The sequence below is a fragment of the Pan paniscus genome, chromosome 10 (assembly GCF_029289425.2).
Source record: "Pan paniscus chromosome 10, NHGRI_mPanPan1-v2.0_pri, whole genome shotgun sequence".
NCBI classification, from domain to species: domain Eukaryota; kingdom Metazoa; phylum Chordata; class Mammalia; order Primates; family Hominidae; genus Pan; species Pan paniscus.
In genome coordinates, this window is record NC_073259.2 from 39,991,586 (window position 1) to 40,043,467 (window position 51,882).

The 51,882-nt window shown below is 51.8% G+C and overlaps 1 protein-coding gene and 2 long non-coding RNA genes across 52 annotated transcripts; 1 reads left to right on the forward strand and 2 right to left on the reverse strand.

Annotated features, from left to right (window-relative positions):
* The first annotated feature begins 280 nt into the window (after window positions 1–280).
* Window positions 281–7,755, forward strand: SMUG1 (single-strand-selective monofunctional uracil-DNA glycosylase 1). Of its 50 annotated transcripts, none has more exons than XM_063593460.1 (6): window positions 288–360; window positions 711–792; window positions 1,364–1,450; window positions 1,975–2,231; window positions 5,251–5,554; window positions 6,588–7,755. In XM_063593460.1, the coding sequence occupies exons 5-6, from the start codon at window positions 5,270–5,272 to the stop codon at window positions 7,113–7,115; spliced, it is 813 nt and encodes a 270-aa protein (XP_063449530.1). In that variant the 5' UTR covers window positions 288–360; window positions 711–792; window positions 1,364–1,450; window positions 1,975–2,231; window positions 5,251–5,269; the 3' UTR covers window positions 7,116–7,755. The 50 variants fall into 50 exon arrangements, with proteins under 50 accessions (XP_014202641.1, XP_014202643.1, XP_054951569.1 ...); XM_055095582.2 differs by having other exon boundaries at window positions 309–360; window positions 711–796; XM_055095579.2 differs by lacking the exon at window positions 1,975–2,231 and adding an exon at window positions 2,259–2,377 and having other exon boundaries at window positions 309–360; window positions 711–796.
* Window positions 7,756–20,628: 12,873 nt separating this feature from the next.
* On the reverse strand, window positions 20,629–27,971 carry LOC134728477 (uncharacterized). Its single transcript, XR_010108912.1, has 3 exons — window positions 26,012–27,971; window positions 24,201–24,223; window positions 20,629–20,938 (listed from the first exon to the last, which is right to left on the reverse strand). It is a non-coding gene; the product is annotated as an uncharacterized LOC134728477 (long non-coding RNA).
* A 16,408-nt stretch (window positions 27,972–44,379) lies between these two features.
* LOC134728478 (uncharacterized) lies at window positions 44,380–51,347 on the reverse strand. The gene is made up of 2 exons (XR_010108913.1): window positions 49,095–51,347; window positions 44,380–48,020 (listed from the first exon to the last, which is right to left on the reverse strand). It is a non-coding gene; the product is annotated as an uncharacterized LOC134728478 (long non-coding RNA).
* Between the last annotated feature and the right edge of the window lie 535 nt (window positions 51,348–51,882).

Below are 51,882 nucleotides of genomic sequence, written 5' to 3' on the forward strand. Positions count from 1 at the left end.
GGATGGTTGAAGCTTCCTGATTTGCAATCCCTTCGGGAAAATAGTGAATGAACTTTTGGAAGGGCGATGCCCTTTAGGGATAGAACCCAGGATTTCCTAGGTACTTACAGGCTGTGGCTTTTCACTTCTCAAGACTTCCTGATTTAACGCTGATGGAAAGATTAAACTACAATTCCCAGCGATATTTAGGGCTAATTTAGCGCGCCTTCCGGGATTGGAGCATTTCCGGCGGAAGTGGCTGCGGGTACGCCAATCTCCTTCCCTAAACAATGTAGACTACGACTCCCACTGTCCTTAGCGCCGGGGGTTGGGTTTGGGGTGGGGGAAAGGAACCGGAAACTGGATGGGGAGCTGGACCAGGTGAGGAAGTAGGGGGCTGGGAATCCGGGATTGTGGGGGCAAGTTGACGGCTCCCAGGGTCGTCGGGGCTGAGCCGAGAGGGTGGTTAGAATTTCTATGTTTTGGGGTCCCTCCCTCCGTATGGGGTAAGACTCAGTGCAGGGAGAACCCAGCCTATGAAACCGCCTGGGAGGTCTGCAGGATCAAGGCTTTCCAGTCGGCCGGAGCCAGCGGGCGCCCCCGGAGGTTTTGTATGGTGCCTTAGTAGTCGGCCCCTTTGGAACCAGATGAAATGGTCTTTTTGAGTTTATGCTTTATTATTATTATTGTTTATTTATTTTTCTGAGACGGAATTTTGCTCTGACTTCCAGGCTGGAGTGCAATGGCGCGATCTCAGCTCACTGCAGCCTCCGCCTCCTGGGTTCAAGCGATTCTCCTGCCTCAGCCTCCCGAGTAGGTGGGATTACAGGCGCGCGCCACCATGCCCGGCTAATTTTTGTATTTAGTAGAGACTGGGTTTCACCATGTTGGTCAGGCTGGTCTCGAAGTCCTGACCTCGTGATCCGCCCGCCTCGGCCTCCCAAAGTGCTTGGATTACGGGCGTGAGCCACCGCGCCCGGCCTATGCATTATTATTATTATTTATTATTATTATTATTATTTCGTTTAAGGATATTTATTATTGTCCCTTGGACTCCCAGAGTGCCTCCAAAGGACAGGGGAGTGCATATGTGATTTCGATTCCTTCCTCACTTCCAGGATTTGATGTCAGAGAAGTCTGACATCAGTCTGAAGTCGGCCCTTGGTGGTCAGCCTTATCGCTTGGTCCAACTCCGCTGTCTTTGTGCTTAATGTAGTATGACACCGTATTTTATAAAATATCTACATTTCTTAAGCCTCTGGCTTTTGGGGCGACTTTGGGTAGAACTTACAAGTTCCTCCTTTGGGTTCTCTTAGTGTTTTGTTCCGGGTATTAAAGCTCACATCACACTGTATTACAGTTAGTTGTTTATTTGCCCTCACAGCAGATTATGAGCTTACGGAAAGCCTGGCCTACATTTTACTCTTTTTGGATTTCTTCCTCATCAAGAGACTGCTGCAGTGCCTGTCATGTAAGAGACTCATAAGTATTGAAAAAAATAAATGAGTTAACAGGTGGTAGGTTGGATGGAGTATGTGATTTTCCATAGAGAAGAGAGTTAAATGAGTTGCTCAAGAGAACCTTCTTAGAGATGAAACAGGAGTAGAATTCAAATCAATTGACTTCCAGCCTGTGGCTCTTGCTATGAGATCAGGCTTTGAAGTTATGGAACAATGAAAGTAGTGTCTTGCCACTCTTTTCCCCAGCCTTGCTGTTTCCAACACAGGTGTCTAAATGTCAAAGGTGGGCTCAAGACTTCTCGAGATTCTAGAGCTGGAGCAGCCAATCTGCTAATGTTGGTGTTGCATGGGGAGATGCAAAGCAAGGTCCCCTGAAACACTGGCGTTCTCCACAGCACCCTTCTCAGCTTTTGTATGAGCCCAGTTTGTCCTGGGTAGCCACCTGGACAACAGATCAGTTAAAGACTACTGAGACAGTCAGGGAAGGACTTCCTAAGTTGGGCCTCTGATTTTTTTTCTCTCCCACTTCCCCTAGGCTAGGGTGAGAAAATAGGTTTATCAAGCTGTTGTGTCAACCTTGAGTTCTCATCTTGGAGAAGTCACTCCTGACCCAGGCAGAAAGTTGAGAGGAAGGAATGACAATGGTCCTTGTCGCATGGGAGGCACACATATGATGGGCACAGACCCAGAGTCTGGAAAACAAGCAGAGTGCAAAGTGGGCAGCTAAGCCTTGAGTGAACTCAGGATATAGAAGTGGAGAAGGATCCATCAGGAGTGCCTCCTTGGTAAAAGGTGTTTATTTTATTTTTATTTTTACAGATGGGGTCTCATTATGTCAGCCAGGCTGGTCTTGAACTCCTGGCCTCAAGCAATTCTTCTGCCTTGGCCTCTCAAAGTGCTGGGATTACAGGCATGAGCCACCGCGCCCAGCACAGAAGGTAGTTTTAAACAAAAGTGAAAAAGAAGATGGACATTGCTGAGCAGGTGTTTGTTGAGTACCTAATAAGGGCCAGGACCTTGGGCTTATGGAGGGAGATTGAACAAGGCCTGGCTCTTGATCTGCCCAAGTTTAGCTGGGGAGGCAAAAGGAATTCATTAAGACGACGGTAACCATGGTGACACACAGTGGTTCTCAGCCTTTCACCAACCATCAGAATCGCCCTGGGAAGCTTGTTTAAAATACAGATTCCCAGGCGGGGCACGGTAGCTCACGTTTGTAATCCCAGCACTTTGGGAGGCTGAGGCAGATCATGAGGTCAGGAGTTCGAGACCAGCCTGACCAACATGGTGAAACCCTGTCTCTACTGAAAATACGAAAATTAGCCGGGCGTGGTGGTGCGCACCTGTAATCCCAGTACCCAGGAGGCTAAGGTGGGAGAATCACTTGAACCCGGGAGGCAGAGGTTGCAGTGAGCTGAGATCGCGCCACTGCACTCCAGTCTGGGTGACAGAGCAAGATTCTGTCTCAAAAAAAACAAAACAAAATAAAAAACACAGATTCCCAGGCCTCACACGGGACCTACTTGTGTTGGGGGTGGGGTTGGGACACTATGGCAAATACTGCAGTGTTCTGAGGAGGGAAGACTTTATCAAAGGGATGGTTTGAGCTGCATTTTGAAGGATGGGAGTGATTTGGATATGTGGACAGGTTGGGGAATCAACAGTCCTAGTTGACTGGCTGACTGCTGGATGATGTCCTGGTTGACTTCAGGAGTGTATTTGGTTGGACTGTAGAAATGGTATGTGCAAGGTTTTGGGAGTTGAGGCAGGAAAGGCATTTTGAAAATGTGAGTAGAATGGTCAGATTGGAACACTGGGTTTGAATGGGAGTGGAGTGAAGCAATGGCCTTTGCAGTTTACAAAGCTTGCTGTCATGTTCCTGCCCCCTCCCTTCTCCTTCCTCCCACCTCCCTTCTCTCTTCCCTTTCTTCTTCCTCTCCCATTTCTTCCTTTTCTCCCTTCACCTAAACATAACATCTCATTCCATCCTTACGTCTGTTTGTTTGTTTTGAGACAGTCTCCCTCTGTAGCCCAGGCTGGAGTGCAGTGGCACAATCTCGGCTCACTGCAACCTCTGCCTCCCAGGTCCTGGTTCAAGCAATTCTCCTGCCTCAGCCTCCCAAGTAGCTGGAATTACAGGCACGTGCCACCATGCCCAGCTAATTTTTGTATTTTTAGTTGAGACGGGGTTTCACCATGTTGGCCAGGTTGATCTTGAACTCCTGACCTCGTGATCCACCTGCCTCAGCCTCCCAAAGTACTGGGATTACAGGCATGAGCTGTTGCGCCCAGCAAATTTTTTTTTTTTTTTTTGAGATGGAGTCTTGCTCTTTTGCCCAGGCTTGAGTGCAGTGGCACGATCTTGGCTCACTGCAACCTCAGCCTCCCGGGTTCAGGCAGTTCTCCCTGCCTCAGCCTCCCGAGTAGCTGGGATTACAGGTGCCCACCACAACGCCCAGCTAATTTTTTTTTTTTGAGACAGAGTTTCGCTGTTGTTGCCCATGCTGGAGTGCAATGGCACGATCTTGGCTCACCGCAACCTCCACCTTTCGGATTGAAATGATTCTGCCTCAGCCTCCAGAGTAGCCGGGATTACAGGCACGTACCACCATGCCTAATTTGTATTTTTAGTAGAGGTGGGAGTTTCTCCATTTTGGTCAGGCTGGTCTCAAACTCCCGACCTCAGGTGATCTGCCCACCTCAGCTTCCTAAAGTGCTGGGATTACAGGCTTGAGCCACCACGCCCAGCATGCCCAGCTAATTTTTGTAATTTTTAGTAGAGACGGAGTTTCGCCATGTTGGCCAGGCCAGTTTTGAACACCTGACCTAAGGTGATTCACCTGCCTTGGCCTCCCAAAGTGCTGGGATTACAGGCATGAGCCACCATGCCTGGCCTTCCTTATGTCAACATTATTAAGTGGATATTATTATTCTTTGTATTTGAAGGCGGAAACCTGAGGCTCTGGCCATGGTTGTGTAGCTCGTAAGATTCTATGAGGAGTCTGTAATCATCCTACTCGGTATTCCTGAGTGTGGGAAAGAAGCTAGGCTGGGGTTAGGGGGTTGTAGAATTAGCAGGGTGGCTGATCAAACCATCTAAGGCAAGATGGCATGGGTGGTTAAAGCATAGCCTTGAGCCAGAGAGATTGGGCTCAATCAAATCCAGCTTTATTACTTACTAACTGTAAGACCTTGGGCAAGTTGCTTAATCTTGCTAAGCCTCCTCACTTATAACAGGGGAGCAGTAATACCCACCTCATGGGATTGTTGTGAGGATCAATGAGGTGTACCTGGTGCAGAGCAGTCGCTCACCACCTGGAAGCTATTGTAATTAGCCTTCCCAGGTCTCTGGGCTGTGGCTGTGCACTTGCATTTCATTCTTCAGCGCCGTGCTTTCCAGAACAGTCCATTCTGGCTGGGCTTTTCTTTTTTAGGATGACCTTAAAGGTGCTGAAAGGATGCCACCAGTAAATGTTTATTGAAAACCTACTATGTGCTCGGCATAGCCCAGGAACTAGTGACCTATGCCTGATGGAAAGGAGATTTGGAGTGGGAGATGTTTGGTGGCTATGGCTTATCCTCACCAGGTGCCATGTGAAGAGGACAGATAATGGAAGTGGGGAGGGAAAGGGCCCTTCATTACCAAGAATTGAGATGAGTTCAGTCCTACTTGGTGGTTGGTAGATGACTGACATGGTCTCTTAGGGTCCCTTCTGAGCCCAGGAAATGGTAGTGGGGGCCCTGGCAAGCATGGATCCCTCCTACTCTGTGGCTGAGGGTTGATGGGGCTTCTGTCCATCTCTTTTCCCAGGTGACAGCGGCATGGACATATGCCCCAGGCTTTCCTGCTGGGGTCCATCCATGAGCCTGCAGGTGCCCTGATGGAGCCCCAGCCCTGCCCTGGAAGCTTGGCTGAGAGCTTCCTGGAGGAGGAGCTTCGGCTCAATGCTGAGCTGAGCCAGCTGCAGTTTTCGGAGCCTGTGGGCATCATCTACAATCCCGTGGAGTATGCATGGGAGCCACATCGCAACTACGTGACTCGCTACTGCCAGGGCCCCAAGGAAGTACTCTTCCTGGGCATGAACCCTGGACCTTTTGGCATGGCCCAGACTGGGGTAAAGGGTTTGGCTTCCCCAGTGGGTGGAGTGGGGGGTTCTAGGTGGATGCTTGGCTGGGTGTGCTGTGGAGAAGGAGCATGTGCATGGCTGTAGACATGTGTAGGTCCTCCCGCCCCATTCTGTCTCAACACATATACTGGCTCCTGTGGTCCGAGGCCCTCTCCCAGCGTCTCTGCCCGTAATTAACCAAGCACATTAATGGTAGTTTCGTTTTCCCTGTGAGCTGGCCACTAATTGCCTCTGAGAGCCCTTCCTTCCGCCAGCCCCATCCTTACTTTACTGGATCTCCCCTGTCCCTGAAGTGTGGTTGGGGTCAGAAGAGGGACTAGGACTGCTGGGTCCTCAGAAGAGACTGGTTGACAGGGGTGGGTATGTAAGAGATGCAGGGCGTTCTGGGAACCTGGGTTCTGTTTCCTAGCTAAGGCGAGGTTCAAAACAGAGCCTGGCTCCAGTGCCTGCCCGCTTTTCTTTCAGGGCTCAGGATGAGTGACTGCCCCTCAGTGGGGGTGCTTGGCAGGTGGGGGAGGGGAAGAGGCTTCAGGGCAGAAGGCTCAATCGCTTTTATTGACCCCAACTGGGTGATGAAAGGTGATCAATGATGATCGATGGAAATGACAGCCTGAGGCTTGGGGCTGAGAGGGCATCCAGACAGCAGTGGTCAGCCCATCCTTGTGCCTCCTTTAACCCTGGCTGCCTTTCTGTCTCAGACCATCTGTCTGTCCCCAGTACTAACCATCAAACCCTGTGTAGGGCTAGATATCTCAATGTAGTCCCTGTACTTAGTCCCAAAGGCTAGTTGGGCTAGAGGGAAACAAATTTTTCTGGACCACGGTTCACAATGAAGAACTGGAAAAAGACAGACAGGCTCAAACCATAGGGCCAAGAATCCTTGTCTCAGGCCTTTGGGTGAAGGTAGGGGTAGGGGGTGCAGGCTGGATCCTCATGTAAGGTATAAAGAAGTCAGTTGGTCCAGAGCCCGGGCCTCAGGTCTCCAGTTTGAAGCCTTTCATGTCTCTCTCCTTCCTCACAGGTGCCCTTTGGGGAAGTAAGCATGGTCCGGGACTGGTTGGGCATTGTGGGGCCTGTGCTGACCCCTCCCCAAGAGCATCCTAAACGACCAGTGCTGGGACTGGAGTGCCCACAGTCAGAAGTGAGTGGTGCCCGATTCTGGGGCTTTTTCCGGAACCTCTGTGGACAGCCTGAGGTCTTCTTCCATCACTGTTTTGTCCACAATCTATGCCCTCTGCTTTTCCTGGCTCCCAGCGGGCGCAACCTTACTCCTGCTGAGCTGCCTGCCAAGCAGCGAGAACAGCTTCTTGGGATCTGTGATGCAGCCCTCTGCCGGCAGGTGCAGCTACTGGGGGTGCGGCTGGTGGTGGGAGTTGGGCGACTGGCAGAGCAGCGGGCACGACGGGCTCTGGCAGGCCTGATGCCAGAGGTCCAGGTGGAAGGGCTCCTGCATCCCTCTCCCCGTAACCCACAGGCCAACAAGGGCTGGGAGGCAGTGGCCAAGGAAAGATTGAATGAGCTGGGGCTGCTGCCACTGCTGTTGAAATGAGTGCCCTTGGGGCCTTGCATGGGACACATTCAAGACCTTGAAGTCATTCTTGGCCAAGCAGATGGCAACACATCTCCTGGACTGGAGCAAAAGGTCCTTCTGTGCACCCTGGTCACTGGGAAACGTATTCTTTGATCTGTTGAACTGTCTTCCAACCTGCCATGGCAGTTTTGACACTACTCCTGTTTGTCCTCCTGATTCCTGCTTTCTTTACCTTTTAACATTGCCCCTTTCAGGGGACCCCACTTTGTAGGGAATCCGCAGAAGGTGTGCTTTTGCACTTGCAGACTGCTGTACCTCAGTGTTTCCTTGGGAGACTTTATTCAGCTGAGAGTACCCTAAACAGTAACTTCTAAGGTCACGTTTACTATTTCAGAGGAAATATCTTGCCAGGATACCTACCCATCCTTATAGAACAGCTGCCTTTAGCTGACCCCTTTCCTCACAGGGACCAAGACAAAGCATGGGACATGAAATTCAGAGTGAACTTATGGGAGGCTGCAGCTGGATCAGAGGAAAAATCCAGTGTGGCAGAGTGAAAGTCAGAAGACCTGGCTTTTCATCCCAGCTTTGAAACTTGGAACTTTTTGATTGACAAATTAATAAACCTCTCTATGCCTCAGGCTCCTCATCTGTAAAACAGGGATGCCTACCTTATGGGGTTGGTGTGAGGATTAACTGAGATCACACTTGAAAGTGCCTTGCATGGGCTTGGCATGTGGGTGCTCATTACATAGTCTTCTTGTTTTCTTGCCTCTGGGTTGAGGATTCACAGCACTGCACTACAAGGGTAGCCCCTCTCCATTCTGGATACCTTGCTAGGAGAGAGTCTGGGCTTCCACCTGCGGCCAGGGTGAAGGGAAAATTCTTGCCTTGTCAGAGATGGATCAATGACTATGAAAAAACTAGCCTGTGATTTTTTTTCACTCTAAGCATTAGGAGCTCCTAAAGCCTTTTGTCTTGTTACTTTTTTCCCCCTCTTGCATGCCAGAGGTGGAAGGTAGTCATTTAGATTTCCCCCCTCTTCCCTCTTCATTGTTGGCCAGGGGTTCTCTTGGGTAGCTGGGGGAAGGATGTAGTAGATCTCTCTCTCTTTTTTTTTTTTTTGAGATGGAGTCTCATGCTGTTGCCCAGGCTGGAGTGCAGTGGCGTGGTCTCAGTTCACTGCAACATCTGCCTTCCCGGTTCAAGTGATTCTCCTGCCTCAGCCTCCTGTATAGCTGGAATTACAGGCATGTGCCACCATGCCTGGCTAATTTTTGTATTTTTATTAAAGACAGTGTTTCACCATGTTAGCCAGGCTGGTCTCAAACTCCTGACTTCAAGTAATCCACCTGTCTTGGCCTCCCAAAGTGCTGCTGCCTGGCTGGATGTAGCAGATCTCTAATTGCCTTACCAAACCTGCAGGGTCTCTGTTAAGTGTCTGTTAGGGGTCTTATATGATACTCTGGACACCGTGAGAAACAGGTGATGGGGCAGATGGGAACCTGGTATCCAACTCATTTTTTATGTCTGCTGAATGGTTGACTGGGTGCCCCTTTGGTAAGGGCTGGGAAAGTGAACCAAGTTGGGAGCAGAGCAGGTCTTGAGACCACCTTAATGAGGAACACATGGTCTACTTCCTATTTCCTGGGACACAGGTCATTTCCAGCTTCCAGAATTAGTAAGATTTTTCATATAAATCCTCCCCTACTTCATTGTATAATAAAGAATTTGGCCTTTGTCTTCAGTTCCTGAGAAGGAGACTCTAAATCCTTGGAATTTCCCAAGTAATAGGAGTATCTTTGTTTTTCGTGGCAGGTCCCTGAAACTACACCTGAATTTATGTTGAGATTTGACCTTAGGCTGCACCTAATTTTATATTGAATTTGATCTCAGACCACACCTGAGTTTGCTGTAAGATTTGACTGAGGATGGAGGCTGACCATGCCAGAATGACCAACCATATAGTTACAGGGCTGGGACTTTGAGCTGGATGATACCAGCTTGATCCCCAGGGAGGGGAGAGGGGCTAGAGATTGAGTTCAGCCACATGCCCATGATTTTAACCAATTGTATCTATGGTAAAACTCTAGATATAAAAACTTCTGACACAGGTTTTGGTCAGCTTCCTGGCTGGTGAACACATGGATGTGCTGAGGGATGTGCAATGGTATCCTGTTTCTATGAGCAGAGGGCACACATCTGTGCCTGGGACACTCCTGGACCCTACCATGTATTTGTCTTCATTTGGCTGGTTCTGATTTGTATCTTTTGTAATAGAGCCATAATCATAAGTATAGAGTTTTCCTGAGTTCCGTGAGTCATTCTAGGAAATTCTCCAACCTCAGGGTGGGTGGTGGGGGGTTGTGGAGACTCCTGAATTTATAGCCAGTTGGTCAGAAGTGCAGGTGGTCTGGGGATCCTCAAGCTTGCAACTGACATCTGAAGTGAGAGCAGTCTTGGTGGGGAGTATGCCCTTAAACCCCGAGGGTATGCACTAACTCCCTGTAGTTAGCATCAGAATTGCATTACAGTATTGAACTTCCACATGCCGTAGACTCCTTTCCTTCTCTTTTTGCTGTCAGTGCTACGTAGTGAGTGCGCCATGTTGCAGAGCACTGGATTAGGTACGGTGGAATAACTGCACAGAGATAGAAGCCATCATTTCATTATATATTTAGCTGAGATAGTCAAGGAAAGCTCTCTGGAGGAGGTGGCATTTCAGGTGGCCTTAAGACTGGGAAAGTTTTGGATAACTTAGAGAACAGCACTGTTATGTTCAAGGGGTGGCAAGTTGTATTAGGGTCTAGAGAGACAGAACTAATGATACATGTATATATGAAAAGGAGTTTATTAAGGATAATTGACTCACACGATCACAGGGCGAAGTCCCACAATAGGCCATCTGCAAGTTGAGCAAGGAAGCCAGTAGTGGCTCAGTCTGAGTCCCAAATCCTCAAAAGTAGGGAAGCCGACAGGGCAGCCTTCTGTCTGTGGCCTAAGGCCCAAGAGCCCCTGGCAAACTACTGGTGTAAGTCCAAGAGTCCAAAAGCTGAAGAACTTAAGAGTCTAATGTATGAGGGCAGGAAGCATCCAGCATGGGAGAAAGATGAGGACTGGAAGACTCAGCAAGTCAGCTTCTTTCACCTTTTTCTGCCCGCTTTTTCTAGTCGCCCTAGCAGCCAATTGGATGGTGCCCACCCACATTCTGGGTGGGTTTTCCTGTGGGTGGGTCTTCCTCTCCCAGTCTACTAACTCAAATGTTAATCTCTTCTGCTAATACCCAGAAACAGTACTTTGCATCCATTAATCAAGTTGACAGTTAATATTTACCAACACACAAGTAGATTCCTATTGGCTTGGCCCAGTTTGGAGAAAAAGATGAAGAGGTAGATTGAAGCTAGCCTGTGAAGGGTCTTGAATGCTAGAATAATCTTTGAGAATTTAAAGTGTAGTGGGGGAAGTGAGATGCACAGAACACACACACTGAAAATACCCAACAATAGATGGAAACCCATAGAAGGAGATGAAGGGGCAAACCATGTAGGAGTCAGTGTGGGTGCAGTGGGGAAAGGGATGGGAAGAGAGGGGATGAGTCTATAGGGAGGACATCTAGGGGCATAGCAGGTCTGGTTGAAAGCCTAGAGTTGGGGTCTCTAGGTGATGAGATAGTGGGATAGGATTGGGTAGTACACAGAGGCACTTGAACAGTAGTGACCAGAATGACTTGAAGGCCTGGGTATGGCAGAGTCGCTGCTGGGTCTGGGTCCTAGTGGGGCTGTTGCTTTCAATTCCTGGGGTGCATCTTGTTGGAGAGGTTGATTAAGGTCCTGGGCCTGCCTTTCCCTGAGGACACTGTATTACGCTGCTAGGGCTGCCATGACAAAACTACCACAGACTGGGTGGACTAAAACAACAGAAATTTCTTTTCTCACACTTCTGGAGCCCGTGAAGTCCAGGATGAAGATGGTTTGATCTTTCCTGAGGCCTCTCCTTAGCTTGCAGATAGCTGCCTTCTTGCTGTGTCCTCCCATAGCCTTTTCTGAGCATGTACCTCCCTGGTGTTTCTCTTTTTAGAAGGATACCAGTTGTACTGGATTAGGTCCCCCCTTATTACCCAATTTAACCTTAGGTGCCTCTTTAAATGCCCTATATCCAAATACAGTCATATTGGGGCTTCAACATACAAATCGGCAGGGGGGCATAATTCAGTCTATAACAGGCACACAAAGTCATGTCACTGCTTATTTTGTCCCCAACCAATGTCAACCATAAACAAACTAGGGTACTTAGGAGTGCCTTTTTTCCAGTCTGCAGGATTGGAAGCTGGTCTAGGGGCTTAGGTAGCTGATCAGACTTAGTCTCACCAGACTGGCTTTTACCCTTCAATTCATTCTAGAGCAGTTTCTTCAGTGCAAATGAGAGTGTCCTTAGGGTAAGGAAGGTCATTGTTTTTTTTTTTTTCTCTGAGTGGTAGAGAATGGAGCCTTTAGTTGCTATAAAACAGCATTGTGAGAATTATTCTAAAGCCAAACTGAAATAATTTGGTGTCATCTAGACTTTTGTAGACCAATACAGTAGCCACTAGCCATGTGTGGCTGTTTTAGTTCAAAGTGATTAAGGAAAAAAATTCAATTCTTCAGTTCATATTTCAAGTGCTCAATAGCCACACATGGCTAGTGACTACTGATTGGATGACACAGAAATTGAACATTTCCATTATCACAGAAATTTGTGTTGGACAGCACTGATCTAGAGATCAGTGGCTTACAACCCTGCCAATGAATCTGAATTAACTGGTGGAGGTTTAAAAAAAACAAGTGTCTCAGCTCCACTTAAGATATTTTGATGTGTGAGGTGCGAGGGGCATCCTGCTATCCGTCTTCAACAGAATCTCCATGCTACCAATATGCAGCCAAGGTTCAGGCAGGAGTGTCCTGAGTGTCTTGAAGGCAAAGGCCAGGGTCTCCTTTTTCTTTTCCCAGTATGTAATCCCACACCTGGCACAAAGTAGGTATTCAGAGCAGACATGGAAGTAATGCATGAATCTGGTCTGGGAAAGCTACCCGTGTGCCATCCAGAAACACTAGTTTCTCTAGAGTTTGTTCTTTTTGCCTAGTGATGGTATTTCAAGTTCTGATTCAGAGGAATGATAGAGGTCCCACCCCAAAACACACAAACTCAACTTGGTGGAGACCAAGGGTGTGCTTGGGGTGGGGATGCTTCTGAGCTTCTGAGGGATAGATTGTGTTGGTGAAGAAAGAGAATTTTCTTACCTCTGTTTTTTTTTTTTTTTTTTTTTTAGTTTTTATTTTTTTGACATGGAGTCTTGCTCTGTCGCCCAGGCTGGAGTGCAGTGGCGCGATCTCGGCTCACTGCAAGCTCCGCTTCCCGGGTTCACGCCATTCTCCTGCCTCAGCCTCCTGAGTAGCTGGGACTACAGGCGTGTGCCACCACGCCCGGCTAATTTTTTTGTATTTTTAGTAGAGACGGGGTTTCACCGTGTTAGCCAGGATGGTCTTAATCTCCTGACCTTGTGATCCGCCCGTCTCGGCCTCCCAAAGTGCTGGGATTACAGGCATGAGCCACCGTGCCCGGTCTTTTTTTTTGGGGGGGGGGACAGGATCTTCTTCTCTTTCCCAGGCTGGAGTGCAGTGGCATGATCATGGCTCACTGCAGCCTTGACTTCCTGGGCTCAGGTGTCCTCCCACCTCAGCCTCCCGAGTAGCTGGGACTATAGGCGTGCACCACCACACCTGGCTAATTTTTTGTAGAGATGGGGTTTCACTGTGTTGCCCAGGCTGGTCTCTATCTCCTGAACTCAAGCAATCCTCCCACCTTAGCCTCCTAAAGTGCTGGGATTACAGGCATGAGGCACCATGCCCAGCCTTTTTTTTTTCAGATGGAGTTTTGCTCTTGTTTCCCAGGTTGGAGTGCAATGGTGTGATCTTGGCTCACCACAACTTCTGCCTCCCGGGTTCAAGCGATTCTCCTGCCTCAGCCTCCTGAGTAGCTGGGATTACAGGCATGTGCCAACATGCCTGGCTAATTTTGTATTTTTAGTAGAGATGGGGTTTTTCCATGTTGGTCAGGCCGGTCTTGAACTCCTGACCTCAGGTGATGTGCCTGCCTCGGCCTCCCAAAGTGCTGGGATTACAGGCGTGAGCCACTATGCCTGGCCCCGGCCTTTTATCTCTGTCTTTTTTTTTTTCTCCCTTACTGATACAGGATAGCTTAAAGGAAAATTGGGTCTTGAATTTGGCCACTGTGTGGTCTCACTTTCCTTTTTCAATTCAATAAACATTTATTGATGTCTGCTGTGTGTGTGTCATTCCTTGTGCTAGGCACTGTAGGGAGTGACAGAGGTGAATTAGATGATTCTTTACCCTCACGTTGTTCACTGTCTAGTGCTGGGAGATACAGGCATATAATTATATATAAATCAAGCTGAAAGGGTGTTGTGAACAAGTTATAAACACAGCGCTCTGGGCACACTGAATGAGGAAGTGATTAGCCCTCAGAGTCTGGGGAGGAGGTGTGTGTGCCTGTGAGAGACGGCGGAGACTGGGAGATTTCTTATCTCATAACTTGCTAAATCTTACCACCTCCATGGAGTGGATATTTGCAAAACGGGACCATTGTGTCAGATATGTCCAGGAATTTCTCAGCCCCAACTGCAAGGGGCTAGGAAACAGGATGAGGGGAGGGGCTCAGAGGCCAGGAATTAGGCAAGAGCCAAGGGTTGGGTGTGGCCCTATGGAAGATGAGAAGTGGAGCTTCCTTTCAGAACACATCTGTTAACTTTGGGGATGGAAAACTGCAGCAGATGGTGGCAGGCAATGTCCAGGTAGCAGATCAAAAAAGACTGGAAATGCAGCCTGGCCACAGCTGGGGTAGAGAAGCTAGTGATGGAATGGAAGAAGGGAATAGAGATTGCAGCCTATCCCAGACTAAGTGTTGACTCTGAATATTCTTGTTTAGGAGGATATAGGGCAGCTGTTTCCTCTTCTTCCCTAGTGCCCCAGAGAAGTAAAGAACTTCAACTGGAGCATGAGACATTGAGGTTAGACACATGGATAAACTTCCCAGCTGTGACCATCAGGTGATATAGAAATAAATTACTTTGGGGGAAGATGAATTGCTTTCTTCTTCAGAGACCTTAATGCCAGCCTGGCTCAAGCCCATGCTCACCAGTCAAGGTTGAATTATAATGTATTTGAGGAAACTTTCTTTTTTTCTCTCCCTCCTTATTTTGGCCCTCACCCTCTCAAGTACAAAACAGAACAAACAAAACACCTGCAAAATAATTTTCCTGTACATCTTGTCCATTCTTCTGCCCCTACATCTCATTCAAGGACCCTCAGCCTGATGTCTGTCTCTAGTCCTGGCTTGCAGGAGGGATGGCTGAGAGCCCAGAACAGTCCTCCATGGTGGCCTGTGCCAAGCCAGGTTGCCATTTCCATTTTCATTAATTGAAGCAGCGTGACCCTGATCTTTTCAGGCCAGCAATTTCCTGTCCGCTGGTTAGGAGTATGTGGAGGACATGTTTTTGCAGGTCATTCTGTCCTTCCATCTACCTGGATGGTGCTAACACCTGATTCAGGCAGCAAAAAAGGGTCTCCTGTCAACAGTTGACTGAGAGAATCCCAACTTCACACAAATGCCCAGCCTCTCCTCTTGGGATCTCACACTTTGTCTTCTTCAGAAGCTCTTTCTGGTATCTACCCTCCAGCCTATCTGCTGTAATTTTGGTTGTTTTTTTGTTCAGTTTTTAGAAACCTGCTGACTTATAGCTCCCTCTCAGAACCTCATGTGATGATACTTCTGTGGCTTGGGAGAAGAACAAAATGTCTTTGAAGGAAGGGGTTTGCCTTCAACCCTGGAAAGCCACACAGCTGAGTGATTGGGGTGTGATGACTTTGCTCTGAGCATGAGTGTGGATGTGTTTTGCTCCCTACCTGGCTGTATGGAAGGTCTGTGTGTCCCCTGTGAATCACTGAGTTAGCATCATTTTGTTCCTGTGTTTGGTAGCGCTGCTTTGCAAGTACCGTTTTAAGGGGTGGGGTAGTGTGTTCCCTTAGAGTGGGAGTCCACTGTATTACATGCATTTGTGTCCTCCTGTGATCATGGGATCTTTTTTGTCTCTGCAGTTTTCAGTCTTCCAGATGGACACTAGTGTAATTGAGTGTGACCCATTTTTGCTGCTGTTGTGTCTTTGTGTGTCTGGTATTTTTGTGTAGCCTCTGTGTTTGGGGCATCTTCGGGGGGCTTGTCGTGTCTTTCTGAGTGTCCTCTGGCTCTTTTTGGGCGGGGGAACAGAAGAAGGAGCCCAGACTCGAAGGGGAGCTGTCTGGGTGGGGGGAGCATTTTGGGAGGGGGCGTGCTGCAATCTGTGACTTGGAAAACAGATTTGCAGAGGAGGCGAGCAGCCCGGGCGTGCGGAGCGTGCGGGGCGGGGGCGGGCGGCCGCTCTGGCCCCCAGCTCCTCCGCAATCCAATTAAATAACATTTAAATGCATAACCAGCCCGCGCGGCGATGAGGCTGGAGATTGGAGCGGGCTCGGCGGCGGGCCGCGCGGGCGGCGTTTTGTGGAGCTCAGCGATTCTGGCGGCAATTTCCCCGCTCGACGCGGCTTTTACGAGCCAGCTCCCGGCGCCGCGCCCGCTCTGCTGCGCCCGCCCCGCTCCCAGCCGCTTCCCGCCACTCCCCGCCTCGACACTTTTTCTCCCTCGCCCTCTCTGCAGCCTTCTGGTCTGTCCGCGTGCGTGTCTCTCGCTCTGGTCTCTGTTTCTCCATCTCTTGGGGTGCATGCACCTCGCCCTAACCTCCTTCTCCAGCTGCTCCCGCGTCTCACGATGCCTCTCCCGTTTGCTCTCTCGCTGGGTGTCTGCCTTTCCCTTGCGCTGCCTGTCTGTGGCTTCTGCCATCTGTCAGCTTTTGCTTTTCTCGCTGCTGTTTCTGCCTCTGACTTTGACCCCTTGTTCTGGCGGATGCTGCCTCCACTTCTCTCTGTATCACCATATGCTCACAGCTTCTGGCTGTCTTTGCTCCCGTCTTCTTGTCTCTGGCCTTCTGCATCCTTCCACCTTCAAACCCTTCCCTTCAAGCCGCCTTGCCTTCTCCCCATGACTCAGAGACCCCACCACACCAGGCTCTCCGCTGAGTCCTCAGCCTTTCTCCACCTGTGTGCCCGTGGGGAAGGCCTGCAGACTGGGAACAGCTAGAAAGGGCCGAGGAGGAAAGGAAGGGAAGCTAGGTTAAGAAGAGTGGGAGCAGGTGGTGGGCTTACCCTGGCTGGGCCTAGGCCCAGCGGGAGACGGGAGGAATACATATGTGGTGAGTGGATGACTGGAAGAGACCCATTCTTCACTACATCCTTTAGGAGCAGAGCAGGGAGGACCACCACATTCGGGGTCAGGGGAGTGGTTCCTTTTTGGGAGGTCTGCAGGAGCACCAGAGAGATGTGATTCCTTCAGGGCTTCAGGATCTTTTGAGGTTAGGATGCAGATGGGTATTTTCTGAAGAACTAGAGTGGGGCAAGTCCCCCCCGCCCCGCAGGAGACCCCCCCCCCCCCACCCCGAGCTCCTAAAGCCAGGTACCTGAGGAAGACAGAGGAAGCAAGGCGGGCATTTTGTTTCTTGTGCAGGACCTGACTCCATTGTTTCCTCTTCAGTTCACTCCCTTTCTTATCCCTGCTCAGGCGCCCCAACATATGGAGCTGCAGTTTAGCAGATGCTACGTGGCATACAGATTTCCGGGGAAGAGTTTCCCGGCTAAGAGAACAGCAAGGGCAAAAGCCCTCATGTGAGCATGTCTGGTGTGTTGGAAGAACAGCAATGAGGCTGATATGGCTGAAGCAGAGAAAATCAGGGAAGAGAATAAGTGATGAGATCTAAGAGGTGATGGGGAGCCACATCACGTAGAAACTAATAAGTTACAGTAAAACTCACACTCCGAGTAACATGGGAAGTCACTGCAGGGTTTCAAGCAAGGGAGTGACATGATCTGCCTTGTCTTTTTACAGAAAATTCTTGCTGCTGTATTGAGAATAGATTGAGAAAACAAGGGCAGAAGCAGGGAGACCAGTCAGGAGCTGATTGCAGTATCAGCTAAGAGGGGATGAGGGCCAGGACCAGGGAGATGGCAGCAGAGGTGATGAGGAGTGGTCAAATTTTTGATACATTTTGCAGGGAGAGCCAAGGGATTAGTGAGAGCGTATGAAAGAAAGAGGAGTAGAGGATAAGACCAAGATTTTTTGGCCCGAGTGACCACAGCAATGGATTTCCCATCAACTGATATGGGGAAATACCACAGGAGGAGCTGGTTTTGGGAGTAGTATTAGTTGTGGACATGTTAGCTTTGAGATGCCTGTTAAGCATCCAAGTAGAGGAGGCTAGCAGGTAAATCAATACACAAGTCTATAGCTTTTTTTTTTTTGAGACAAGAGTCTAGCTCTGTTGCCAGGCTGGAGTGCAGTGGCATGATCTCAGCTCACTGCAACCTCCACCTCCCAGGTTCAAGCAATTCTGCCTCAGCCTCCGGACTAGCTGGGATTACAGGCACGCACTGCCACGTCCAGCTAATTTTTGTATTTTTAGTAGAGACGGGGTTTCACCATGTTGGCCAGGATAGTCTCATTTTCCTGACCTCGTGATCTGCCCACCTTGGCCTCCCAAAGTGCTGGGATTACAAGTGTGAGCCACCGCGCCCGACCACAAGTCTATAGTTTAATGGTGAAGTCCAGACTGGAGATAGAAATTTGGGAGTAATCAGTGACACTGGATGAGATCCCCTAAAGAGTGAAAGCTGATAGAAAGTGAAGGTGGCCAGGCGTGGTGGCTCACGCCTGTAATCCCAGCACTTTGGGAGGCCGAGGTGGGCCGATCACCTGAGGTCAGGAGTTCAAGACCATCCTGGCCAACATGCGAAACTCCATCTCTACTGAAAAATACAAAAATTAGCCAGATGTGGTGGTGGACGCCTGTGATCCCAGCTACTTGGGATGCTGAGGCAGGGAGAAATGTTTGAACCTGGGAGGCGGAGGTTGCAGCAGTGAGCCAAGATCACGACTCTGCACTCCAGCATGGGTGACAGAATGACACTTCGTCTCAAAAAAAAAAAAAAAAAAAGAAAGTGAAGGGCATCCAATGACAGAGTCTAGGCGCCGCAATATTTAGAAGTTGTAGAGGTGCATTTATCTGTCATGGGATTAAGAAACAAAAGGGGCCAGGTGCAGTGGCTCACACCTGTAATCCCAGCACTTTGGGATGCTGAAGTGGAAGGATCACTTGAGCCCAGGACTTCGAGACCAGCCTGTGCAACATAGTGAGACCTCTGTCTCTACAAAAAATAAAAAGTTAGCTGAGTGTGGTGGCACGCACCTGTAGTCCCAGCTACTCAGGAGGCTGAGGTGGGAGGATTGCTTGTGCCTGGGAGATTGAGGCTGCAGTGAACCATGATTGTGTCACTGCACACCAGCCTGAGTGACAGAGTGAGACTGTCTCACAAAAACAAAAACAAAAACTAAAAAAAGTTGTGGAGGTACAAAAAAAAAATGCTGAGACATCTCAGGGAGGAGGATTTAGGGAAGAGGTGCGGGGCTCTTGGCTTGATCATTCTTTTTCATTCCCAGCTGCCCTGGTGGCCAGGCCCTCATTGGCCCATATCTAGATGGTCCCAGTCCACTCTCTGGGCCACTGCTTCATTCCCCTCCAAACAACACACAACAGCCACACTGACCACCTCATGCCACGCTTGCTCAAGAACCTACAGGGACTCCTGAAGCTCAGCATTATGGTCCCAGAGCCAGGGAAAGAGAGCCGCGGCTAGATGGGACCTGAAACTCTTAGTTCACCTTTACTGCTTTGCCACTAGGGAAACTGAGAAACAGTGAGCTTCTCTTTTTGTCTTTTTTTTTTTTTTTTTTTTTGAGACAGAGTTTCGCTCTTGTTGCCCAGGCTGAAGTGCAATGGCGCGATCTCGCCGGACCGCAACCTCTGCCTCCCGGGTTCAAGTAATTCTCCTGCCCCAGCCTCCGAGTAGCTGGGATTACAGGCATGCACCACCACACCCGGCTAATTTTGTATTTTTAGTAGAGACGGGGTTTCTCCATGTTGGTCAGGCTGGTCTCGAACTACCGACCTCGGGTTATCTGCCCGCCTTGGCCTCCCAAAGTGCTGGGATTACAGGCATGAGCCATTGTGCCCAGCCCAACAGTGAGCTTCTCTAATGTCGCCCTGCCATTAGGTGGCCAGGGCCCTAAACATAGCTGAGTGCTGTTTATATCAGCCCACCCTGCCTTTTGAATCAGTTCTCAACAAGCCACAGATGTACTATTACCTGATTTTACTGAGTACCTGATTTTACTCACAGCATGCAGAATAGCAGTGGAGGACTCTAAGGTGCCCAGTGGAAACAGAAGATGCAATTTTTGCCCTCAAGAAACTTGAACTAAGGATTCTTGAATGATTTTCTCATCATTTTCCTCTATCTCTGCTTTCCTTTCTTATGACTTCTCAACATGGACTCTCCTCTTTCCCATTCTCTGCCCTAGGTTTTTCCTTACCCTGACTCATTCTTCCAGAACCCCTCCCCAGATCACTTTTTTTTTTTTTAAGCCTGACCCACTGCTGACAGACAGATCACCTTTTATTGCCCTAACCTACCAAGTAGCTCAGGCCCCAAACCTGAGAGTCAGTATCCTCTTTTCCTCTCTTCCCCATCCCTCATTCATATGCAAGTTCTATGGACCTTATCATCCAAATATATCCCAACTCTGACACATCATCTCACAATCTCCACTGGTACAGTCCTAGCCATGCACTGTTTATCTTGCCTCTGCTGCTGACCATGACAGCCCCCTAACTGGTCTCCCCTGCGTGTCCCCCTACAGTCCATTCTCCACACAGCAGTCATGTTCCTCTGAAGCCCTCAGCACTGTCTCTTGGGCCTGTGTGTTTCTTGCTATTCCTGTGTCCTTCAAACCAATCTGTCTGCCTTTTGGTCATTTCCCCCCAGATGTGACCTGTCTTCTCCCCTCTCAGACCCTGGGGTGGAGGGTGCTCCCCTCTCATGGGAGGCAATCTGACTGGGAGTTGGGGTGGGGGCCATTGTGCTAGCCTAGAGGAAGTCAGTGAGCTGAGCATGGTTGAGTATGCTTCTGAAATGGCAGGAAGTATTTTCGGGGACTGTCTTAGACTCCCTTTTTCTCATTTCCATCTTCCCTGGTTCCTTCTGTTCAGCATTCTTCCTTGCTCTCACTCTTCCTTCCCTTCTGGCTTTCACTGACTGATTCTCTGTCTTTGGATTGGGGAGAGGAAAGCATCCCTCATCAGCTTTGGGGTCTTGAGAGATTCTTCCGTCAAATGTACCCCTGTTCCCAACTCAAGCCCCTCCCCCCAACTCTGGGAGGTGGGCTGAAACAGGCCAGGTAGGGAACATTCATCTCATCCTCTGCAGTCTGCACACCTAATCTGAGTCATTCACTATTTTATCCCCAATGCCTAGCACAACTCTGTGCACCCAGTAGATGCTTATTAAGTATTTATTGAATGGGTAAATGAATGAATGAATGTCTTAGGCATTCAGTTTCCCTGTTGGACCCTGGTCTGGCATTTCTGGTTCTTTAGAGTATTGCTTTCAAACTTTAATGTACATAAAAATCACCTGGGGATCTTGCTAAACTGGAGAGTTGGATTGAATAGGTCTGAGTTGAGGCCCAAGAATGCATTGGTACCACGCTTCCAGGGATGCCAATGCTGCTGGCTCTGAAGTCACATTTTGAGGAGCAAGACTCCAAGAGGAGGGTTCTCTCAGGCAGATGGTATCCTCAGCCTAAATCTGAAAAAGAGAATGATGAAGATTGAGGAAGACTGAGAAATAGGGAGAGAGGAACCAAAGAAAGAGGAGGTCCAAGGTCACTAGTTTAAAGGCCTTTAAAGCCCCTGAGAGGTACCCAGGTCAGTGGTCTCAGGAAGCCTAGAAGCACCTGCAGCATCTCTCACAACAGCATCTCTCTCAAAGACCTCACCCCTGACTTGGGGAGGTGAGGCTCTGGAGATAACTGACATCTCCATGTCCCTGATTGGCCTCCTTACTCCTGATGAACCCCATGGGTCACAGAAAAGAAAACTTGGCAGAGAACAGGTTTGGAGTTTTCATTCAATTCCATGAACATTATCCAGACTACCTGTCAGCACACAGGTGAACAGGAGGCCTGTCTAGTGGAGGCAGACATCTTGCATGAATAAAAGAAGTTGGGATTTAAATCTGGCTTTAGAGGAGGATGGAGAGAGCTTTGATAAGCATATGGGGGCCTTGGAAAGTGGTGGAGAGGTCATTCCAGGCAAAATGGGCTGGAAGCAGGATAGTTCAGGGCATATTCCTTGAACGATAAAGGGACCAGTAGCTGGGATGAGGAGGAAGGATGTGGGAGGAAAAGCTGTAGGAGCTCAGTGTGGTTGCAAGGAGGGCTTTGCATGCCTATTTGAGGAATCAGTACTTTGGTGTGAATGCAGTTTTTTCTGAATGCATTAGGGCACCATGGACTGGAGTTCCATGAGGAGAGATGTGTATCTGGGAGAGGTGCTTCTGGGGAAGGCTTTGCCATCTACTGATTTACCTGCTTATTGGGTGGGACCCTTCTTGTCGGTCTGTCTGTACTCCCTGGAGGCTTGGTCAGGCTTTGAAATTGAAAGAGTGGTCCCTGGGTTGTGGGGGAGCTGGAGTGAGGTTTTCCTGTTTGTTTGTTTTTTGTTTTCCCTCTGGGAAAGAGCTAGAGTAATTTTGTTCAGTGGAAAATTTTATGAGCTTCTGTCCTAACTCCAGGGTTTTCTTTTGTTTTGTTTTAGCCTAGAAGCCCCTGATAACAAACTATGCCTCAGGCAAGGGAGAGGAAGGGGAAAATAAGGAGGCCATTTTTCATGGTGGATGAGCTAGTAACATCATTACTGGTCCATGCTGGTGAACACTGGGACCCAGCTGCCTAGGAATGTCCGTCAGTTTGATTTCCACCAACCACTCAATCCCCCACCCTCCAGGCAATTCCAGTGTCTCCTGACCTTGGAGCGGGGGCCCTAGGACATATTGCCAATGCCAGATGCTTGGAGGCTTTTCCTGCTTAGATATCTCCAGCGCTTGCCAGACTGGGTGTCAGCCTTCCTAAGAACTAACTTAAGTTTAATACCTATACATTTCACACACAGGCGTGTGAGGGTGGAGACTATTTTTTGGCTGGCTGCTGGGAAGGGGCAGCATTTTGTGATTATTTGTGGGAGGAGTCTGGCTTGCAAGTCTGGGGTTTTCCCTGACAAGGATCCATCTCTTTCCTCCCTGTGTGTCTCCTGTCCCCTGTGCCTGAGGTCACTCTCTTGTACTCATTCCTCCAGCAGGCCAGAAATTGTGTCAACAGAGAGGGCAGATTTTGTTTCTGTGGGAGAGTGTGGGAGATTATTTTCATTCGATTTATTACAGTGCCTGATGATCCTCTTGCTGATGTGCTAACGAGCAGGAGAAGCCAGGAGCAGCCCTCACAGCATCACACGGAGGGCTAGACCAAGACTGGCTGGCAGGGACTTAGTCCCAAATAGCAATTTAGGAGTGGGAAGGGGGCTGAAAGGGCTTGGGGACAGGGCTATCACTGACACCTCAGACTCAAGTTTCTCAGTTCTGGGAGGGGGACTAGCATTGGGACAACTTCATGTGGGCCGTTCTTCTTCCTGTGTCCTATGGCCTCTGACATTTATTTATCTATTTATTTCTGTGACAGAGTCTCGCTCTGTTGCACAGGCTGGAGTACAATGGCGTGATCTAGGCTCACTGCAACCTCTGCCTCCCAGGTTCAAGCAATTCTCCTGCCTCAGCCTCCCGAGTAGCTGGGATCACAGGCTCCCGCCACCACGTCCAGATAATTTTTGTATTTTTATTACAGACAGGGTTTCACCATGTTGGCCAGGCTGGTCTCGAACTCCTGACCTCATGATCCACCCACCTCAGCCTCCCAAAGGGCTGGGATTACAGGCATGAGCCACTGCGCTCCACCGGGCTCCAACTTTTATATTCCTCACTGCTCTGAAGCTCTTTTAGCTCAGAGTCCTTTCAAATGTTCTGTGGCAAATGTGACCAGGACATTTCAGGCAAAATCTTCTCACACTTGTAGAGTGAATAGAAAATTCCAGGTCCTCAATGTTGATCATGTCTTTGATGCATGACTAATAGTAGGTGCTCAGTTTATTTCTGGTGTAGGCGAAGAGGCTTTTAAGCTACTACCTGGTTTCATCTAGGAAGCTGAGGGCTAAGTTTTGGGTTCCTCTGCAGTAACTGTCCATTCTTGGGTTTCTTTTCCCAGGACATTTTAAAATCCTCACTTCTTTATCTGTTCTTGTTCTTTCGTGGGTGTTTCGATGGTTCTGTTATATCTGTCTTTTTAATTTTATTTATTTATTTATTTATTTACAAACAGTGTCTTACTCTGTTGCCCAGGCTACAGTGTAGTGGCATGATCATAGCTCACTGCAGCCTCAAACTCCTGGGCTCAAGGGGTCTTCCCACTTTAGTTTCCCTAGTAGCTATGATTATAGTCCCGCATCAGCATGCCTGGCTAATTTTTAAACTTTTTGTAAAGATGGTGTCTCACTATATTCCCTAGGCTGGTCTGGAACTCCTGGGCTGAAGCTATCCTCTTGCCTTGGCCTCCCTAAATGTTGGAATTACAGACATGGGCCACTACACCTGGCGATCTGTGTCTTATACGGTAGGCCATCTCAGATCTTTTTAGAAGGAATGTGGGTAAAAGTGCTCTGAAGACATTGTTGTATTCACTTCAGCTGCTGTATGATTTTTTCAGGGGTTGCTACCTGACAACTGGCCCCAAAACGAAGGGTCTGCTGATCATGTGCAGTCACACCAGGTCCTGCTCGTGGTTGGAGGGGTTGCCATGAGAGTGAACAGAAAGCTAACTTGAAGTTTATTGAGGCAGCATGATTGGAAAGGGAATTAAGGGAGGACATGAGAAGATGAGAGAATAGAAAGAGCTTGGCAAGGGAAGACAGGAGGAGAGATCAGAGGAACAAAGAGGGAGGGGTGTAGGATGGAAGGTACTTACCATCGTAGGCCTCAGCTTGTCATCTGTAAAACGGGAATAATAGGGTTGTCAGGAGCAAGACAGTTAATACATGTGACATTCTTAGCAGAATGATATAATTGTTTGATGATAATAAACAGGGTAATACTGCCTCCGTCACAAGGGTTGTTATGAGACCGGGGCATGTAAAACACTTTGCAGGCTGCAAAATGCTCATGTTTTCACTGCTACTATTATTATTCCACTCTTGCACTTCTTTCAGCCACTGTCCTGTCTTCATGCGGATGAAGGGGGAGCTGCCAGAAGGAGGTGTGGACCCCTGGGTTCTGTTCTGCTTTGGAGACTGTTTCCTTCCTCCCCTCGTCACCCCCTGGTGAACAGAGTCCAAGCCCCTCCCCCTCCCCCGCTGGCTTGTATGCCCTCAGGCTCAGTGGAGAGAAAGTAGAGGCTGGCAGGAGGGGCGCAGGAGGGAGGCCAGGGGGAAGCCAAGCTGAAAATGAAAGCTGGGGAGGGGGCAGCGGAGCGCGCCTGGAATCATGTTTGCATAACGAGCTGTGCTGGCTCTGGCTTGCTGTTTTTCCAGACAGGGCTCTCCCTCCTTTGTCTCTCAGCTGGTGCTCCAGTCTCTTTCCTTCTTTTTTTTCTCCTGGCCACTGCCCCTCATTTACTTTGCCCCTCAGTACTCCCTGCAGCCACCTGGACTCCAGTCTTCCCCTTCCGTTTCCCTGACTTCTGCTCTGAGGCTCTGCACATTTATACCTTTGTTTCCCCCATCCCCGTCTCCCTCGTGTGCCCCCCTTCTCTGCCATCCATTTCTGCCCCAGTGGGTTCCCCTCTGTCTCTCTCCCCAGTTCTCCCTTCTCCATCTCTGTGCCATCCCCTTTACTCTCTTTCTGGCTGGAAGTCCCCCATCTTTTCTCTTCCTGCCTGCTTCTGTCTTGCTCTTGCATTCCTGGGTCTCTTTCTTCTTACTAACCCCTTCTGCCTCCCGGGTCAGGCTTCACCTCCTGCCTTCCTCCCCTTCTCTTGCCTTCCCTCTCTGACAATAGCACTTTCCTGTCAGTTATACTGCTTGGATTCAGGGCACTTAGCACCTAGATTCAGGGCCCACTGTGAAGCCCTCCTTTGTTCACTTGGTGAAATAATTGCAGTAACAAGACTAAAATTTAATGAACACTTACTAAACGCCTTATCTGTGTATGATCTCATGTACTTCTCTCAATAATGCTATGAGATGAATATTATTATCCCCATTTTACAGATGAGGAAAGTTGAGAGATTAAATAACTTGCCGAATAACTCACAGTTAATCAGAATTGGGGCTTGAATGCAGGCCTGCTTGCCTAAGGAGCCTGTGCTCTTAACCACAGGGGTCGATTCCAGCCCTGGAAGAAGCTGGTCTCACTTTCTCTCCCAGTGAGACTAACATAGCCCTCCTCCTTTCTTTAAACATCATCTTGGCGCCCCCAGCTTCCTCCAAAGGTCATTTGGTCCCTTCTCTTTTCTCTGCACAAGTCCAGATTCAACCTAGTCTCAAGACTTTATTTTATATGACAGTGCTACTAACGATACATTGCCTGACACTAATCTAAGCACTTTATGCATATTATTTTATTTAATCATCTTAGTAACTGTGGGAAGTAGCTACTATTCTCACCCCCATTTTACAGATGAAGAAACTGAGGCATAGGGAAGTCAAATAACATGTCAGTGGTCACATAGTTAATAAGTGGCAGAGCCAGGATTGAGCCCAGGCACTTTGGCTTCAGGGAACCTGGCCTAACAGCCACACTGCTTCACAGTTCCTGGGAAAACAGGTTTTGGTCCCTCACCTCTTGTTACTAGTCCAGGTGCTTTGAGCAGTTCTTGTGGTCCATCCTCAAGCCCATTTCTGTGGGCACTGCCTGCTGCGGTGTAAAGTCTGCCACCAGCACTGACAGCCCTCAAGATCTGGTAGGCCACTTGCCCTAATCGGTGCCTGAGGGGATTTATTGGTGGCTGCCCCCAGGGAGTGGGGACAAGTGTTTTCCTCTCCAGCTCTGCTGTGCAGCCTCCTAGCCTGACAGCTCCCTCGTTCCGGCCCATCGCAGCAGCTGATTTACCTCTACGGCTGGGGGATTTAGCTGCTGGCCTGGCTCCTACTATAAATCCCTGGGCAAATAACCAAGCTCTGCATCAAAGCTGCCAACAGGGGAGTGAGCAGGAGCAGATGGTCACTTTGGCCATGGGGTGGGGAGGGCAGGGGCAGTGGCTCCAGGGCTTTCTTATCCACCCCTGTCCACAGAGCCAGGCTGCACCTTGTTCATGCCCATGGGGTTGCCACTCAACTTTCACAGGATTTGACGGCCCCATCCTGGCATCTCCCGATGCTGAGTGCCGGCAGGTTCTGGTTAATGTTCAGTCTTATACCTGCTACTCCATTTGAAGTCTCTTTGCTTGACATCACTAGAGAAGGAGAGAACTGACTACCATACTGGGTTTTATCACCCTTCCAAGAGCCGAGCTTTGGGTGGTTTTCTGGAAACCCATCCCATACATGTGGGATGTAGGTAGGTTCTGTCCTCCTGAGAGAGGCTCAGACTGAAGCAGGAATTAAGAACTTCTCAGTGGAAAGGAATGAAAGACCTAGAATGTAGGTGACCTAGAGCGGAGGCTGAGTGAAACCTCCAAAAAGTAGGCCAAAGTCAGGGTGGAAGAACCCTGAAGGATAAAGGTACTCCCTAAAAGTGAGACGTGTGGAAGCTGTGGTTGGAACCCTCAAACCTTCCATGTGTGGCCCTGGCTCAGGAATATGATATGACTGCAGGGGTCCACACTGGATCTGGGGGTGCAGTGGGACTGGAGGGGTCATTGTTCTATCAGTGTTCCTTGCTTCTCTGGCTTCCTCCCCTCTTTCTCTGACTCCTTTGGTGGCTTCTCCCCGCCACTCCCTGCCTGTCCCCTGCTCCCTTCTCTTTGCCATGTTCTCCCCTGTGGTGCTGTCGCTTGCTGGTAGCCAGAAAGCACTTCCTGCATTCAACTGACCAGCCTGCGGTGGTGGGATTGGGCTGTAGCTCAGGGCTCTGGTTCTGCTCCCCAGAACCTTGCTCAGCCTGGAGCCTGTCCCCAGTGTCTGTGCCATTTTGTTCTTATGCTCCTCATTTATCTTTCCTGTCCCCCTCCCCCTACCACTGCCGCCTCCGCCTGGGAGATTACAGTCACTGAATCAGCAGCCAGCTCCAGAGTTCTGCTGACAGGGGACTTTCTGCCTCTGAGGGCTCCTTGGTGGGATCAGGGTCCCTCCTGAGGCCCAGGGATTTGGGGTAGGGGAAGAGAAGGGCTGGAAAGAAGAACAGGTGGATGTAGAGGGACAGATGAAGGCAAAAGGTAAAGGAGAGAGGCGGGAATATGGAGAGAGAAAGGGAGAGATGAACAGAATTAGAAGAAAATATAGGCAAAGATGGAAGAACAGTGGGAGAAGTGGAGAGAGAAGCAGAGGCTGGGGAGATGGGAAAGAGTACAAGAGGAGGGGTGTGGGAATTAGGTGGGGCAAACTCTGTTGAGCAGCCTGCAAGTCCAGGCCCAGCCCTGCCCTCTCCCCTCCCCTCGTGCCTGGGGAAGGCCCCTTGGAGGCCCAAGTTCACTGGGACCCAGCTGAGAGGTACAGGCTGGAGCCTGTTGGCCCTGGGTCTGGGGCTTTGCCTTGCACCTCCCTCTCTCCTCCTCACGTGGTGGTTTGTACTTCATCTTGTTTGCGGGGCGGCTGGGCCTGCTCTCGGGGTTTAATGATCTGTGCCATTATTTATAGCTTTGCGCGCCGAGAAACACACTGAATTTATCGCTTGCTTCTATAAATAACCCTGGCAAACGGGTGCCCAGGGAGGAGGGCGGGAGGGGGAGGGAGAAGCGAAGAAAGGAGAGATTGGGGGTAGGGCAGGGGAGGACTCTGTGGACTCTGTCCCCAAAATGGGGTGACGATGTGCACAAGGACAGTGGAGGCTGGTGGGACTCTTTCATCGTGGGTGTGTGTCTAAGGACACGTTAATATAACAGGACAGTGTGCGCCCTGTGAGGGGAGAGGGAGTGTTTGCATGTTTCTGAGGGCATGCATGAGTTGACTGTGTGTTACTGTTTGTGTTTGTCTCCGGTGCCACGCTGGTGGCGGTGAGGTTGAAAAAGCACAAGGCAGCCTCCAGCCACGGCTGGTCTCGAAATGGATGTCCAGCAGGGCTGAGAGACAAGTGTTGGGGGTGCGGCTTGACTAGAGTCGGGATTCTTTCTCTAAGGTTGGGGTAACAGAAAAGGTCACAGTGAGACTACTTTTCTGGATGTTTGATGGTAGAGGTGATAAAAGGAAGAAATGAGGCCTTGGGGGGCAGGGGCCAGGGCCACCTGTTCCAGGATCCAGAGAGACCTTCACTTTTGGGCTTCGTGGAAGGAGAGGTGGTGGATGGAGAGAGGGGTGGGGTGTGTGGTTGGCCGCAGCACTCCTCCTACGACCCTCCTGGCAAGTCCTGTCCTGGAATGGGAGTGGGGGCTCTGTGCAGGCCAGCCTGCCCAGGCAGAGCCAAGGGCCTGGTGCTGTGGCCTGCAGATTGCACCATGCCTGCCTATAGCAGGCCTTCCCCCTGGCCAGGGCTCTTCCCTACCCCTCCTCAGGACTGCCCAGGGTAGCAGGTCTTGAGGAATGGAAACTCTGGCACGGCCCAGCCACAGGGCTGTGGTCCTGCCTCCTCTCTCTCCCTTAGCCCACCACACAGAACCTGCTGCAGCAGCAGCGATTAGCTCTGGGAAGTGCTGTGCATCTCTAATGAGGGCATTTGCATATATAACGAAGAACCTTCACAGGTGTTGGCAGAGCCACCCCTCCTCTTTTCCCTTTCTTCTTTCCTGCCAGCTGCCATCTTTGACCTGTGGCTCTTGGGGTGGGGGGGTCCCTGCCCATTCAGCTGGGAGATGTGCTGTGCTGAAGGATCCCAGGCACAGGTGAGTTTCAGGGGCTCCCCTCTCTGGGTCAGAAACTGTCAAGGTGAAAGCCCATTGTGTCAGTGTGCATGGACAGGCCCAGCAACCTGTGTACATGTGTGAACATGAGCCTGTGCACACACAAAGAAGGCACAAGGTCAACACGCCCATCTGTGCCCAAGTGCACTGCAGTGTGGTAATGTACCCTGGTCAGTGCAAGTATGCAAAACACGTCCCAGGCTGCGCCCTGGCTGATGCTCCGATGCGCAGTGCACACGGCTGCCAGCACATGCTCCTTCACACTCACATCCTGGCACTAGTGCAGACAATTAGACAAAAATGCACCTGCACCGACACTTCCTCCATCCACACAGGGCCCCCTCCCTCCCTCCTTTCCTTTCTCCCTCATGGAGTCATCAGCCCTTATTCAGGCCAGGAAACTACCTCCCACATCCCACTTAGACCTATGAAGTACACAAGAGACCATTTTCCTTTTAAAAATGAATATGAGGGGCCCTTACACATAGATAAATGACATTGAAGGGGAAGAGAAAATGCCAGGGCCAGAGTGGCAGGTAGGACCTCAGTTGGGAACTGGGGGCAGGTGGAGAGATTTCTGGGGAGGAGAAGCGCCAGGGGTGCTGAAGTCCCCACAAGGTCATTCTCAGGTTGTCCCCGACAGCCCTGACTCTCCTGCTGCAGACCAGCCAATCCCCAGCCCGAGGCCTCCCCACACTCTCCTGTTGGTCCGGCCGAGCCACGTGACCCTCCCGCTCTGTGGCAGCTGCCTGGATGATGGATGCAGCTGCTCAGCTCTACCTGTTGGGGGACGGACTGCACAGCTCCTAATTACCTCCTTCTTCAGTGAGGGCTGAGGGCTGAGGGCTGGGGGCTCGACGCCGGGCTGTTATGAGACCCTTCTCCTCCGCTGGGGCTGGGGCTGGGGCTGGGGCTGGGGCTGGGGCTGGGGCTGGGGCTGACAACCTGAACTACAGCCAGGCCTGGAGGCAGGCAGCATTCCCTGAACTGCCCTAGGGTGAGGAGGGTGTGGGGGCACTAACCTGGGGTGTGGAGTGCGAGGAGTGCTTCTGGAAGGTTGACAGAGGGAGAAAGTGCATCATAAGTGACTTGGGAAGCTGGGATAGGATATTAAATGAATGACCTTTCTCCAAGGCCATCCCACAGAGGGCAAGATTCAGGTTAAATATCAAGGCAAACTTCCTAGCAGCCAGGGATAAGTGCACTTGAGCAAAAGACAGAAAGGTGGAGATAGAGGTTTGGAAAGCTTTTTAGAAGATGAATCAGATCATCATTTTCCTGTCTGGTGGGTGGCTCGTGGCAAATAGCTGCAGAAGTAGGCTGGAGTTAGAGTAGGAGGGCTGGAGGTAGAACTTGGAATGATTTGTTGGAGCGGTGGGTTGGGTGACTCTGAACTGGACGCTTGAGGAGGTTGTGACACATCAGTGTGGGAGGCTCCAGGTCTGGCCTGGCTTGGGGAGGGATGAGGAAGACCCCAGGATTGTAAAGATGATGGAACTCCTCCAGACTTCTCCCCGGGGGCACTGAGGTGTTAGGGGGCAGAGGCATGTATTCAACAACACCCCAGTGCAATGGGATGCCTGGTGGGTGTGAGTGCCCCTGGCTGGAGGCAGGCAAACAGGTGGTTTGGGAATGGGACCACTACAAGATTTCTTCTGATTCTGAGATCCTAGGAATCCCAAAATTAGGATTCTGCAGGTTTCAAGAAGGGAAAGTAGGGAAGGGTTGGGCACAGAGCTGGTGAGTAGCACCAGGCATTTTGGCTGCCAGCCCCCTTCTCCTGGTGGTAGGGGCTATGATGATGTGGCTATGATAACTGCTATCCTTATTAAATGATATTGCAACTCACAGTAATGACAACTCCACCAGGATTCATTGCTCATAGTCCTCCCATTTTGGGGGATCTCTTGGCTGAGGAAGAGGGGGAGGGGACCTTGAGTCCCTTTCCACCCCCGGTCCCAAAAGGAGGACAAAATAAACCAGTTGTCCAGGTAAGCAGACCTTGAGGGGTCAGTCAGTGTGGATAGAGAGGAAGGGAGTTGGGGGGAAGGCAGCAGGAAGGCTCCTCATGTTCCAGTGAGTCCTTTTTTTTTTTTTTTTTTTTTTGAGATGGATTCTCACTCTGTCGCCCCGGCTGGAGTGCAGTGGCCCAATCTCGGCTCACTGCAACTTCTGCCTCCTGGGTTCAAGTGATTCTCCTGCCTCAGCTTCCTGAGTAGCTGAGATTACAGCCCGCCACCAAGCCCAGCTAATTTTCGTATTTTTAGTAGAGACGGGATTTCATCATGTTGGCCAGGATGGTCTCAAACTCCTGACCTCAGGTGATCCGCTCACCTCAGCCTCCCAAAGTACTGGGATTACAGGCATGAACCACTGCACCCAGCCCCAGTAAGTCCTTTTCTGAATGGTCTCCTGCCAATCTTTATTTGTCTCCCAGGGCATTTTTCCCAATCACCCCCACCCCTGGGTTTACGTGGATTGCAAATTGTTGGGCTGTCCTCAGCAGCAGTGCCCCCCTCATTCCCCCCCACCTGGCTCCTCACTGTCCTCCTAAGCTCATCAGGCTGTGGGGTGGACCCTCCCTCACCCTTGTCCTTTATAGTGCCCTGGGTGCCCTTCTCTATTGGCATGAGTCTTGAGGGAAAAGGTTAGGTAGGAGGTTGCTTACTGTGCTCCCTGGTGTGTGTGCGCGTGTCGCTGCTTCTAGGACAGTTTCTTCATGTGCGTGCTGGGGTGCAGGGTACACAGACTGTGTGGGGAGGCAGCTATGCTCTTGCCCATTCAGGGTGGTTATGAAAGGGAGACAGAAGGGGTGGGGATCTGGTGATCCATCATCTCCCCACCAGGGCAGACTGGAGCAGTTTTGTGAAACCAGGCTTTCCTGGTCTTAGCACTACACTTGTGTGTGTGTGTGTACACACACACACACACTCACACCACAGTCACCCCAAGAGGCAACCCACAGACGCATTGACATGCTTGATGCCTCAGGTTTTTTCCAAGGAAGTCTGCCCTGTAAGCTGCTCCCTAATTTATTACCCTACTTTATAAGAGTAAATTTCCTAGTAAGTCCCTTTGCATGGATCCCCCGTCACCCCAGACAGAAACCTTCCATAACTCCCCAGTGCCCATGGAGTGAAGCTCAGACCCTCTAGCCAGCACTCAGGTTCTTCTCTGGTCTGTCTATTCCCAACCTGTCTTTCCAGCCTTGTCTCCCATAATCCTCCAACAGGAGTGTCTTCCCCAAGAGGACTATTCCTGTGCACTTACATTTCCTCCCGCCTGGATCACCAGAGCGAGTGCCCTCCTCCCACTCACACCTCTAATCATTTTGTAGGCCCACCCGCTCCAGGTGGCCTTTTTGACTTCCCCAGCTTAGAGCAACTTCTTTCTTAGCATGTGGTCCTTGGCATTTGGAGGATGTCTTTCTACAGGCTGGGTCGGGGGAGCCTGTCTCCTCACTTCTGAGCCTCTCAAGGCAGGGCCTGTACTCATTCATCTTTATTTCCCTGGTGCCTAATATGGTGTCTGACATCTGTGTATGTAAATAGTTGAGAACCTGGCTCTAGGAAAGAGCAGCCTTCTGAATTGGTTTAAGTCCCTGCCCTGATTCTTCTGGCTCTGTGACCCTAAGCAAGCAGCTTCCCTTCTCTGGGCATCAGTTCCCTAATTGCACCATGGGGAGGTTGGACCTCCTTACTCTGAGATTCTGTTTTTGTGGTGGTGAGAATGGAGACAAACAGCCAGATGTAAATAGATGCATAGGTAGCCCCTTACAACACAGCAGGTGAGGAGGCTAGGGGGTGGTAACTAGATAAATGGCCAGGCCCATTTGATCTGTAGCCCATGTGATCTGGGCTACTTCCTTTGCCTCTTGCACCCTCTATTTATTTATATGAAAAATGGGATTGACGTTACAAGATTCCTTTGGACTTTAGGTAGGCAGAAGCTTAATTCACACACAGTACACAGAAGGACTTATTTGGAGAATTGTGTCTGGGGCCCCTCTCCCTTCTCATTTCTTCCCTAATGGTCTCTGCTCTGTTTCTTTTCCTCTTGATAATTGCCTGGGAGAACCTGTACTCACCTCCCTTCACATCAGCCCCAGTGGCTTGGTATCAGGCCTGAGTGCAGTCCCTGACTGGCAGTCTACGGGTGGGTCTGGGCTGCAGAATGCCTCAGTGAGCCTCCAGGCAGCTCCTCTGGTGGAGTCTCCTTTGCAAATGTTGTTGCTGCTTCAGGAACCACAGGATTTCCCACCACCCCAGATTCCCATATTCCTGACTCCTCTTCCTCCCACACATCCTGCCTTCTATCTGACCCTGACCTTGGGGGTCTCTCCCAGCCTGAGAAATGTCCCACTTGCCTCATTACCCTTCCCTGGGAATACTGAGGCTGGAATTGTCCGTGGAGGCCAGGAAAGTTCCTCAGAAATATGAGGAAGGGAGTGGGGTCTTGAGTGAGGGGAGACCCCTATTCTACATTATGACCTCTGGCTCACCCCCACTTCCCAAGTCACCCTTGGGAGAGCACTGGATGCAGGCCTCAGAGTGTACCCCCAAACCCATGTCCCAGTCTCCATAAGGCCTTAGAGGTGGGAAATTTTCTTTGCAGGGAGCCGAAGGGGAACTGGTGTATGTTCAAGGTGCCCCAGGGTCCCAGCTTCCCAGCCCCTGCCCACTGTGTGATCTCCAAGGACCTTGCATCCAGCCTCAGGAAAGCCACTCTGTTTACAGTGTGAGAGGTTTGTTCCCACTGATGCCACTCAGCCTAGAGCTCTGGAGGGAAGAGGGGAAGGACTGTGGGAAAATCGAGGGGGGAAACCACATGAACTTTGGAAGGAGGTGGAGTTGGTGACTTTTCCCCTCCTTGGAGCAGCTGGGAGGTCTAGCAAAATTTAGCCCTTTCTCCTAGGGAAGAAGGACCCCAGAAAACAAGTGAAGAAACCAAGTGGGGGAAATTGAGGGCAGGGAAGGATCAGCAGTTTGCTGGGGGCGGTAGTTGGCGGGAGGGAAGAGCTAGAGAGATCCAAACCAGAGAGTACAAGTCAAGACTCATTGAGTGTGATTTGGCTGCAAATACACAGCATCTGGGTCATTGCAAGGGTGAGGGCCCTAGAGGCTGGGGCTGAGTCACATGTTTCATTTTTACCACTGAGACTGGCCTTTGCTTGCAGGAGGCCCAGAGAGGGAAAATATTTGGGCAAGGTCACACAGCACTTGCCTCAATCAGAGGCCGGCCTGGCTTTCTCTTGCTCTTATTTTTCAGCCACTCTTGACCTGACCTAAAAAATATATATATTCTCCAGTCTGTACAATCTCCCATGCTCCCTCTTCCCCCTAAATAGTTACGTGTGAACTTTGACCTGGGAATTCGCTTAGAGGGGAGCACTTTGGGAAAACATGATAAAGCCTCGTAAAGAACTCCAACAGCTTGCAAATAGCCTGTGCTAAATTGCCCCTTCAAGTGACAATTAAAGCAAATGTCTATTTTATGGCCATGTTTTCTTGGGCTGCAACTATGGCAGGAGTGCAGGCAGCTCAGAACTGGGAAGCAGAGAGAAGGTGGAGGCACATCAGGTGTGGGATCCCTGGACAGGTAGAACAAGCTGCTCCGCAGAGGCCCTCTGGACCATTCTTCTGCATCCCTGCCTCTTCCACCCCTTTTCTGTATAGAGAGGGTGTCAAGATAATCCTGTCCCCAGGAAGCCCTTCTTAAGGCCTCTCCTCTTCTCCCAGTGTGGCTTTGGAGAGTTCTTGGTCTTCTGGGGGCACCAGCCTCCTAGAGTGCCAGTGGTGGAAGCCCTGACATCACCCCGGCCAAGGTCTTGACCTGGGGTCTGTGACCTCCCAGGGTTTCTCTGACAGGCCTCTGAGGTTGTTGCTGGGGTAGAGGGGCTCTAGATCATCCCACCTCCTGCTCTTGCAGTTTTCTCCAGATCTAGTCCACTTTTGCATAGTGCGATTCTAAGTGAGGATTGTTTGAAAAGAAGTTCTAAGGCAATAATAATAATACAATAATAATAGTAATAATAATGATGATGACAAAAAAGGAAACTCCTGATCTACTCTAATCCCTTCACTGCACAATTGAAGAAACTAAGGCCCAGAGAGGACCTCTTGGGGGAAGACCCTTGGTTGGATGGAAGGAAGTCTGGGAAAAGAAGCTCTGATTCCGACCCAAGTCACTTCCCTTCTCTGGTCCTCAGCTTCCTCATGGGTAAAGCCAGATGAGCAGATTCCCTGAACTTCAAAGGTTCTTGTCAGGCCTGTGAACCCTAAGTAAATAAGTACGTAATAATGACAACAATAGCCCGTGTTTTTTGACCCCAGGGATGTGCCAGGTCCTAAGTGCTATGCATTTTCTTTTTTTTTTTTGAGATGGAGTCTCACTCTGTCGCCCAGGCTGGAATGCAGTGGTGTGATCTCAGGTCACTGCAACCTCAGCCTCCTCAATGCAAGTGATTCTCCTGCCTCAGTCTCCCAAGTAGCAGGGATTGCAGGTATGTCCCACCATGCCTGGCTAATTTTTATATTTTTAGTAGAGACAGGATTTCAGCATGTTGGCCAGACTGTTCTCAAACTCCTGGCCTCAAGTGATCCACCTGCCTTGGCCTCCCAAAGTGTTGGGATTACAGGCGTGAGCCACTGTGCTTGGCCGCTATGCATTTTCCATGGGCCATCCCATTTAAGACTCAATAACTTTATGAACTATCGTTATTCCCATGAGGAAACTAAGGCACAGAGAGGTTAAATAACTTGGCTGAGGTCCTTAAATGGCAAAGGCAGAATTTGAACCCTGGCAGTCCCTCTCCAGGGCTTGGGCCCTCAGTCACTACTCATGTAAGGGGACTGGGACCCAGCCCTGCTGACCTGTGAGCCAGTGCTCCTTCCACTGTACCAGGCCACCTGTCTAGCAAGGGCGGTGCTGGTCTCAGGCTCTCTGGAGGCTGCTGGGGTCTGCTGTACTCAGTGCTGGGAAGCCTAACGCTCAGTGCACACCTTGCAGAAGGGGCTTTGGGGCAGAACAGGATTTCTTTTTTTTTTTTTCAATGAGTTTCCTGAGCTTCAAAGAACAGGGCTTCTTGAAGGAGGCCTCAAAGGCTGAGAAGAGCTTCTGTGGGACTCCAGGAAGCTGTGAAGATTCAGGGCAGCAATGATACAATAGTATATAAAATTCCCTCCCTGCCCCTCACCCAGTGGCCTGCCACCTAGGAAACCCTGCAACAGGCAGCCAGACTGGCCCAGCCTGCAAAACCTTTCAGTGACCACACACACACACACACACACACACACACACACACACACACACACACCCCTGCAACAGGCAGCCAGACTGGCCCAGCCTGCAAAACCTTTCAGTGACCACACACACACACACACACACACACACACACACAAACAGTGTCCCTTCTAACCTGGCTATCCCAGCCTCTTCTCTGAAGCTTCACTGCTAGAACTTGAGATCTGACTTCCTCCTCAGAAGACAATTTATGGCAAAATGTCGAAGACTCTGTTTTAATGAAGTTGCAAAAGTAGGTTAATGGGCTGTGGGTGTTTTTCGTTCCCCTCCCCCTGCCCCATCTCCACCCCTGGGTGGATGAATGATGCCTCTCCCGGCAAGATGCAAAGTCAGGCTGAGGATCTCGGGCCTGGACTCAAGCTCACATCCCTTCCTTGGCCCTCTGCTCAGCTCCTCAGCACCACTGCTCTCTGCCACTGGGAAGGTGCTCAAAATGTCTAGCCCCAATCCCTCCTGCTGTAGCTGTGGTCCAGAAGGTGCTCCAGGGTCTGCCCAGAGGGGAGGAGCATGGCATATTTGAGTAGTGGGTCTGGGGCAAGGACTGAGGCAGGGGTGGGACTCTGAGGAAGAAGTAAAATGCTAGGGAATGGATTTCTTTTGGATTGGAGAGGCGGGGAGGTAGAAGCTCAGCTAGCATGGACCCAGAGAACTCTGAAGCTGGTGCTAGTATTCTGGATGAGGACTGAGTTTCTGGAAGCCTCTCCAGTTGCTGTCCCTGCCTGTGTAATTCATCTGTGTGTTTCCTGGTACCATGCTGATGTAGAGCTGCTCTCTCGATTGTTTGCTAAGTGAATGATGGATACAAGAGTGAATGACTCTTCTTTCCCTACGCCAAGTCTCTGGGGCTAAACTACCCTCATCCTTCCTCACCTCTGCACCTTCCCTCAGCTGTTGCTACTTGGAACCCTCTCCCTTCTCAGACTCTGCCCAATCCTGGCTCTACACTTCTGTCTCTTGGGGAGTTTTTCATGATTAAGCTGCAAGAAGAGCTCTCTATTCACTTGGGTCCAAGATTAGGGTCTGTCATCCCTGTAAGTTCAGGGTCCCCAGGGAGAAGGGTCTATGTCGTTTTCCTCCGGATTCTGCCCTGCCTCAGCAACACCCAGGGCAGGGCTCCAAGACTGAGGTGGGAGCTCTGGGCTCAGTTATTGTTGGGGACATACACCCAGGAGGACCATACTGCTGCCCAGGACCAGGCCTGGTCCTTCCTCCCTACAGAAAGCCCAGGGCGTGCACAGCATCTCGCCTGTCATCACTCCAGGGGAGCAAGCAGCCTTCTTCATTCCCAGCCCCTCACTGCCAACAAAGGAGGCTGTTGGCCAGGGTTTGGGACTTGAATACCAAGATGGGGTAGAGCAGAGCCTTGCTGCCCTGCAACTTCAAATTATCCCCTCCTCTAGGAAGCTGGGTCACCTCCGTCCTTCCCCCTCCAAACTCCCTAGCTTTCTTTTACAGCCTTACTCCCTTCCTCTGGGCCAGGTAGTAGCACAGGCCTGTGGCCTTTTGGAGTAACCCTATAAAAATCCCAGAGCAACCCTAGTGTGAAGCCCAGAAAACCCCACCATAATCTCCAGGGCAACTCCACAGTTGTACTCCAAACTCTACGACAGCATCCAAAATCTACAGTAACACCCCAAATCCCTATAGTCACATCCAGAACTACCCAGCCCAGGCAGTGCCACAGAGCCACCCCAAACATGGCACAAGAAGCTCAACACAGGCCCCTTCAGGAGCAGCTAAGCTCCTTCTAGCTGATCTTCTAGCTGATCTTCTAGCTGACCCAGACAGGGGGGTCTTCCTGGAGACTCCAAAGCCCTCACTGGACCTTGCTCCCCACTGCGCTTTGATGTGGTAGAGGGAGGGGTGGGTGCCCAGGGCATGGACATGAAGGTTTCCCCTCACCTGAGGTGCTGAGGGAAGAATTCTGGGGGAGGACAAGCCAGATTGTCCCTGGAGGGTCAGGGAAACCCAGAGGCAATGGTAGTCTCATACCTGAAATGGGAATCCGTGGGGCTTCTGTGGAAATTTCTGTGGATGAAGAGGAGACAGGACTCCCGGGTTCCCATGGTCACACGCACATGCTTTACAGATCTGTTTTGGGTCTGAGTCTTCAGGGGGCGTGGGAGGTGGTGTGGAGACAATGGGTATGGTGGGGGTTAGTAGTTGGCAGTTCAGAGGGAGGAGACACAGGCCTGTTCCCCTAGTCCGATGAGAGAGAAGAGAGTCACACCAGGACCTGATTTAGGAATTGCTGGAGGGGCTTGTTGAGTGCAGGAAGAAACCAAGAAAAGGGGAGCCAAGGGTTTCAAATCAGGAGGGCTTCACGGAGGAGAAGAATAGGCAGGAGGTTGGAAAACAAGGGGCCAGGCGTGGTGGCTCATGCCTGTAATCCCAGCACTTTGGGAGGCTGAGGTGGGTGGATCACCTGAGGTCAGGAGTTCGAGACCAGCCTGACCAACATGGAGAAACCCTAAAATACTTGGAAGGGAGGCTCCCACCCTCTCTGCCCCTGCCCCTGGCAGCCCCACCCCCAATTTGAGCAGGGCTTGGTCCCCAGAGCCTGGGGGTGGGTGTATCTACTGAAAATACAAAATTGGCCAGGCGTGGTGCACACCTGTAATCCCAGCTACTCAGGAGGCTGAGGCAGCAGGAGAATCGCTTGAACCCTGGAGGCAGAGGTTGCGGTGAGCCAAGATCGTGCCATTGCACTCCAGCCTGGGCAACAAGAGTGAAACTCCGTCTCAATAATAATAATAATAATAAAAAGAAGGGAGGAACAGAGCTGGGAAGGTCCCTGCCAGGGGTGGGGGCGGGGGCGCTCTGTGGCTTTCGAAGGGTTGAGGGCTGGTTTCAGGCCAGGCTGAGTTCAACCTGTGGAGTCACCAGACATTGGCATCTCTGGGTGTAAAATCCTGAGAAGGGAAGAGGATGAATGTGGAATCAGGAGGCCGAGGGACCGCAGGCTCCACCCTTGGCCTTTGACCTCAGGTAATTCCCACACACTTCTAGTGTCATCGTTCTCCAGTCTGTAGAGAGGGAATAACAACATCCAGCATTCTTGAATTTTTATTTTTTTATTTTTATTTATTTATTTATTTATTTTTAAGTTTCGAAGGTTTAGAACAGAATTATTATTATTTTTTTTAATTTTTATTGATCATTCTTGGGTGTTTCTCGCAGAGGGGGATTTGGCAGGGTCACAGGACAATAGTGGAGGGAAGGTCAGCAGATAAACAAGTGAACAAAGTTCTCTGGTTTTCCTAGGCAGAGGACCCTGCGGCTTTCCGCAGTGTTTGTGTCCCTGGGTACTTGAGATTAGGGAGTGGTGATGACTCTTAACGAACATGCTGCCTTCAAGCATCTGTTTAACAAAGCACATCTTGCACCGCCCTTAATCCATTCAACCCTGAGTGGATACAGCACATGTTTCAGAGAGCACAGGGTTGGGGGTAAGGTCACAGATCAACAGGATCCCAAGGCAGAAGAATTTTTCTTAGTACAGAACAAAATGAAAAGTCTCCCATGTCTACCTCTTTCTACACAGACACGGCAACCATCCGATTTCTCAATCTTTTCCCCACCTTTCCCCCCTTTCTATTCCACAAAACTGCCATTGTCTTCATGGCCCGTTCTCAATGAGCTGTTGAGTACAACTCCCAGATGGGGTGGTGGCCGGGCAGAGGAGCTCCTCACTTCCCAGTAGGGGCGGCCGGGCAGAAGCGCCCCTCACCTCCCGGACGGGGCGGCTGGCCGGGCGGGGGGCTGACCCCCCACCTCCCTCCCGGACAGGGCGGCTGGCCGGGCAGAGGGGCTCCTCACTTCCCAGTAGGGGCGGCCGGGCAGAGGCGCCCCTCACCTCCCGGACAGGGCGGCTGGCCGGGTGGGGGGCTGATCCCCCCACCTCCCTCCCGGACGGGGCGGCTGGCCAGGCGGGGGGCTGACCCCCCCACCTCCCTCCCGGACGGGGCGGCTGGCCGGGCGGGGGGCTGACCCCCCCACCTCCCTCCCGGACGGGGCGGCTGACCGGGCGGGGGGCTGACCCCCCCACCTCCCTCCCGGACGGGGCGGCTGGCCGGGTGGGGGGCTGACCCCCCCACCTCCCTCCCGGACGGGGCGGCTGGCCGGGCGGGGGGCTGACCCCCCCCACCTCCCTCCGGGACGGGGCGGCTGGCCGGGCGGGGGGCTGACCCCCCCACCTCCCTCCCGGACGGGGCGGCTGGCCGGGTGGGGGGCTGACCCCCCCACCTCCCTCCCAAACAGAGCGGCTGGCCGGGCAGAGGGGCTCCTCACTTCCCAGTAGGGGCGGCCGGGCAGAGGCGCCCCTCACCTCCCGGACGGGGCGGCTGGCCAGGCGGGGGGCTAACCCCCCCACCTCCCTCCCGGACGGGGCAGCTGGCCGGGCGGGGGGCTGACCCCCCCACCTCCCTCCCAGACAGAGCGGCTGGCCGGGCAGAGGGGCTCCTCACTTCCCAGTAGGGGCGGCTGGGCAGAGGCGCCCCTCACCTCCCGGACAGGGCGGCTGGCCGGGCGGGGGGCTGATCCCCCCACCTCCCTCCCGGACGGGGCAGCTGGCGAGGCTGGGGCTGACCCCCCCACCTCCCTCCCGGACGGGGCAGCTGGCCGGGCAGAGGGGCTCCTCACTTCCCAGTAGGGGCAGCCGGGCAGAGGCGCCCCTCACCTCCCGGACAGGGCGGCTGGCCGGGCGGGGGGCTGACCCCCCCACCTCCCTCCCGGACGAGGAGGGAGGACGCTCCTCACTTCTCAGACGGGGTGGCTGCCGGGCGGAGGGGCTCCTCACTTCTCAGACGGGGCGGTTGCCAGGCAGAGGGGCTCCTCACTTCCCAGTAGGGGCGGCCGGGCAGAGACGCTCCTCACATCCCGGACGGGGCGGCAGGGCAGAGGTGCTCCCCACATCTCAGACGATGGGCGGCCGGGCAGAGATGCTCCTCACTTCCCAGATGTGATGGCGGCCAGGAAGAGGCACTCCTCACTTCCTAGATGGGATGGCGGCCGGGCAGAGACGCTCCTCACTTTCCAGACTGGGCAGCCAGGCAGAGGGGCTCCTCACATCCCAGACGATGGGCGGTCAGGCGGAGACGCTCCTCACTTCCCAGACGGGGTGGCTGCCAGGCAGAGGCTGCAATCTCGGCACTTAGGGAGGCCAAGGCAGGCGGCTGGGAGGTGGTTGTAGCGAGCCGAGATCACGCCACTGCACTCCAGCCTGGGCGCCATTGAGCACTGAGTTAACGAGACTCCGTCTGCAATCCCGGCACCTCGGGAGGCCGAGGCTGGCAGACCACTCGCGGCTAGGAGCTGGAGACCAGCCCGGCCGACACATCGAAACCCCGTCTCCACCAAAAAAATACGAAAACCAGTCAGGCGTGGCGGCGCGCGCCTGCAATCGCAGGCACTCGGCAGGCTGAGGCAGGAGAATCGGGCAGGGAGGTTGCAGTGAGCCGAGATGGCAGCAGTACCGTCCAGCTTCGGCTCGGCATCAGAGGGAGACCGTGGAAAGAGGGGAGAGGGAGAGGGAGAGGGAGAACATTCTTTTTTTTTTTTTTTGAGACGGAGTCTCGCTCTGGGGAGAACATTCTTGAATTTTTAAAAAGCTTCTCTAGCAGGTGAGGAAACTACTTGGGAGAAAGCTATTTGGCCCACGATTTAGTAGATGTAAACGGTGCCAGCCCCTCTGTGGTGCATGAGATGTCAAGTTCTAAGTTCCCAGCTCTGCCACCAGACAGTCCTTTTTTCAGGCCTCAGTTTCCCCATCTGTAAAACAAGGGGAGTTGCACTTGTTCATTTCTTGGGGCCCCTCCTCCATCTGGTATCTGTTCAATAATTTTCAAGGTTCTTACAAAGATAATAAATGCCAACAAGTTTTGTCCAAGTGTAAAGTGTGCTTCTGATGTGAGGGGCTGAAGGGCTCCCCGGATGCAGAGAAAGGTGCTTTGAGCTGGGCCGTGGCCCACAGTCTATCCTAGGCTTGGACCCCTGGAAGGAAAATGCAGAGAGCCCTGCTCAAGTTTATCCCACCCCCTTCCCAGAGCTGTGCCCATGCCAGCAATATTCTGCTCCCCCTTCCCAGCCAACCCCCAGGCTCTGGGGACCAAGCCCTGCTCAAATTGGGGGTGGGGCTCCCAGGGGCAGGGGCAGAGAGGGTGGGAGCCTCTCTTCCAAGTGGCTCCGAGCTGGAGCACAGCAATTACGCGGGAGGATTTATGTCCCTTTGCCTTTAATCGGAAACTCCATGTCAAGAAGAAAAATCTGCACTGTCCTCTGGCCCGGCTTCCTGCTTTATCATTATTATTGGAGGAAGGTTGATTTGGAAACTTAAAGAAAAGTGGGGTTGGGGGTGGGAGCCACTGGGGAAGGAGAGGTGTGGGGCACAAGGATGGCCTTCCTACTGTTTGGTTTGTCACAAGAAGGGGACAAAGGGTAGGGCAGGGGCCGGGTCCTGGAGGGCAGGTGAGAAGAGACCAGAGGAACGCTAGGGGGAGGTTGGGGGCTGCAGGGTCACGAAAGGAAGGGGCACCCAGGAGCTGGGGGATGCTTGGAGGGAGGGAATGAGTGGGCAGACAGAGGGAACAGCTGGGGGTTGAAGGGACCTGGGGAGAGAAGAGAACCAGCAGCCAAGGTGGAGGGAAGGAGTAGCCAGGTACTGGAGGGACTATGGGTGGGCGAAGGGGTGTGGAACAGCCAGAGGAGCAGCCAGGCTCTCGGGGGATACTGTTGGGGAGGGAGAATGGGGGGTAAGCAGAGGGGATGTGGGGTGGGGGAAGAAGAGGGTGGGGCCTCGTGGAGTGAAGAGGCATCAGGGACTGGCAGAGGGAGAGGGAGGGTAACCAGATGGGAGAGTCAGGGACTGGAGCTGGTGGGGGGTTGGACCAGGAACTCTGGGACTATCTCAGTCTAAATAGCCTGCTCCCACAAAGGCCTCTCCTCACCTGGCCCACCTGTATCTCCTGGTGTCCTGATTGGAGGGCTCTGGCCTCCCACAAAGCCCCAGGTTTTTGCCTTCCACCTTGGGAGCTGTTTCCTCTGGTGATCAGGTGTAGTGACTGGGAACAGGCTGAGGGGAACCACTTGACTCTCTTAGACAGACAGGTCTGCACTCTGGGGAGGCGAGACCAGGGACAGAAGGCCTCCTTCAGCCATCTTCCTGCCCTGTTTGGAAGTCCCCCCAGTGTCTTACCTGTTATCCCTCCTGTTGCCAGGATTTCATTCTGATGCTTTGGAGTCAGGCCTGGGTTGGAATTCTATCTCTGGCACTGACTACCTGAGAACACCTCTCTGAACCTCAGGGTTTTTGTCTGCAACATGATGACAGTAATACCTACGTGGCAGGTGTTGTCAGGATTAGAGATAATTAAGTAAAGTATCCAGCACATAGTATGCCTTCAAGATGCACTGTGCCCATCTGGAGGTAGCACCTGATATATGCAACCTCTCTACTTTACAAAGCATTGATAAATTATTTGTATCAATTTGTATCATTTGATTGTCATGACAACTTAATGAAGGAGCCTGGGTAGGTGTCATTATCCTCATGTTAGTGATGGAAACCATGGTACAGAGTGGCTGAGTGACTTGCCCAAGGCCACACAGCGCATGCCTGGAGCACCCGGGTAAGACAGACCCATAATACCACATGAGAAGCTTGAAGATCTTCCTCTGGGTCTTCTTCCTCCACCCTTGTCAGGCCCCACACCCAGCCACTGGTCCCTGGAATCTAGAGTTGAGTTTGGGGTGCTCAGCAGAGTGGCTCAGCTTCCAATCCTCCTGCAGCCCGGGCCATGCCCACCCTCATGCATCTCCTCCCTGGCTTGACTAAGAGGTTTTATAGCCGTTTATGAGCAATTTCTGTCCATATATCATCGGAGATATATAGCCAGGCAAATATTAGGGACCCAAGCGGAGGTTTTAAGAGTGAGTTTTATTGCTGCTGAAAGAAGGTGTGATAGGCAGCATGCAGAGACCCACCTTCCCTCTTGCTCGGCGGCCGGGTGGTGGCAGCAGGGACTGGGCTTCAGCTGAGAAAAGCCATCTGTGAAGCTTGCGTGTTATGCCAGCACCCAGGGGTGCGTTGGCGGAGGGTGGTGATGGAAGGGTGGGGCTCTGTTCCTCAGAGAGCCACGCAAGTGGGTGTGGAGGGGTGAAAGGAGGCAAGAAGTCACAGGCTGGTGTGGCCAGCACAGCCCCTCCAAACCTGAGTGGGAAGACACTGAGTTCCAGTGGATTCAACACACAGAAGCGTGGATTGAAGTGAGACAGACTTGGGAAACAACTTCTCCCCAGGGGCCCCTGGGAGAGACTTTGGCATTGCCTTTTGTTGGAAGTCTTTAAAAACTGGACCGGAACAAGGAGACCCCTGCCCAGAGTTGGTGAGCTGGACAACATGACCCCTACCCTCTTGAGCCGCGGCCCCTGTTCTGCTGGAGAAAGCCCTGCAGAGGAGGTCATCCGTGGCCTCCTTTCGGGCTCTGTCCCAGGCCCCCGGCCCACGTGTCCCCTGCCCTCTGTGGGCTTCTGGGTATGGGTGAGTGGCAGAGGGGTAAGGAGAGCCTTCTTGGCTTGCGGTGTATGGAGAGAAGACGTCCCAGGGAATCCTCGCTCCTGATTTAAGCAGCTCCGACAGCTTTATGGTGCCTCCTCGAGTGAGCCCCCAACGTTGGCTGTTTAACTTTTTAGCGTCGTTTAACGCTTAGACTCTGGCGGACAGGCAGGCCCCAAGGCCCCAGAGGCAGCGGCACTAAATCAGGACACTCTGAGGCCCCGATAAATAATTTTTACAGGGCACGCAGCCCATAGATCACCAGTGGGGGTGGGGGGAGAGTGGCTGTGATATTTCAACCAATTGTCATATGTGACTGCCCCGTGCTCTGACTCCAGGTCGCCCACATGGCAGCCGGCTTCATAACCACAGCCGGCTCTGGGGCTCTTCACTGTGGGGCATGGGAGAGGAGTAGGAGATGGGGCCTTTGATAACCCCAGCCAGCAGATGACCCGTTGCCTCCCCGGGAATGATGTTAAGGTCTGCTCAACTTGCTGTTGTCCATAGAGCATGGGTGCTCAATCCAAGCCTCCTCTGGCACTGGGAGAAGGGACAGCTGAAGGCACGAGGGCAGGGTGGCAGAGAGGAACACAAATAACTTTCTGTAGCCAAAAAGTCACTTTTCTGACCACCTTCCCTCTTCTGTTGACCACCTCCAAACTTGTGGTCTGTGTGAGAGAACAGTACAGAGGGAGGGAGGCATTAGACCTGACCCCAGGAGAGGAGGGCAGAGCTAAGGCTGACGTTCAGAGAAACTGGCAGCATCTCTCTACCATTTATACCTCTAGAGAAAGAGACGGAAAGACGTGGCGGGGGAGTGTGGAAGGAGAGAGACAGAAACACAGAGAAGGCTAGGTAGTGAGAGGGACAGAAAAATGAAGATGAAAGACAGATGAAGATGTAGAGAGAACAAGAGACAGAAGCAAGAGGAGACAGACCAAAACGGACTCAGAAAGGACACTCCAACAGTTGGTTTGGTGTGGAGAAGGAGGCCTTTTCCTAAAGCTTGGTACCAAGCAAGAGGAACAGTGGTATCAACAGACCAAGGCAGGGGCTGCATCTGTGCCAGGCTGACCTGCCCCATGCCCTCTGAGGGTGCCCTTCCCCTGGCTTCAGGACCGTGTTTCCCTGCACCAGCTCCACGCTGCTTCCCCACTCTCTCCCCTCCCCTCAGTGCCCTTGCCCCATCCCCTCATCTGTAAGATCTGGGATTTGCGGGGACACTTAATCCATATGGAGCTGATTCATTCCCATCTAAATCATCTCCATGAGCTTCCCTAAGAGCCCTCTGATGTGCCAGCCACCATTCCTCTCCCCTGGGCGATGGCGGGCTGGGGGCTGCCAGTAAACAAACTTCAGCCGCCATCCATCCATCTTGGCCTCGCCCATCAGTCCAGCCAAGACCATTCATCTCTCCAGCACTGCTCCCTGCACTCCTCCATCCCTCCATCCATCTGCCCCTCCTTCTCATGCCCCTCTACTGGAAACTTTACCTCTCTGCCTTTTCCTGGGTAGCATCTTGAGGGGTCATCTCAACCATCCCCCTGCCTTCAGACAGGAGCCTTACTTTACCCCTGGCCCAGCAAGGTGGGGGCTCTCCCAGTTCATCACCTTCCGAGAATGAGGCCTTCGAGTCTGATGATTTTACTCTACAGTACTGACAACCTAGGGAAGTTCTTTCTTCTGTCTAGCTTGTGTGCTTGACATTCACATATGACCACATGTCTGAATGGGAGTGGGTATAAGATTATAGGATTATACTCAAGCATGAGAGTCTCCAGTATTTGTAATATGTACCTCTCTGGCTTAACATGGTATGTAGAGCTCAAGACCAGTGAAATGGGCCTTTCCTCCAGTCTCCCCCAGCAGAGTCTGGCCCCGTGCCAAGCACGCAGTGGGCGTTCAGTGTTGATTGCTTACTGGCCATCTTCTTATTTGCCAGTGCCAATGAGTCCAGTGGTCTCACATACATCCTGGGGGGGGTTTTGGTGGGATGACTCTGTGGATCTGATACAGGGCAGATTATGGCACCTCTAGCCTGGCAGGGTTTGCAGTAAACACTAAGGAAATGTCTCTTACCTCTATTCTCCCACTCAAATTTCTTTTTTTTTTTTTTTTTTTTTTTTTTGAGACAGAGTCTCGATCTGTCGCCCAGGCTGGAGTGCAGTGGTGCGATCTCGATTCACTGCAACCTCCACCTCCAGGGTTCACTCCATTCTCCTGCCTCAGCCTCCCGAGTAGCTGGGACTACAGGCGCTCACCACAATGCCCGGCTAATTTTTTGTATTTTTGGTAAAGATGGGGTTTCACCATGTTAGCCAGGATGGTCTCGATCTCCTGACCTCGTGATCCACCCTCCTTGGCCTCCCAAAGTGCTGGGATTACAGGCGTGAGCCACCACGCCCGGCCTATCCCACCCAAATTTCTTAACGCAGGCCTGGGGTAGAGCTTGCCTCAACAACTCGCTCTCGGTAATTGTGGGGCTGAAGAGAGGGAGGACGAACAGGAGGGGCAGCAGGTGCTGGTGGGGCCTTCCATGGCACTGAAGCAGAACCCTCGCATTTGGGGGAAACCCTTATGTTTACCTGCACTAATCAGGAGAGTGCATGGAGGGCGCCGCTGTCCCCTGCCCCAGCCTTAGCATTATGGCCCTTCCCTTTTCAGCCTCTTCACCTCATCCTGGGAGGGGTGACTCTGAGAAAGGGGCTTCTGCAAGTCCCTAAGGAGAGAAGACGGGAGCAGGTCTTTGGGTCCCACCTCAGCGTCTCCATGCGCAGCACCACTGGAAGTTGGGGAACAGGTCTGTCTGTCTGTCTCTGGTCAGTAGAGAATTTTGGTCAAGCTCTAGTAACCCTGCAGAGGGATAAAGTGGGTATGGGGGGTGGAGGTGGAGTTACAGGGAGAGATGAGGGCAGTACTTGTGACAGGTGTGTCCTTCCCTGGATCCAGTCATGAAGAGTGGGAGGGAGAGATGAGGGCAGTACTTGTGACAGGTGTGTCCTTCCCTGGATCCAGTCATGAAGAGTGGGAGGGAGAGAGGAGAGGGAGGGGAAACATGAACTTTCACGTGCCCTGAGAGAGCTGGTGTTTCACCACTGCCAGCCGCTCCCCGAGACCTGGGATGCCTTGTTGAGCATCTGCCCTGCTCCCAGACCAGACTAGACCAGGCAGGGAATCCCGATGCATGCTTCTCCCCTGTCCCCACACTAACTCCCACTCCCTTTCCCCTTGTTGCTGGTCCCCTGCATGGAGTCACTGTGAGTACACAGGATAGGTGAGGCTCTACAGCGGTTATTGAGTTGTGAGGATCCTTGACCTTGTCCCTCTCACTCCCCTACAGGGAGAGGAGGCTCTAATTGTAGTCAGAAAGATAAGAAGGGTGTCTTGGAGAGGAGAGGGGCTGGGGGGGCCGTGGGGAAGCTAACCACTTGCCCCAGTCGTGTGAAGGTAAGTGTGGGAGGGGAGGGGCCTGCAGGTAGCAAGGCCCAACTTAAGAATGATGGAGTGCTTCTTAGTTCTCTGAGCTATAGACATGTGAAGTATGTAAGACCATGCGAAAGGATAAATTATCACCTAAGGAGGAGAGGACATGGGGGAATAAGAAAAAATTCAAGCCAGGGAGACCCAATGCTACCACCCCCATCACCATCATGACCTGATCCATCTGTGCTGGACTGGATTAAAGTCCATAGGGAGGGGGAGGCCTGAGAACTGGCCCTGAGGTCTTCAGAGGAAAAGCTGATCCCCCACCGTGCATTTGCTTGATGTTACACAGAGCAAGGGGGAGCTGGGAACAGCTGCTCAAATTCTTCAGGTGGGGCAGCCACGGGGAGCTCCCCATCCTCCTTCTTCCTTCCTTGCGCCCACCTCTCTCCAACCCCTCCTTCTACCTAGTCCACTGAGGAACAGTGCCCTCTTCTCCCATTGGCCTGCCTCTCGTGGTTGTCCCCAGCCTCTTGGGCTAGGCCCTCCTCACCCACTCAGTGGCTCCTAACCTCTCTTGTCTCCTCTGAAACTCCTCTTCCTGCAAGAAGCATCCCAGGCTGCTTCTCCCCTCCCCGCAAAAAAAGCCCACTTACCCAGACTTGCGGCTGATGAAAATCCTTTAGGATCCACTCGTGGGCTGCTGCCTTGGGTCCTGCAGGGTCTGGAGATTCCTTTGTTTGTCTGTCCTCTATTGCTCAACATCCACATGTCCAATTTAGGCTGGGATTCCCACAATACAGGTGAGGAGCCAAGTCTTTTTTTTTTTTTTTTGAGATGGAGTCTCGCTCTGTTGCCCAGGCTGGAGTGCAGTTGTGTGATCTCTGCTCACCACAAGCTCTGCCTCCCGGGTTCACGCCATTCTCCTGCCACAGCCTCCCGAGTAGCTGGGACTACAGGCGTCTGCCAGGATGCCCAGTTAATTTTTTGTATTTTTATTAGAGATGGGGTTTCATCGTGTTAGCCAGGATGGTCTCGATCTTCTGCCCTCGTGATTCCCGCAAAGTGCTGGGATTACAAGCGTGAGCCACTGTGCCTGGCCGAGCCTGGGGTTTTAAAATCTATTTGACAGCCCTTCTTCTGACATCATGAGGCAGAAATGTCTTGAGGAATGCTGGGAGGTCTTAGACGACCAATGAGCGGGACTGGTACACTTTCCCCCAGGGAAGCCACCTCATGCTACAGCAAGTAGTGACAGAGACTAGACAAGGGGAAGAACTGTAATCTCTTAAAATTGAAGGAAAGATTTCCAGGGTTTCACTGAAGACCTTGAGGAGGAATGACTTTAATCTTTTCAAGCTCTGAGGGAGCAGAGAGGCCTGGGAGTCTGGAAAAGTTTCTGTCCACTCTTGCAGAACTGACTCAAAAGAGGGACGGCCACTTTCTTTTTCAAGAGCCCTGACTCATCCACGTTCAGTCCAATTCCACTCACAATTTCTTAGATAATTGTTTCTTTCTTAGACAGAAATTTGGTTCTGGAATTCCCTGTCCTATTCCTCCCATGACCTGGGAACCATCTTTGGGAACCAACTTCAGCTTATGGTGCCAGAAAAACAGAGATGTAGAGACATTTTTGGACAGTCACACAGCAAACCATCAAGGAGCTGGGAATGCCCCCTTATGGATCCTCTTCTCTTCTCTGGATGTGAAGGGAAAGGATATGATCCTAGGGGGAAGGGTGGGGTTAGTGAGAGCTGGAAGAGCACCCCCGCCCAGCAGGCCCAGATCCAAATGTGCACATGATGGAAATGTCTTCATAGCCAAGGGCCCCTCCCTCCCAAAAATAAAATCCCACAATTGGGGAACATCTGGATCAAACCACAGCCATGAAAGCGCAACATCAAACGAGGGTTTCTGAGCGACCCTCCCCACAGGCCCTGGTCCAAGAGAAATTGCAGAGCTTCCTGCTTGAAGCTTTTAAGTGTCACAGAACCCCTCAAATTTGGGATTGCCCCCTATTTGCTGGAGACAGATGTCCCCGAGTGTGGTTGGGCCTGATTGCCCCCAGCGGGATAGAGTGTGTGTGACCTGATCTTACCCCCAGCTAATCCAGGCAGGAAAGCTGTGATGAGGGGCTCCAGCCTTTCAGGCTGGGGGCTGGGGAGAGAGGGGACAGGTGGGCCTTCTGAAACGTGCCTACATCAAAGGTTTGAGTACCCTCCCTTCCAAGCTTTGGCGCCTCCGGGGGGAGGAAAGCAGTGATTTCACCACATAACTGCACGTAGGGCGGATCTCAGTCTGAGAACTTCTGGGGAATGTGGAGAGGGGAGGGACGGTGCTTCCCAGAGGGGAGGAAAGGGCAAGGAGGGTTCTCGCTTCCAAAATAGCCTACCCAGGCCAAGGAAAACGGGGCCATATGCAGCCTCCCTCCTGCTCTGGCCTCTGTGGAGGGAAAGCTGAGGGGAGGGTGCATTCTTCCAAGGGGGGAGGAGGAGCAGCTATAGCAGGAGGAGGGCAGGAGCCAGATCACAGATGGAGAACGGTGGGGAACAGGGGCATCTTCCACACACAGGGGCATGAAAGAGGAAGGCTGTAGGGTATGTGAATTCCAGGAGACAGTAGGCGCTCCCCTCCCTGTTCCCCAGGCTCTGTTCTGTCTCAGGAATCAGAGAGTGTCTGGTCATGATGCTGGCAGGGTGGGATCGACTGTGGGGCACATGGGTTAGGGAGGCACCCCATATCTGGCTGGAATCCCAGTTCAGATTTGGATCATTTGAGGATGAGTGAGAGTCGGTTGGGGTGTTGACACCCCACTGTAACCTTAGTTTAAGAAGCTAAGGATTTATTGTTGGGGTGGAAGGTCACCTTCAGTTGGGAGGAGTGTGGGGAGAAAAAAGGGGCACCATTTGCGTATAATTTTGCTTATAGTTTCCATACTCCTCCCCTTCAGGGAGACTTCCATGACCCTTTCCTTTCCCTTCCCAGGGAGGTTTAGGTGTGTGCATGGTGCTCCCCCGGTGCCCTAGGTGTACCTATAGTCTTGGTTCTTTTCACCTTGCTTTGTAAAGATCTGTGGTTTCTTTCCCCATCCAGACTGTCGGTGCCTTGATGACATGGACCTCCTTGCTCTTCTCTGTGTTCCTAGTTCCCAGCACGGTGCCTGGCAGCGAGCAGGTGCTCGGTGATGCTACCCTGCTGCTGCTGGAGCCCATTCCTCCCATGACCAATGTTCTGGGGGAAACAAAGGACAACCCGTAGGATGGTTCTTTAGCAGCCTGGAGGCCTCTGATGGGCTCTCAGCCTTTCTAAAACTGCAAGGATAGCTCCTATCTGACCGCCTCTGGGAGTCTCCTGGGAGGACCCTCAGTGACAGCACTTTCTTCTGCCCCTGAAACTTATTGCCCATAAGGCTCACCTTCATGGTCAGATATTTATTTATTAGAG

Coding starts and splice junctions, on each gene's coding strand:
- SMUG1 (XM_014347155.5), top strand. CDS start 5,270: ATGCCCCAGGCTTTCCTGCTGGGGTCCATCCATGAGCCTGCAGGTGCC. Junction 5,555..6,587: donor TTGGCATGGCCCAGACTGGG/GTAAAGGGTTTG, acceptor CCTTCCTCACAG/GTGCCCTTTGGGGAAGTAAG.